Source organism: Ixodes scapularis, unplaced genomic scaffold (assembly GCF_016920785.2).
Source record: "Ixodes scapularis isolate PalLabHiFi unplaced genomic scaffold, ASM1692078v2 PGA_scaffold6__148_contigs__length_123643588, whole genome shotgun sequence".
Classification (NCBI taxonomy): Eukaryota; Metazoa; Arthropoda; class Arachnida; order Ixodida; family Ixodidae; genus Ixodes; species Ixodes scapularis.
The window spans coordinates 24,236,352-24,307,821 of record NW_024609881.1 but is presented as its reverse complement, the minus strand read 5'-3'; the positions used below and the strand labels follow the sequence as shown (position 1 = coordinate 24,307,821).

Here is a 71,470-nt window from a genome sequence, read left to right as displayed (position 1 = left end):
GCAGAAATCGTGCCGCTTTAGGGCCAAAATCGCTGCATGTGAAACCCGCTTTAAGGGCCGCCCACACTAGCGAGAAAACGCGCGTGGCACGCCGATCGCGGCAAGTAACAAAATGTCGCCGAAGCACAGTCAGCGCCACGAGCGCGTGCAGAGACACGCCCTTTATCTTGCCGCTTAACCGATTTATCGGCGCGCCGGGCGCGTTTTCTCGCTAGTGTGGGTGGCCCTTAACGCGGCGTAGGGATGTAGGGACACTCGGGCAAGACGTCATCAGTGCAGCAGTTCAATCGACTGGCACCACGGTGTTGCTCGCACGCGCTTCGATGGAGCTCGCTACGACTTTGTGTTTTACATTCTCGCTGGAATTTGAGCACCGAGAGAGCTTGGATGATTGACACCTCGCTCAGCTTGACGTCTGCGTCGCGAGAGTCCAATTAGCGCGTTCCGCAACTTTCGGACACAAAGTTGTGCTCGACGAGTTTAGCTACCCTGGTACTGTGTACTAGAATACTTGTACTAGGGTAAGACTCAAGCTCGTTGGTCAAACCACACGCAGCGCTACCGTCCAGCGCTTCGCGTCTGCGTTTCCGAAGCGTCTGCCCAACGTAGCCAGACGCGCTTAAGAAACTAAAGCAAATATTAAATAGAAATCGCGCGGTAAATGATGGCTACATGCCCTAATATTTAATTTTAGTAATAGTAAGCACTCATTTTTATTACAGCAATCGCAATGAAGCTCAATTTCACTCATTTTCATCCTTTTTAGTGCGTACGCCTCATCCACGTTTCGATACGACATTGGCATCACCATCGCCCGCGCCAAAACATTTACAGCTGGCCGCTGGCCGCTACAGAGGTTACGTTGTTGCGGTTGTTGCCGGTAGTATTAATTTTGTACCTTTGTCTCTCGGTGTCCTTGTATTCTTTACATTTGGCCTGCCAGAGTGCAGGACGCTTTCATACTTCGCTAGGTCCTCTCTGTTCCGCTGAAGCAGCGTGAGCCTCTCCCGCGGAGCAGAGAGGATTCCCTGGACTTGTGTAAAAGGTATGATAAACTGATATCCGCGGGGGGAAGGACGTAACTACCCATGTTCGCCCTGCTGCTAGCGTTGGCGGGGCCTAAAAGCCGTTTTTATTTAAGGCCGCGAGCGTGCAAATTTTGTTAACTCCGCACGCGCGGGTGGGTGTGTGTGTGCGTGCGCGCGTGCGCTCTGTCTTGGAATGGCACAGGGCTGCTACCCGTTTTTGTGTGTGTATCTTTCTGTTTTGAGTGTTTTTATTTATTTTCCTTTCCCGTATCCCTTTCCCTACTTGGCGGCGGGCTAGCGGGCCCACCTGCGTAAGGGTCTCAACCTTTTTGCCTAGCCTCGCACGCTGCCGAGTGAGTATCGCAATATGTGCAAATAAAAAGGATTATTATTATTATTATTATTATTATTATTATCGCCTTTGTCGCGAGGTCCGTGGCGAAAACTACAGTCCTACAGTGGCAAAAACAGTGGAGAAAATTCAAACGCTCCTTGCAACTAGTGAACACGGCGGTTCATTGGTTGTTGCCTTCTGGACGCAGCGCGAGACGCGACGCGTGGACGCAAAATATCTGGCTCCTCCAGATACGCCGGAATGCGCCAAAAAACGCTGCGCCTGCGCTTTGACGTCACTTCCGGCGCCGGGACGAAACGCAGCGTTTTTTGGCGTATTCCGGCGTATCTGGAGGAGCCAGGTATTTTGCGTCCACGCGTCTCGTCTCGCGCTCAAGGAGGGAAGTCAAAGGGCTCACTGGCGAGGTGTCCCGAGGCGCCGAGGTTTGTTTGCTAAGAACCGAGAGTGAGGGTGGTTAGTGTCCACAAGTTCCCTCCCAAATACTTTTTCCCTCGCTTTCGTGTGGGGCGAGACTTCTCACCCTTTAACGGCGTCGGCGGGTTGGCGCAGTTAACGTCGTCTGCTTTACGTCTGTTAGTCAATGCAATGGCTGCTTTACCTTTCCTGCGTCTGTCGGCGATTCACCGCTTTTTTACCGGCGAGAGTCAGCGTTGCCTCGGAAAACAAGGAGATGACAAGAGGAAGAGATTGACCTCTTAACTAAAAGTGAGGTTAGCGATCAAAGTATAAGACGGGAAGGGTTCACAAGGGTCGCGCAGGCAGCACGCCAGCCGGTCGTGGGCAGACGGTCGCCGAGTCGGAGTGCCTGCTAGGCCTATCTGCCCTGCTCGCTTGGTCATTATCGGTGGAATCGTGGCCGTCGGAGCTTTTCCCGGCTGTTCGTGGATCCAGCGTTCTTGCTCCTCGTGGTTTGTTTCAAGTACTTTTTGCTTTTTTCTTGCTGCTTGAAGTCGGGACGCGTGAGAAGCGCACGTAGAAAAATAAACGTCCGTTGGTCGTCGCGACTCTGAAGCTGTCGGCCATGCTGATTTGATTAAGACAGCTTCGGAGCTGTCGTAGGATATCGTCGTAATCTGCGCAAAACTTACGAAAATTTCGTTTCGTGAATACGAATTTGTTCTCAAGTTTTGTCTTAGGCATATTTTTGGCGTAAGATCGTTTTGTGAACTTGGCCTGCACTTTCGAAATTCGCAGGAAAGGTAAGACAGACGCAGACGACGTTGCGAGCAGACGACGTAGCAAAGGAGCAGGCGACGCTCAGATAGGGGGTCGCGATCAGCCAATCAGGGCTCCGTTCTGACGTCGCCGCGACCCCCCGTGCGCAAGGAGCAGATGAACTTGCCCTCCGCATAGTTTAGGTGAGAGTATAACAATGCGTAATATAATTGACGTTTTAACCAACATGGAAGAAGCAATCTAAGCCTGCGTAATATGCCAATAGATTGGCAAAGTTTCGAGCAGAGGTGTTCAACATGGCGCGACCAAGTCAAACTTTCATCAAACCAGACACCAAGAAATTTATGTGAGCTTACGTTTTCGATAATAGTTCCTTCAAATGGGATACTCATGTTAAAACTAACCGGTTTATTTTTTGGTTTAAAAAGATTATATTTTGTTTTACCAGTGTTAAGCTGAAGTTTATTAGACCGCAACCATAGTGATACATTGTTTAGCCACTCATTCGACAAACATTCTAGTTCCATCAAGTTCAAATGAGAAAAAAATACATTTGTATCGTCTGCGTACATGATAATGTCGGGTGTTTGTGGCAGATTGACAATGTCATTTATGTAGAGAAGAGATAACGGGGGACCTAAGATAGATCCCTGAGGTACACCATACTCAATACTTTTAAGCCTGCACTGCACTCCGTTTATTACCGTATGCTGTGACAGCTGTGCTAGGTAACTTCGAATTAGCTCCAACGCTGTACCTCTTATACCGTATTTTGGCAATTTTTTTGAAAGAATATTATGCTTAACCGAGTCAAAAGCTTTTCTAAAATCTAAAAAAATTTCGAGTGTAAAGATTTTATTTTCAATATTGCTGATTATCTTATCTTTTACTTGCAATAACACCATTTCGGTTGATTTGTCCTTTTGAAAACCATATTGCTGGTTTACGATCAGAGTGTTGGCTGTAAGGAAGCTGGTAAGTCTTGCGTTTACAAGTCTCTCTAATATTTTTGAAAACAATGGTAAAACCGATATTGGTCGATAATTATTTAGATTATTTGGTGCTCCCCCTTTATGCAACACGCACGCCCTAGCTATGTGTTATAAGATCTATGTGTTATTAGTTCACTTGTGAACTAATAACACATAGATCAATCAACGTTTCAGTTTCTTGTGTAATTCTTGTTGGTACATCAATCACACTTTTACAGTTGTAGGATTCAATGACATCAAGAAACTGTCGACACGCTGGGCTAGAACATAATAGATCAATATTCATATCTCCAATGACAACCATAGGCAAGTTTAGAAACGAAATTCTATCAATGGAGGTCATCCATATAAAGCAAAAAGTCATTAATTGAACCAGAAGGCGGACGGTAAACAAGGACTATGACAGTGCCACAGCATTTTACGAGAGATTCGCAATGAGTGCTTAATACCGATAGCTCAGGCATAATGTCAAAGGCAATATTGTCCCGGAAATAAAGCGCTATTCCTCCCCCACGTTTGTTCTCTCGATACCTTCCTTCATATTTGTAGCCATCAAAATTAACCACGTCACTTCTAGAAGTATACCAGATTTCGGTCAAAGCCAGCACATCAAACCTAAAATCCAGGGAGCCCAAGTACACATCAATATCATCGCTTTTGTTTCTCATGCTTCTTGCATTTAAGTGAAATAAAGAGAGGTTGCCCTTCATTAGGGCCTGACAACCCTGCAAAAGGTCAACAAACGACGTGTTATCGTAGTATCGTTTCGTTTTCGCCGAGCTTGCCATAAAGAGAAGAAAAAAAAAGATAAACCAATACTTTATGTGAAATCCCTCAGCATATTTTGTCCAGGTCATCTTCAGTACCAATTTTGATAACTCGGTCACCCTGTCTTTTTCGAACAAACATTTTTGCGTCTTTCTGCCAAGCGAACTGATAATCGTTTTCCCTCGCTCGAGTTCTGACCAACCAAAGAAGCCTCTTGTTTTGCGCAGTCAAGTTGTCGAAAAAACGTACCTCTGATCCTGCCTCTTTAAGCTTTAGTTTTTTTTCCATCCATTGGTCCCTTTTCACTCGAGAAGCAAAACGCACCATCACAGCTGGGATTTTGCCCGGTCTAGCTGCCAACCGTTTAACACTTCTAAGTCATTGCCAGCTAGCTCATCCAGTTCCAACTTTCTCGCAAGGTCATTTAGTTTAGGTAGTAAGTGCTCGTTCTCAGTTTGCGGCAGCCCATGAACCTCCAAGTTTTGTCTCAGACTGTACTGCTCAAGATTCTTTGCCTCTGCTTTTAGCTTTTTTACTTCATTCTCACTGTTCATGGCCTCGACTAGGTCGAGTAGTTTCTTTATGACATTTATTTCTTTGGCCTGTCTGCTCAACTCTTTCAGCCCGTCGTCATATTTGTCTGAAATTTGCTGGATCGAGATCTCGATATTGCTTACGGTAGTTTTAACTGTCATCAACATATCCAACTTTTCTGTTATCTCCACGATTCCAGTTAGTATCCCATTAATCCTGAGTAGCTCCTTCGATACGTCAGATTGAGGCATATCTTTGCAGTCATCTGACCTTACCCTTGCCTCAGGCTTAAGCTCGCTGCACCTACACATCCGACCCACATCGGATGTGAAAAGCACTGCTTTCCGCCGCGGCCTCTTTTAAAATTCGTAAGTCGAGAACAAAAGATTCGACGAATTTGCGGTTTGTGGCAACTTTGTTTTTAGAGACGACACCATAACATATATTTTTTTCAGTGAAATCAAAAATTCGACCCTTACGCAGAAATGATTGCTAACAAGTTTAAACATGTGCACCACTTTATTTTTCAATCTGAAAAAAAAAAGAAAAACAAAACGTGCGTGGATTTTATCCTCTTCTGTCGCGAATCCACGACAAACCAATGTCACACCTCAAACGCGAGCATTTGTGACCTAATATTAAGTTTTTGTGACAAAGCTACAAAATTCTCGAAGGCTTAAAATAAATGCACTCAAACTTTTAGTAAGGCTTTCCTTCGCCTAAAGCTACTTTAATGCTTTCCAGCTCTGGTGACGTAAGCAGAACTCGACAGGCTGGCAGAGACGGAACGACCGGGAGCTGCTTGGGGCGTAAGCGGCAGTTTGTAAACGGTAAAATGGTTTATTGAGACGGAAGCAGGACTACTACCAGAAGAATGCTTGCAGAGTACTTACAAATAAAACAGGGATCTCATGTAATCCGTGACAGATGCATAATCCGATTTGGGCAGCACAAAACAATTCACAAACAAAACGTCGGTGATGAAACGGTCGCTCACATCCAACGGAAGTCTCTTGGTCGTCGATGAGCAGCTCTCTGTCGTGATCGATGCACAATCCGAATCGGGCAGCAAAAAACAACGCAAACACAATGCCGAGGTTGAAGGCGGTCGATTACATTCAGCGGAAGTCTCGCGACCGCCGATGAGCAGCTTTTTGTCGAAACGCGTCCAAGAAACACAGCACAATAAATCCATAGACTCCGACAAAATAAACGACCATTACCGAAAATTTAGTATGGACGTATTCCGGCCGTTCAAGACATAACATCACCGCTACGACTGCAACGCACGAAAAACAGGAGACAACTGACACTTGACGGGCGCAAACCGGACCTGCGTGGCCCCTACAGCCCACCATAACCTGGAATACGGCAAAGAACGCCGCAGTGACCCCATCATCACCGCGTCAGAGCGAGTCACGTGACAAATTTTCGTCCAAGCGTTCTTGCCGTACGGAGGGCGGTCACGTGTTTCGCACCATCGCTCGGATTTGCTAGAAGCAGCCTTCGCACTTTTTCACAGCCACACCAAGCCACAAACGAAGGTGTGGAGGCTTATCAGAAGACAAGGTCAAAGGGGGGAGGACAAAGCAGCTAAGCTCCCTCTGCTCCAGCTCGACGCTCGCCCTCCCGCGGCGGAAACGGGAAGCGCTCTAGTGAGGGTCCCTCGATTCTCCTACTCAGCGGGCATGGCGGAACTGCTCGCGATCATGGCTCGCGAAATGTCGTTTCCAAATGCAAACAACACTCTTCACTGTCCCAACGTAGTGCTGCAGCAGGTATGGGATTGACCTTACTGGAGAGTTTTAGTATTGCGCATAGAAGCAAACGCAAGCGGTGTGCGTTTGCGTTAGAGTTGCGTGCCCCACGTTGTGCGTGCGCCTCATCGCCATGCGCCATCCAAGACCGCAATTTCGGGCTCCGCGCACGTGCACTGTAGAACGCGCAAAGCTAACGCAAACACACAGGGCTTGAGGTCGCTCGTATACGCAATACTAAAACTCACTACTGTTTCACCGGCTTCCAACGCCAACGAAACGTGCTGCAGTGAGCAGACGTGCAAGCAGGTAGGCGTTCCTTCGAACTGAAAGGCTGAGATTGGCAAAACGACGGCGAGTAAATACAAAAGTAAATAAATGTAATGAAAAAACTAGTAATTAAAAAAAAGCTTTTTTTAACTATTGGACATTTGGTCTTGAAATATATTGGCGGCGACTTTGGACGTTTCGCCGATTGTCAAAAGTCGCGACTTTGATAGCACAGTATACTTTACCCACAATTAATGTAATTTTACATGGGTTTGCCACATTAACTAGAATGTTTTCATTGATTTTAGACTATATTTATTTTATTTGTAATTAAAATGCAGCAATTGGAACCAGTGATGATAATTAGCACAGTTTTCATTGTCATATATCTTCGCGCGTTTAAAATTAGATCATAAGCAAAAAATTATATTAGAGCTTGAAGAATTACTTACTCAAATATGTGACTTTTAATATTATTATGATTATTAATACAAATCGCAGCAATGTATGCCTCTAATTAACGCCAAGATCACGAGAATACTCTATTTAATCATAATAGTCTTTCCAGAAAGGTATAATTCTGTTTTCTTTTTAGCATATGAAAAACTCTGACATAGTTATCAAGATAGACAAACAGTTAAACGCTGGATGGATGTAATATGAAGTCCTACGCGTCACGCGGTGCTATAAAAACACACACTTCAGCTGTCTGACTCGGATTCCGTCTTGGGTTGTTGCCGTGAGAGGAGCGTTTATTAGTTTATGTGTTTCGTGGACATATTGTAAAAATTGGAATTATTCTCTTATTATTGTGCTGGGATAATTGTCATTATTTCCCATGACAATTATCTGAGCGAGAAAAAAGCAGCGAGAACGCACAGATATCAGCACTGATTTTTTCAACAACTACGAATATCAGCCTGGATCGAACAGTATGTCACAAAATAAAGTTTCCGATAACAACTTTTCTAAGTAAAGAATTACGATGTGAGACACATCTTGAGTCATGAAAGAATCCGAAATTAAGACCTCTATCGAGAAATTAAATCCAAAATAGAGGTAAGTTTCGGTTTCGCTCCAGAATTAAAACGCCCATCCTTCCGTAAATAATACGCTAAACACCGTTCTTGTTTTCAGGTTAAAGAGGTGACCTGCGCTCATAAAACATTAGCTTCCTCGTATTACCAGAAATAATTTATGTCGCTCACTGAAGCCAGCACACTAGAGAGGCTCAACAGCGGCACGCATCTCTGACCCTCACTAAACCCGCCATCTTGGAAAATGAGTGGCGCCACCTATAGTTAGTTGGAGTCGCGGCTCTGTCCAGGGAGAGTCGCAAAATGGGGGGAGGCACTCACTTGATCGAATGACGTTTTAGCGAACGCCCACGTTTCACCAAATGACACTTTAGCAAATAGTCGGACGCCGCGACGCGGCGTTTTCGGGGGGGCCAAATGGCTTCACATTTTCGTAATGAGCCGCCGCAGACTGTCGCCGCGAAGCGGCGTCAGCGCAGCGCGGCGGATGGGTTCACGCGCGCCCCCGTTATTCGCTAAAACGTCGATTCGCTCAAATGTCGCTGTTCGCTAAAATGTCATTCGCTCATGTGATATGGACCCCAAAACGGGACATGTCAGGACTTGCTTCATGCAGATACCGTGCCGACCGCAAAATCACGAAATAAATACACAAAACAAATTCGAACGCCGTCGAAACATAGGTCAAAGCTAAAACGCTGAGAGCGTGAAAGAAGAAACGCGGATTCACGCGTACCAAAAAAAAAAAAAAAAAAAAAAAAGAACAGGAAAAAAAAATGCGTTGGGACGCTAGGTATTTTGGTGTCACAACGCAGAGATAAGAATAGCGCACTCTAGCAGGGGTGTCATTAATTCGGCACGTTCGATTGTCTCAATCGCGGCAATGTTTCTTCAGGGTCATTGTTATAACTTTGTGATTTCCTACATTTTGATATATTCATATTTTGTATATCTTGTATCTCTGTGCAGCACTTTTCCACCATTGTTTTCCTGTTCTATGTGCAACTATTGTTTTGTGTAGCGTTATTTATCTTTACCGCCCACCCTGCTTGGACCACGAAAAGTCCGCAGTATGTAGTAAATAAATAAAAAAAAGAACTACACACAAAAATAAAATCTCAGTGAAAATGCTATAAGTTGTGCGAGGCCCAGTTAGGTGAGTTTGTAATACCCGAAATGAGGGCACCACAACTTGTTCAAGGCTTCAGCGCAGGATCTCTTTCTCGAGTTAAAAGTAAGCAGATTCCGTTTTGCTTATTAATCTTGTTTTTCTTCTTTTCTTTAACGTCGCATTTTGGGCGGTTAAGAAATAGAAATACCTCGCCGGCAAAGCTCATTCACGCAGGACACTCTTGGCACTCAAACAAAAACGGCGTCGGGTACGGTATGTCAGGATCCATGGCGTCGGCGCGACCGATCCCTTTTTTTACAGATATTGGCTGGACCAAAATGGTAACGGCACAATCTTTCAGATTTGATCCTATATCGGCGAAATACTGTGTGCTGCCTGGGGCTGTATATTTACACGTCTTCGTTCATCTTTTGCGTGTGGAGATGGTTTTTTTTTTTAATTGAAGCTGAACTGATAAAATTGATGCACGCGCGACACGTAATTTTCGGCTGGTGTCGGACGGTGAGTTCGATCGGAGTTGCAAAAATATTCTCTAGCACCTTCTAATCATACGCGACCTCGTGTGGCGATTAATTATACTGGATGTTTGTTACCGGGGGTAAATCAGCAACAGTTACACCGAAGCAATAAACATCAACGGATGTGAAATCATGCGGGTATTTGACTGCATCACCATAACGCCCCTTTCACACCATGTGAATGAAAGGTGGAAAATTCAACCTTACACCCTTTTTACACGATTTCAAACACCATCGCTACAAGAGGGGCGTAAAAAGGGCGTGTAAGGGGTGTAAAACCTCAGCACACCCTTTTTACACCCACCGATATTCATAAATCGTGTAAAAAAAGTGTAAACAGGGTGTTTTTCCTAACTTACACCCTTCTTACACCACTTTTACTCGATTACGGGTGTTATAATATTTAGTGTGAGGCTGTACCCTGCTGAAATGCGTTTCTCGTAATGCAGCTCTCGAGCGTGTGCAAAAGAAGTCGCTCCTTTTAGCTGGAAATTACTCGAAAACCGCCGGTAGCTTCGAGCAAACGTTTGTCATTTCGCGTATACACAACTGCGACGGCCACCGTTCGAACACGGAGCGCTCCGAAGAGAAGGAGGCAGATTTTGCCGCTGAAGCGGCATCTGGGTCCACACATATTGGCGGATTCGATGGATCGGTGATGCGGCTGCGGGTCGTTCCCTCGGAGGCGATGCCCTCGAGTCGAAAGCAAACGGCGAATCGTTCGAAATGCATGTAATATTTCTAAATCGTCACTTGACTCGGACCGGCCTGGTGAATCGTAGCCACGCTCCATTTTCTCACGCGGGTCAAACGCAATCGGGCTGCACGCGTGCTAAATATAACTTGGCATCGTTTCAAGATGGCCGAGCTTTTGGTTTCGGTTTCGATGCATAATCAAATCGCTTGACTTGATTTGGGCGAGGAGTGGGTGGATGGAGTCGAATATCGTTGGCGCAGCATCACGCCTCAGCTTACGAGCCCTCTGTCAGTTTAAAACTCAGCTCGTAGCTCTTCTTGATGAAATGATTGGTGCATAAGCGGGATCGTGATCTTGACGGGGACCCGGTGCTCTCTACGCTGTGATTGCCTAAAGCTGAGCAGGTTGGTTATTCATACTAGTAATCATACCAGCTAGGTCGCTCCCTAGCTGGCGTATCCTACTAGTATGCTCTCTACGCACGGCGACGATCCATTTTGCTCGGGAAGGCACATCTCGCGGATCGCAGATGCTGCCCGGTCGTTCGGGGCGGGTCCAGAACTCCCTTGGGAGAGGGGGGGGGGGGGGGGGGGGGCGAAAGGGGGGGGGGAATCTAAAGTAGCATTAACAGGACTCTCGTTGCGCCTTTTACTTTGGCCGCCACAGAACCACACTGCGCCGACTTTTTGCCTCCAAGCCGTGCATTGAAACCGCCGCCGCGGACTTCAGTCTCTGTTGAAGCGACGGAGTGGTTCTTCAAGTTCAGAGTACAAGTTTGCCTGCTAGGGTGCGACCTACCCTATCTTGAACCCTTGTCCTTGAGTACCGAGCCTTCTACCACCTGGCAGGCTGGTAGTCGGTTTTATTTCCGGGGGTGGAGGGGGGGGGGGGGGGGTAAAGGGGTCCACCCATGTCAAATTGCTTTCCGAGTAGGGGGGAAAGGGGGGGGGGGTCGGCTTTGCTAGGGGGGGGGGCCGCCCCGTCGCCCCCCCCCCCCCCCCCACCGCCCTCCCCTTGGATCCGCCCCTGTCGTTGTGGCACCCAACCACGCAACAAAAATCTCACCCATCCATGAAACAAGACGAGCACAACAAAAAGGAAGCACTTTGCGGCAGCGGCGTCACTAATGTCCGCGGCACCCAAGGTGGTGGCCCGTCCCTCCTCCCCCTCCTCCACCCCCCCCCTCCCCCCTTTCACTGCCCTGCTGTACCCCCTTGAGCACTGCACCACCCGCGTCGGCCTGCCTCCCCCCTCCCCCCCTTAGTGACGCCACTGCACTTGCGGGCAAACTGAGACGGAAATGCTCGCTTTGCGTCATGTGACGACAGAGTTTCAGTATTGCCAGAAAAGGCGCCCTTTACCCTAGAATGCGATTGGAGCAGCTCAAAATTCACTTACTCGTGCCGTGGGACATATAAAATGCATATATTCCACAGACGACGTAATATCGGACAGAAAATTTTACAAGACAATGCCTTGAATCTGGAACGAAGCATACTACATATATCTGGAATTTGAACGATAAAGTTTAGGAAAAAGTGTTACTAATCGTAATGCACACTCTTCGCCATTGTGAAACTATTGCGGAATCGGGCTTTTCGCTCGCGGCCCTATCTACAGAAATCCTTAGTTCAGCCCTATCTAATATCGCGTTCCTTCAGACATCGGCCGTCCGCACCTAATCAAGCGTTCCTTGATAAGAAGGAGAGAGCAATGTAGAAGTAGTGCAGAGCAAATATTTCACTATCGCTTCGCTTATCGCTCGTTATACGGGCGCTTCGCAGTAAGCTTCTGCGTCCTCGCGTGAACGTGTCGCGGCAGCTGGAAAGTTTCGGATTCGACGGAACTTGAAACTCGGTCTCGACTGACTTCTAGCTTATTTGAACCACCGAGTACACCTTTTGGGTAAGCGCTCTGCGACATTGATGCGACACGTGACAGGTGATTCAGTATCAACTTAGAGAATTTCGTTACACTAAACTACATTTCTCAGCGATTAGCAGTCGTTTCGTCCAGCGGACGTTTCATATTATAGTTTCCACGACGGCGTTTTTAGGCATGGTCCTGTTTCTGCTCTCACCTTGAGAGAGTGTGCTCAGGAGTGTCAGGCCGATGCGGCTGGTAGGAATAAACGAGAGGATGAGGATCAGGGCAGGTTTGCTTTTCGATCTTAGTTTTTTAGCGCTCGCTTAACAAGCGACGTTTGTGCTACTTTAGGAACTGAGAGAACGATGCTTCGACCACGTTTTCGACCCGTGTGTTTACCGCGTCTACGAAACCTTGTCCTTCAATCTGCGTCTGATGATATCACAGAAGTGTCAAGCCCGCCGGCATCCTGGGGGTGTCGCATCAGCGGTGATGGATGTGGCCAGTTCTGTTGCCGGTCGCCCATCAGTTTGACAGTCCAATGAAGCTTCAGCAGCCAGGAGTTGGGACTCCAGGATGATAGACACACACCCGTTCAGTCGTACTTTTTGGCGAGGTTTCTAGCGCCAACCGCCAGGATTGCGACATCCGACAGCCCGGAACGACGTCTACTGTGACGTCATCTGTTGGCACACCAGGACCTCCTTTGATGTATTGGCGGCATAGGACGATAAACACACCAGTCCAATATGTGTTCCAGGAGCTGTCCTGGTACAGTGCTCAACGAAACGAAATGGACCAGTGGAGCTCGTGGCCTCTCGTACCTGTGGCGCCATCTGGCAGACGCCGTGCTATCCGGTGCTGCAAGTCGCAGACGCGCACAGCTGAGCCAAAAACTCAGTGGCTGTTCATGATCGGTGCCCTACCACGGAGAGCTGACCAACGCTGGCCATACACTTGCAGCGTGACTGCATAATTTTTTTTTTTTTTTTTTTTGCTGTAGCGTGCACAGATTAACCTTCGATAAAGTTAACAGCGTTAACCTTCGAAAAGCTTAACGCTGTTAACTTTTCGCTTTTCGCTTTTCGAAAAGGTTAACGCTAAAATTGTGATCATTACTCGCAATGAGCTAACAGTTGATACCAAGCACGTGTGCTCTATTTTCATACCTACTAATATTAAGTCTTTCTTGTTCGCCGTTTTACTTTTTTTTATATTGTTGGTACAATATAACCTAACCTATTCAAGGCCAGATAAACAATTAAATATGAAGCGTCACTCGAGGTTGGAAGAAACGGTCAAGGATGTGATTCGATTTTGGTAGTAATACCCTATCGGAGGTTGCGCTCCGAGTGCGAACAGCTCTTGACTTCTTGGCTCAGCTACGCGCTGTTGCGACTCACCACACCAAGCCACACTGCATGATTGGCGAAAGGTTTTCATAAAGGCATAAACATTTTGATTCAAAAGGGCTCTTCCGCTAGTAGGAAAAAATACGCTCGAGATAGGAGTGAATGAAAACACGCTATCGAATTCTACATACAGGGTGCTTCAGCCAAGGCGTATAGAAAACTGGTGCGCGTTTGGCGTTGTAGCGATGAAATATTTACACAGCCCTATTAAGCTAGTCAAGGTAATTTTAGGGGTGCGCAAATATTCGTGTTTCGAATTTGAATCGAATAATTATTGCCAAAATAATTTGAATCGTATTTCTAGTGTTTGAAGTTTCGAATATTTCGATACATCGAAAATTCGCAACAGAACTACTGAAGAAAACTCTGGTTCTTCCAGGACCGCTGTTCATGGGATGAAATAGTTTACAGAGACCCGTGTTAGATCCAGGGTGTCGAACCGGAACCGAACCGAACCGAAAACCGAAACCGAACCGGTATTTTTTCCGGAACTGAACCCGAACCCGAACCGTTATATTGTTATCGCGATGAACCCGAACCGAAACTGAACCGGAAAAAAAATAACGGTTACCGGCTCATGGCAAAACGGTTCGGCCACGCGCTGTTGACAATGAATGTGCTATCAATGCCATTTGTTTTTTAAGTGCCGTCAACTGACACACACCTCGCTTACATATTTTTTTTCTCCACTCAGTCTCAGGAATATAAACGCTGCATCCATGAATCTTGACAAACGCTGCATTCATGTATCTTGACATAGGAACCAGTATTGCGCTGGTCGCGGCTTGCACGAAAAAAAAATAAATTAAAAGGCTGTGCAAAAAAAAAAAAAAATTGCGTCACGGGATTTTATTTTTTTAGAATCTCGTAAATCCCAAATGCTGCTGTGTGCTCATTTCATAACACGTTTCTAGAACGTACGAGTTCTTGAAGCTTGCTTCCATCGGAATGGGAGAAGAAAAGGCTGTGGAGTTTGATAATAATGCATCCGGTTTCGTATAGGCACTTAAAAGCTAACATATTTGGGAGACAGCGAACTCTTCTATTTTAATATTTAACCTATTACGTCCTTCCGGCGTTGCGTTCGGTGAAGTGTTTTTCATATTTCGTATCTTGTTTAATGAAAACTTCTTTAAGGGTCTAATTTGAGTTACCGAAGGCTAGTTCAAATAAAGAAAGCTGTATTTTCTTCCCACTGTTCCTTCAATTGCTTACACGCCGAGGTGGCGGGATAGTTAGCGAGGTCTACTTGTAAGTGGGTTTGTAAGGAGGTCGCGGATTTTACAGCTACTGCGTCGGACCCAATTAGATGAAGTCCGAATGCGTAAACGTCGGTGAGGTAACCTCTGAGTGAACATAAAGAAACCATTCCTGGTAGAAATCCCTGAGCCTTACGCCACGATGTATCCCGATTCGTATGTGCTGATTTCAGATGTTTTATTTGTAATTTATTTTGATGTTGCAATTTGTCATTTGTAATTTCCGAACCGGTTCGCAAACCGGTTCAGCGCCCCGAACCGGTTCGCGAACCGGTTCGCGGATCGAATTAATCGAACCGGAACTGAACCGGAACAAAATAAATTTACCTGAACCTGAACCGTAACCGAACCCGTATTTTTTTCGGTTCGACACACTGGTTAGATCAAACTCAAGACTCTATTCACATTTCTTCGATAAATAATCCAGTGTTCGTAGAAAGTGGTTTGCTTCCTCTGTTCCACGAACGAAGCAATCGTGTATCTTGGATGCGTTCGAGAAAACATTTTAACCCCGCGCGTCGCCTTTTAAAATTTAAGTATCGTATGTTGTGCAGCCAGTTCTGTACGATATAAACCTGGTCAGCGATAACAGAACCGATATTTTTCTCAAAGCCGTCGCTCCCCACTGCGCCAAGAGAGTTGCCAGGGCTAGGTAATGCTAGTCGTCACCCGATTCAGGCGGTTCAGTCATAATCGTACAGTCCTCCAGCGCGCTGCTTATGCATACGTGGATGGGTGAACTCAACCGTCAGCTGTGTGTCGCGCTTGTTGTTTATGTGTGGTTATTAATACTGTGCTTTCCCCGGCCGAAGTTCCTGTTATGTGAGGGAGGTTTATTGCGGAGAAGACGCCATGGTAACCGCAATTTCAGTTCCACGTAAAACAAATCCTCAGATGGTGAAAATTAATCTCCAGACCTCCGCTCGCGCGGGCCAGATATCCTTCGTTGGTTTGAGACGTAAAATCCCCAGAATTGCCTTTTAACAGCCTTTCTATTCGTGCTAGCCGCTCTTCCTTCTGTGTACATCCAGGAGAATTAATTCGTATAACACTGTTTCCCAAACTCCACCATCACCCTGCGACCCATCAAACGAAATATACTGGCCATGAGGTTCCGCGCTTGTGATTTGGTGTCGGCTTCGAGAAGTTTTTCTTTGCTTTATTAAAAATATACGTGACTCTGTAGCAAAATAAAAACTTACTCTCCTAAAAAAATGAAAAAGAACTTACCTTTGAGGGGAGGGCGTGTCTGTGTTTTTTTAAGGTTTGACAAAAATTAAATACAAAAGCTAACTTGACGGAAACGACACGATATTGGATGTTTCTCAGCCCGCATTACAACTTTTGGATTGAAACGATGGCGAAAAAAAATATTATTTAAAACGTTAGTTAATCAATACTCAAATTGTTCAGATTGGCTCATTACAAAACACCTTAACTCGCTCCATAGGACCCTGAACAATACCAAGTTGGTTCTACACGCGGAGCGTGAACAAGTATTTTTTCAGTTTTGGCGCAAGTTATAACTGTAACAATTTCAGTCGATGGCCTAGTTGGATAAACATCTCAAAAACAGTTAGGGCAGAAGACAAGGACAAGTAGAAACGTGTGTCCTCTCTTCTACTTTTCTTTCGGGCTAATTATATTTGAGATTCGTTTCAACAAACTCTATAAGCGGTATACTTATAGAGCGACGTACAAAAACAAGCGTGAATGGTGGAGTGACACGTCTCCCAATCATCTTGCCGCTCAACCACCAACTCCTGTATAACGAGATCGTGGTGCTGGGCCGGAGTGGGGCACATTTTGTACACGAGCGCCCCATTAGCGATCGTCTGGGAATCGTGTTCAGTCGTCGGCAGGACGGTTCCCAGCCGAATGGCGACGGAGCACTCCTGGACTCCGTGTCCCGAACTGGCCTCGGGTTTGTGACCCAGAAACTCCAGCACTTCGGCCTTGTTATCTAGCCGGTGTTGATTTAACGGCTGAAAGCGAAAACTTCCATAGATGTGGGGCTTGTGGTGTTCTTCGAGCGTGCCAAATACCATGGCAACCTAATTCGTTCTTTTCGAAAACATAGCTTCAATTACAGTGCTACTTTGCAGTTACGCCTTAGACAGACTTTTTCGCTCTGCTAACAATAAGGAAACATCTATTGCGTTGAATTGGATCATGTGTCTACAAGAAGATACCGAGTGGCTCGCAGCCCTCAGAGTAAATATTTTTAAGTCAAAAAGAATTGTTCTGACTGAGGAAGTGGCATTTTAATTTTGTCGGACGCAGATGTCACTACTTATTTAAAATAATTGTAATCTGATGGGTCGAATACCCATAAACTGTATTAACACTGGATTTTTTTTAGAGCTGTTTCCAAGCGTAGAGCGTCCTGAAATGTACCAAAGATATGACAATTTGACCTGTTTTTAAACCAATGACTGATCTCTGGCTCACTAATGACGCCATATTCCCGAGGCGTTTGTTAGCAGACTTATAGTCTGCTTTTATGTATTCGTGTTACCGAAATACCTCAGTCGCCCAAATTGTGGTTTGCGCACTATAGCCTATGTATCTGCCGCGCCCTAAAACCCCAAATTAAATTAAATTCATATAGTCGGAGGAGTGGAAAACAGGCTGCTTTGTTCATGCATCCCGATTTTATCGGTAGGATTAAGATGTATTTGTGCCATAAACTTTAACTGATGCTTTAAGACCTCAACGACGTCAAGGTGTAACGTTATTTAATTACGCAAAAAAAATCTGGCCATATAGATGTCTCTTTTTAGCGAGTCGTAAATATTCAACCAGTTGTTATGTTGATATAACGAGACCCTTCCATTCCGTAGGTTCGAGCCACGTCATCGAGGACAGACCCGAGGCCGGAGTCGACGGTGGTTCATCCAAAATGAGGTCCTTCTGCGTTTCCGGATTCTCCGAGGCCCTGGACTGGAGGCCCATCCTCTTCCAGGATCCCGACATCGCTCACTGCGCCTGCGCACTGTGTGGGCTTGTGTCCCTCAAAGCCACCAGGCTGTCCTGTGGCCACACGCTCTGCCCCGAGTGCTACGAGGAGTGTTCTCGGCAAGGGAGCACCTGCCCCATTGATGAGGAATCCTTCGGCGACGATGACTGCTACCGAATCGACGTTTCAGTGGGCTTCCTCGCAAAACGTCGGGTGAGCGCTGGTGTCATGTTTGTTGTATGAATATAAGCAACAGGAAGTTAGTGGATATGGACAGACATCATTGCATTGGGAAACTACTTGACCTGTGCTGCGAGAGTGCTGAGCTAGGTTTTTTTGCTATTTATGTCCCAGTGGTAACTACACTGGATTATCCAACCCCTATCTTGGTTTCAACAAACGTGCGAGCAAAACAAATATTACAGCAGCGATAGTCAAGCCATTCCGAGCCTTCATGCTGCGCACGTGTACCCGTGCCAGTGAAAGCTCCGTTCAACTCAGCATCCTCGCACTTTAAGCTACGGCTGTTCCGTATTTCTGATTAAGGGATAGAAATGTGGTTTCTTTCGTTGACATTACACTACGGTGTGGGCTCAAGTTATCTTCCTCAAAATGTTTACTTTTTGAAACACGTTGGCCTGTGCACTTACCTCTTGCCATGCTGCGTGTAACCGGCACATCTTTCGGTTACACGCAGCACATGTTCGGTTGCATGGCTTGCTACCGAAAATGTGCTGCTGTGTGCCATGATGGTACATTTCCTGTAGCATACACTACTTGTTCCGTGATGATGGTGTATGGAACTTATTGTGGCTGCCCATACAACAACAACATGTCCCGTACTAAAGAACTATGGAACATGTTCTGTAGTCCGGTAATACAGTAGATCTTGTGGCAACAAGGTTAGCATGTATGTGTCCCATACTTTGACAGGAATTTTTCTAACAGTGTAGATAGATATTGTTTCACAGGAGTTTTCCCCTAAGTAAACACAAATATATTATCGCATTCAAAGATATATTAAAATATAGATAATAAAGAGACCTTTGTACGCCTTATACGCCCCTTATGCAAGTTATATAAATTTTATGTTCATCGGACAAACATGTAATTTTTTTTTGACAGGGATGTTTTGACTTTTTGCCTATTAGGATTTCTTCCTTTTCACATTTGCATTTGCGGATATTTAAAGTTACGCATGCTTCAAAAACCAGGTTCAGAATAATCTGAGCACTTTTTTTTTCTATCATTCCAATCATAGCGATTTCAAAGTCAAAGCATACGACATATATGCATATCTAGATTCGTCGTAACTACGAAAAAAATATCGCGGTAAGCATAGCTAAAGAATGGCTTTACAGCAATCGAGGAAACCCGAGATCGGCTAATTACACGCCGCATTATTACAAAGCAGGTATGGGTAGATTTGGAATATGCTGCTCTTAAAGGGGCCCTCCGGAGCGTTCTGCGATGGTCTATATATGGCGGTAACTCAATCTATGGGTCCTAAGGATCCTAAAAATCGTAAAATTACAGTCATGCGCGGCGGATTTCCCTGTTAAAATTGCTATCAAAGTCCCCGGCACGCCCCCCTTTCTGAGATGACCCCGGAAAACGGGAGGGGCATCTCTTTACGCATCAGCCAATGGCAATCGAAGGATTCCAGTGTCACTGCGCGTCACCGACCGCCGACCCGCGGAGGAATCTCTCCAACGCGCGGACCGTCGTCAAGGGGCCCGGACCAAAGTTGCCCGGACTTTGTGCTCAGCATTCGTCGTTCGTCGCATCCCACGGTCGCGCTATGGACCTTTCGGACCTAACGTCTCTAGAGCTCGAAATCCTGGAACGGACAGCTGACATGGGTGCCATATCCTACGATTCGACCCCGATGCGCGACGTCGACGAACGCAGCGCCGCGGGCACCGACTGTGGCAACGACGAACGGCCGCGCCGCGGTGAAGCGAGTCCGCAAGAGCTGGAAGACGCACCCGACGATGGAACCGGGCGGCTTGGGAACACGGACTGGTACGTGGTGCGCTCCATTATACCCCGCTTTAATGGGTAATTGATGCGTGTTTTCTGCGAAGGTGTCTATGTGGTTCCTGCGCGCCGATGGAGACCGTCGTCGAGTGCGTCTGCTGCCGCGAATACCCGGCCGTCGCACGGAAGCAGCAGGGCCGGCAGGGCTGCGTAACGGGCCACCCGGACTTCGAGGCCCTGTGCCTCAACCCTGAGGTGTTGAGGTTGGCCTACCTCAACATGCGGCACTACGGGCAGCAAGGGATGGGCGCAAGTGCCAGCGAGTGAGTACGATGTCATGCTTTGCGCGTGAGCAAACTCACCATGTCTCGGTGAGGACCGTGCCCTCGGCAACTACGTTCACTGTCCGATTCACAGCGTACATACGTACTTGTAATAACTTGTTGTTAGGCTAGATGAACGTTTAGCACCATCCTGGGAAGCGGTCGATGAATTGTTTGTGTTGCCGATAGTGAAATTAATCATAACCCCCACTGTCCAGGCGCAATATAGCGCTCCAGGGAGGCTTTCAAGAGACTAAATGAGAAGCAGCCTGCCTAGTTACCACCCAGTCATTTGTTCAATACAGAAACACGGACACTTCCAACTGCTGTCCCACTATAAACTACACATATTCTTATATGTTCTAAACGAACTGTTCTGACGAGACCGCCCTTTTCGAGCGTTACACTTCTTCCCGTTAGGCCAGATCATGGAGAGCTATTTTTCCTTGCATTTACGGTTATCAGTTTAGATATGTCATTTTCTTGCTCTGTTTAGATGCAATGTTATGCAACAATAGCACTATGAAATTTATGACAGTCACATGGCCTCGTCTCTAGTCGAGACGGCCTCGTCTCGTCGAGAGCAATAGAAGGCGACACCTTGGATGTACATATGCTTTGGCGTTGTCCCCATGCCCAATGCTCCCTTACCTCCCTCTTTTTCACCCTTCTCGACCCTCTGACTAGGCAGGCTGGCTCACCCCCCCACCCCAGCTTCAACTCGTTGATACACTACTGCTCCTACTGGTACAGCATGTCCATGCTGTACCGGGTGAGCACTGGTGGCCCCAATCAAGCACCGGACTATGGTGTAACTAATAAAGGTTCCCTCTCTCTCTCTTTCTCTGTCTCTCAAGAGAGCAGTGGATATCCCACACGTTTGGCTTTGGCGCAAACGACAAAGATACGCAGTCCGTGTCAGAAACCCAAGTCTGGCTTGCAGCTTGCTCAAATGGTGTCTCTGAACAGAGCCGAATTAGCGCCTGAAGCCCCTCTACAAGCTCGCAGAGAGCAGGTGGCCGCAAAGGCTTGAAAGTCCTACTTTGTCAACGAGAGGCGAAGATTAACTCACTCCCGAGATTGTATTCGTCTCATGCAGTTTCCTTGCTTTTCTGTCTTAGCATAACTCAACAAAGGGTGAAAGCTACTGCCCTTGTGGGCCAGTCTGAGCGACGGAGCTAAGCACGTGCCAAAATTCCACAGGAGGAGTACTTGAAGACATTACGTTGTCACATGCATTGTTCTTACACGCCCCGATTGGCTTGCTGATGCCGTAGCTTTTGCATTTTCCCAAGTTCGGAAAAACGAAGAATTACTGTTTCCAGATTCTTTCCTGCTAGCTTCATGGACTGGACCAGCACTATGCTACAGAACAACACTTTTGAAGCAACAAATAAATAAGCACGAAGTTATCATATTGACGCAGTAATTCGCAACCGTGTTGGGGAAGGATGCTCCAGTCACTTTGTTTCTCAGAGCTAAGAGTCCAGAAAACTGCATACACCTACTTTATCTTGCATGCACCAATGCCTTGTTGCTATCTTAAAAATGAGCTTAGCTATGCCAGCTAAGTTGATGCTGGGCAATCTTTTTGAGAAGAAACAAACACCAACTGCTTCAAGTGCACTGTCAACGTCGACAGTACAGTTGGCACCTTCAGCTCAGACATCCTCGTTTTTTTACCTGGTCTAGTCTCTGCGTGTGACCTTCAAGCCCATCAAAACAGGGGCCGATATCAAAATGACGAAAATCAAAATGTAAAGGCCAAACATTGAAACGTCGAAAAATAAAATGCCGAACAGCAAAACGCCGAAAGGTGAGAATGCGTACATATCTGATCGCCATATTTGGTACGGTATTGGCAGATGCTAGCTGCACCAGTGTGTTGGAATCATGGAAGTGTCTTCTGCAAAATTAGGAGCATGAAAAATGTGCAAGCTGCGCTCGAAGTCGATATCGAGGCAGAAATCAGATTAGAACCTCGCCATCTACCACACAAGAAGCAAAGCATGCGAGAAGAGAGCCTGACAGCCGCTTTGGGCAACTGGGACAAGCTCAACATCCTTAGCTTTCTTTGGGAAATGCACACAAACTATTAGATCATATTCAACAAACAAAGAATTCCTCTGGCAGAACAAATGTTTCTTCCACTTTCTCAATCTAGAACCCTGTAGGTTCGTGTTGAACATAATATTTTGGAATTGTTTGGTCTCTGGTACCGGGTGATTCGGCTAATAGAGATTTCGGCGGTTTGTTCTTTCAGCATTTCGATAATGCATCCTTTCAATTTTTGGGTGTCCCAAGCGAGTGCAATGTTCTCTGGTCAAAACAATCAAAAACTTGAGAACGATGACATAGGCACAGATTGCTGTTGAGTCCATGGATGCCACTACGTCTTTCCTCTAGAAGGCAAGTGGAGACTTATATTCCAACCCTATCGGCAAAAGTCATATTCTTTACTCCAGTATCCAAATTGTCAGAAGGGGCTTTAGACGGTGTTTGCATGCTTTTTGGTCAAGAAACTACACAAAAAGGCAGTCATTGAAGGCTCATTGCTCTGGTTCGTGCACCGTTTACAATGCAATGGCAATGCGAACTAGAAACCTTCCATTCGCCCAGCGATGCAAAGTATCCCCCCTCCCCCCCCCCCACACACACACACCAGCAATGTAAAACACCCCCCTGAAACAAATTTCTGGCTATGCCACTGCAGGCCATGCACTCAAAAAAAAAAAAAAAATTTCCTCCTTCCCATACTATAATTGTCAAGGCAGTGCAGCCATATGGGGGGCGTACCATACTGATTTACGATTTATTTTTCCGCAGATATTGTCCACTTAGGGGTCGGTAGGTGTGTCGACCTCCTCAACGTAGTCCCCCTGGAGACGAACGCACTGGTTCTAGTAGTGTGGCAGCCTTTCCGTTCCGAGACCACTCTTTGGGAGTGCTTCGCACCCACGCCTGGACAGCCGCTTCGAGTTCACCAGTGTCCATGAAATAGGGTCCTCATAGGTGGTTTTTTTCATGGTGCTGAATGGCTGATGGTCACTGCGGGCTAGGTTGAGGGAGTACGGTGAATGTAGGGATGGGCATTGTCATGCTGCAAGAGCGTACCTGCCGCCCCTTTCCCTGGCAGCTTCTCGTGAATCGCGCAATCACCTGAGGGTAGCCACATACGGGGCGATGTTGATGGTGGTGGCCGGTTACATGCAGTCAATGAGCATAATGCCCTCCGTATTCAGAAAGCCACGCGAGGATGTCTTTGCGGACATTGATGACTCGGAGGCATCTGTCCAGGCGTGGCTGAGACACACTTATAAACAGTGCAGGAATGTGATTGCTGCGCCAATTGCGCCAAACTGCACCAAGGGGCTAACTTTGCTACATCCTGCTACATTTCACCGAAATATGGCTAATCCGTGCCAAGCCTGCGCCAAAGAAGCAATTTTGGTCGCCTTTCATAAACGAAACGAAACTGAGAACCGTAATTGAGCATGCGTAAGCTAGGTCGCACAAGACGCCACCCGACACAAAGTACCCTGTATTAATCGTCTATTTGGTCTTGCATGATTTTTCCCCACGTCTCGCGTTTCGTGCACTCGTCGTCTCAGGAATCTCGTCTCGCGTCTTTTTTTTTTTTTAGCGGTAGACACGGGCGTGTGCGGACTCTCAGACGTTAGTGTATCGGGTGCCAAACATGCCGTCATGCTGTGAGACAAAACCACGTTTTTGCGCGGCGGGAGTTACTTTTTGAGCTGAAGCGCTCGCGCGACGTCGTGTGTTGCCGTCCCCACGTCGCTGCAGATATGGCGCTTACTAAACTGAAACGCATCGACATTCCTGCTCTTGTTTAAATCATACGCTGCTATAAAAATCCCTCTCTAACTCAATGACTGCTTGGCAAAGTTTTGATTACTTAAGTTTTTCCTGGTGGGCTTTCTTTCGAGAGGGACCCCGGTACGTGAAAAATCTGCCGCAAAAGAAAGTTGGTGAAGAGAAGTGAGCTAAAGCAAAGAAGGCAATGTCTGCACGCTGAACCCGCACAGCGTGCTTGTTTGTCTCGAGTTCAGTCGTTGCACGAAGCGCTCCAAGAACTTTTTTGACCTTGATTCGCAGTGTCTTGCATCGATACGCTCAGGTTCTTTTTTTCTGTGTGTTTAGCCTGTACCTCGCCTGCCGGCCTGGCAAGCACAAGTCGCTGGACTGTTTATTGTCGTATGCTGGACAGTTACATTTTGCATACTATTTTGGGAACCATGCAGTTGGCGACGGAGCGCGGAGTGGCATGGTTTCGGTTTCGGTCGAACAGCCGTTGTCTCCGCCCGCGCGACGAAGCACGTGTAACTGCAAGCCTGCCGAAGTTGCCCTTACGTGCATGTGAACATCATTGCAACAAAGGCACCAGCCGGGACGCTTGCAATGCGTTGTTTTACGTTTGCTTACTTTTTTTATAAAAATCTGCCACGTCAAGAATTTTGGCGGTGCCAGAAGAGTCCATGTGCGTATGGCAGCTGCCTAATTTGCTGTGCCAAGAGCTGCACAATAGTTTGTGCTCACTTGATTGTCACAAGGGGGGACGCCACAACAGCCATACTTGCATCTGCTCGTTTTCTCTGTCGTAACTTTGCCGGCATCTGACAGCATGACACTTTGGCTCCCGTAACATATTTTGTTGCCACTTTGGGACGGCTTTTGGTCCATGGGAGGTATATAGGGCAGTAAACACCCCAGTCAGAGACATGTCAAGGCGTCCTGCCCTCCAATCCTTCCTAGCTTCGATCCCTTAATCCCCTGATCTAGTTGAAAAGCCAAAATCTCAAGGTGGGGTGATAATTATTGGGTGTCTGGGTCTTGATTTACACTATTTTTGGATGCAGATACCAGACACCCTGAAGCCGGTGGATGATTATCTCGACATGTTCCTTGTGGTGCCAGCAACACTTGCACCGCTGGTGTGGCATTCTTTGCACGCTATGCTGGGATAGTTTTTTAGGAGTGCCATGTCTGGACAGCTTATTCAGAAGCAGGCTGTCGTCGTCGAGATCCATGCTTTTTTTTTAACGGATGATGTTGCAGTGCCCACATGGGTGAGTATGACAGAAAGGATTCGAGATTGGAATAGATAACCAAACACTATCGCATCATTTTTCGTTAAAATATTTTTCTAACAACACTATTCATTGAAATAAACACTGAAATTCAAAGTTTCTCGTGCAAGAATGGGGAGGCCTGGGGGTGCTCATATGTATCCCCACTACTCTGATGATAGTAGTGTCACCTCTAAATCAACACAGCATAATGGAAGACATATCGCAGTCTAAAACGGGAAAAAATGTTGATATATGTGTCTTGCAGATGCGTATATGACCAAATAGCAAATGATTGCGGTGCCCTGAGCCCTAAGGTATTCAGGACCAATAAACACATGGGGGTGGTAGCAGCTGTCATGGCAAATGGAAGCTGTCAGAATGACATGTTCGGATATTGACACGGATTGTGTCGGAGAGACATGAAATCACAACTGCTGGAGCCACTCCAGTATTGCATGAGCACTTCAGCTCGTATGTTTACACCAAAACTGTTCTGTGCGAGCTTCATAGAACACTCATGGCCAGGCTGCTATTCTCAAATCCCTAATCACCAGTACCAATGCCAAGCTTCGGCAGTGCCAGCAGCACTTTAGACAATGTTAAATTGGGACGTTCTCTGATGAGTTCACATTCCCTGGCACTTGTGTGCAGGAAACCTTTGCAGTAGGTGTGTGCGAATATTGGTTCAAATTGAATAGTATGTTTGCCATAACCTTTGCGCTGCAAAGGGAAGCCGATGCAACCGGCTCTTTTTGCGCTGTTGATGCTAGAAACGACAGTGCACTATTTGATTCAAACCAATATTTGCACACCACTGCTTTACAGGCTTACGAACTGCACTGTTTTGTCCCAAATTAAACAACATCATATGGGGAGCTTTCCACTGTTCTGGATGAATGGCTCCCATTCCCTCTGGCCAGTGCACATAATTTTCATGTGTCCTTCCCAAAACACAGCGATGCAATATTCGTCACCAACACCAATGACAGATATTATCTACAATTGTGAACTGGGACCCTGTGAACTTATTTTATGTATCATGACCACGCAACAGATATTCCTTCCTTGTTAATTCCGGTGTATAACTGGTTGTTGTGTCGATTGGAGTTGGAGGTGCGTTAGGAAAACCAAGGCCTATAGTTTTTTTTTTTTTTTTTTTAAACTCTGGAGCATTTAGAATGAATCTACAGCAGTTCACTTCAATTTGGCTTCCATGTCTAGCCCATCCGACATGGACTGCCAAATAGGGATTCTGCTATGAGATAGCTGGAGTGGACGTAACAGAAAAGCAGAGTATGATTACATGCCCAGAGAAATGAAAACAAGTGTAGAATTTGCCAACAGAGTGATAGGCTTTGCTTCTTACATCCAATCTCTGTCATTGTTCCAGGCACTACAGATTTGCAGCCTACAGGCAGTGTGCCCTGTGGCTGTGGAGCCGCTTGGGAAAGAAGAATAGGCGGCCCCTGCCATCCTGTGTGGTCAAGACAATTAGGGGCAGGTACCCTGCTGACGTGTATGCGGGCTACAAGGATGCAGAATAAATTGCGTTGACCTAGAGACCACGCAACCCCCTTCCCTTGTCTCTTCACCCTCCCTGCATGTGTGTGAAGTCGCTCGTAGCCATGAACGAAATCCTCTAAATCACGTGACCTATTATCTACGATATCACGTGACCATAACTATGATCACATGATCGTAGTCAAACCAAAGCCAGTGCACCTACGTCACATTCAGTCACACGACGAAGCCGCCTCGGTGGCTCCGAGGCGAGAGTGCCGGCCTACGGATCCCCATGTGGCGGGTTCGAATCCAGGCCGAGGTGCCTGCAATCTGATGGAGGTATATTGCGGAGAAGGCAGCTTGGTAATCGAGCTTTCGATTGCACGTCAAAAGATCCCCAGGTGGTCGAAATTAATCCTCGGTCCTCCGCTGGGGCGTGCCAGATGCCCGTCGTTGGTTTGGCACGTAAAACCCCCAAATTTGATTTGAGTCGCACGACCGGATTGCTTCATTTTCCTCCTAGAATCCAAAGGCTGTCATCAAAACTACTAGGGCGTGAGAAGTGCTCATTTGGAACACTAACATAAGCAGTAAAATTTGGCACCCACTAATACCATTTTAAAGTAAAGATAGAAAAAGCACCGATGTCATGTTCGCACTAACAGTGTTGTGCAGTGTACTTCTACTTTCTTCTGGATCTGTTCTTTCAAATGGAAAAACTGCATATAACATGGAAAAATCTGACTGCATGAAGCTACAAGATGCTTCCCTACATCAGCCGTCTGAGCGTGCCGGTGCGATGAGGCGAAGAAAGGCGAATTGCGATTGCTGCAGTTTTCAGAGGGACGTGGTCGATTGTTCCGAGGGTCTGGATGACGACGTGGCTAACATGACAAACAAATGACGTTCTGCTTGGGTGACTATAGTCCACTTCAATGCAGCGAACGACGGAGAGGAGGTCGCCTCCTCTCCAGCATTCGCTCTACTAAAGTGGAAAGAGGTGGGAGGAGCTTCCACTTCGTTCTTGACCTGTCACCGACTATAGGCATGCTGTAAATTGTATTACTTTTTTTATTTAGAATTCATTGCCAACCTACATTTCATTACTGTACTCTCAACATGTGCTCTAGTATAGACTTTTCCAGTCCAAGCCTTCTGCGAAATCCTTTTTTTACTTGGCTGTGGAATGCTTTTTGAGCATGCACAATAGATCCCCTGCATGGAATATTCTATGCCTCCACAGCCCAGTTACCCTGGATTTTTCCTCCCGGTGGTAAATAGGATCTGCTTATATATTTCAGTGAATACTACGATTGTTAGTTTATATTGTCGTTATAATTGGCAAGTATACCCTCACATCATGCAAATACTTTGAGGAAATGGCACAATTTCGGTCGGGTTTTTAGTTAGGCATAGTGCAGTATTCTAGTTACATCGACCCATGTATTGACCTCACAATGCAGAAATCATCCAGGGGATCACAAAAGTAGTACTACCATCGGCATCACTTGTTCTCAATTATGAAATTATTTCCTTTTGGTCATGCAAATTTCTACACCTTCCAGGTTCTGGTACCGAGAAGTCAAGTTGTTGGAAAATTAATGCAGTTTATTTCAATCGTAAGGTTAGCGAATGTGCCTCACTTATTTGCAAGCAGGTCAATAATGACAGAAGACAAATGTTGCAGACGGGGGGAAAACCGTGGTGTAGACTGGAAAATGCAGCACTGTTTTTAAATTGCCATAAAAAACTTCTGTTAATATTTCCAGTGTTATATGCAACCACCCCACTTATGTTATTGCTGCATTACCAGCCTACCTCCTGGATGAAAACCCCATTTATTGGAAACACGGGCGGGCTGCCCCGCCTCGGTGCAGTCTCCACAGCATGTCCGCTCATCAGCACATGAAAAGAAAGATGGATAAGGCATTGTGTTACAGTCTTCAGAAAAGTGTCGGTTGGGTTCCGAAAATACTTCAATTTTCTAAAACTGCTGCGATGGGCTAAGCTTGTGAACTGGGGATGGGATCTCTGGTGCAGAACTACATGCTATTCAAAATAGCACTTGATCCGCCTTCATTGTGGTGTGCCCACAATGAATATGACAATACGGTCACCGATTTCCTCGATCTTGAAAGCTTGACGAAAGTAATCCCTGGAGAAGGGGAACAAGAGGGACAAGGGACAAACATAAATCTCCAAACACAGCTTGCACAAATTATAGCTAGGATCCTGCGTTCTTGAATTTAATTTTTTTTTAGCAAAATTAGAGGGTGTTTTTTTTTGTTTTGTTTTTTTGAACCATCAATTTGGAGCTTCCATTTATGTACGCAAAGTTCGGAGTCTTTCGGCATTTTCGATGAGGCAAATGAAAGGTAGAAAACAGCACTTTGTGAATTTAGTAAAGCAGTATTTTCATATGAGAGCGCCGTATTCATCTACTGTCGTAGAGGGCCTACATCATTTTTATTATAAGGGGCTACATGGCAACGGAAGTTGACACTGCAATAAGAGGAGAATTGCAAAAATTGTTCGAAGATTCCGGGAAATATAAAGACTGGTGGGGGACCGAAAAATTAAGTTTTTCAAATGAATCTGAATCAGCAAAATTTTAACGGCTAGTGTTTTTTGGAGTTTATCAGGTTTATCTGAGAACGCAGAACCCTAATTACAGCTAATGGACTGGGAAGAATTATAGCACTGGCCTGTCCTCATCTCCTAATGCCTCTACTGTTGGCACTGATGTGCCAACAATAGAGGTGCACCATGCTGGGCTTGAAAAATCCGGCTTGAGAGGGCAGGTGCCAATGCTTGCATCTCTCCATTACGCTTGATCGTGGCCCTAAAATCAAGCATTATCAATAGAGGAGATCCGCATTTCTGTGAAAAATGATTGCAGACAGATCTAATGTCCTCCTTACTGTCGGTCAGGGTGTCCTAACGGAAAACAATGATCTATTTTGCAGCTCGGCTGTTTTCTCTTGGGTCTGTCTGCTTGCATTCGCCGTACGTTCTGCAAAACAAAGCGGTTATTGCCTACCATGGTAGTTTTCATTAGGACGAGGCTCCTGTGTGCTTACCACTGGCAGCATGAAAGATAGAACCAGGTCTTTGCTTCCTGCTGCTGTCCACCTCGTTGACAGACTTTCCAGCCAACAGTGAAAATTCAGACTTGCATAATTACATTCCTAGACATTCCAAGTTGGGCTAGATGGGCGTTCACACTGAAGTTAGTGTCGTCCTCACCGCAAGTTGAGCTGTAGCCTTGAGTCTCGCTGTTTGGTGACTTTTCTGTGAGTCCGACATTGCCACCGGCTAAAGTTCCTTGCCCTCTTTTGAGATAGGCATGCCATGACCAGCTTGATTAGGCCCTAAAATGGAACATTCTCATGAGGAGAGATCTGTATTTCTGTGAAAAATGATTGCAGACATATCTAATGTCCTCCTTACTGTCGGTCAGGGTGTCCTAACGGAAAACGATGATCCATTTTGCAGCTCGGCTGTTTTCTCTTGGGTCTGTCTGCTTGCATTCGCCGTACGTTCTGCAAAACAAAGCGGTTATTGCCTACCATGGTAGTTTTCATTAGGACGAGGCTCCTGTGTGCTTACCACTGGCAGCATGAAAGATCCAACCAGGTCTTTGCTCCCTGCTGCTGTCCGCCTCGTTGACAGACTTCCCAACCTACAGTGAAAATTCAGACTGTTGCATAATTACATTCCTAGACATTCCAAGTTGGGCTAGATGGGCGTTCACACTGAAGTTAGTGTCGTCCTCACCGCAAGTTGAGCTGTAGCCTTGAATCTCGCTGTTTTGTGACTTTTCTGTGACTTCGACATTGCCACCGGCTAAAGTTACTTGCCCTCTTTTGAGATAGGCATGCCATGACCAGCTTGATTAGGCCCTAAAATGGAACATTCTCATGAGGAGAGATCTGTATTTCTGTGAAAAATGATTGCGGACAGATCTAATGTCCTCCTTACTGTCGGTCAGGGTGTCCTAACGGAAAACGATGATCCATTTTGCAGCTCGGCTGTTTTCTCCTGGGTCTGTCTGCTTGCATTCGCCGTATGTTCTGCAAAACAAAGCGGTTATTGCCTACCATGGTAGTTTTCATTAGGACGAGGCTCCTGTGTGCTTACCACTGGCAGCATGAAAGATCCAACCAGGTCTTTGCTGCCTGCTGCTGTCCGCCTCGTTGACAGACTTTCCAACCTACAGTGACAATTCAGACGGTTGCATAATTACATTCCTAGACATTCCAAGTTGGGCTAGATGGGCGTTCACACTGAAGTTAGTGTCGTCCTCACCGCAAGTTGAGCTGTAGCCTTGAGTCTCGCTGTTTGGTGACTTTTCTGTGACTCCGACATTGCCACCGGCTAAAGTTCCTTGCCCTGTTTCGAGATAGGCATGCCATGACCAGCTTGATTAGGCCCTAAAATGGAACATTCTCATGAGGAGAGATCTGCATTTCTGTGAAAAATGATTGCAGACAGATCTAACTTCCTCCTTACTGTCGGTCAGGGTGTCCTAATGGAAAATGGTGAACCATTTTGCAGCTCGGCTGTTTTCTCTTGGGTCTGTCTGCTTGCATTCGCCGTACGTCCTGCAAAACAAAGCGGTTGCTTACCATGCAAGGCTGTATTAGGACCAGGGTGTAAGATAGACAGGTGGGGAAACGAGAGCCAAATGAGCGACCGGATTGTGTACCCCTCGGTTTTCTTTTTTTCTGTGGCGCCATCGATGTGGAGCACCGCAAACTCTCACTCCAGGTGGGCGACTGGCTAAACTGACGGAGATGGTTTCTCGTGGATTTTCAATAAAGACTGTCGTGCTCTCTGTTTATTTTGCGCACTCTCCCATAAAGTTCCATGCAAATCCGATTCCGATTTTTTTCCTCTCGCCGCAGCGCCATCTGTTGCAAATCGGGGGTACCCGCAAGCAGACGAGTACACAATCCGGTCACGGCGCTGCGGTAGGCTTCTATGGGCCGTTTCCCCACCTGCTTATCCTGCACCCTGATTAGGACCAAGGTCCTGAGTGCTTACCTGCGGCAGCATGGAAGTCCCGACCAGGGATTTGATGCCGTTACTGGGGACTGTGGCCGAACCTGGACATTCGTGCTGCCACGAGTTCCTCTTTTGGAGGCCTTGTGTAGGCTGCAGTCATCGGTGCCGGGAAGACGACGGTGTTGGCCCTCGATGCAGCAGCCAGGGACCGCCACTGTTTGCTGCTCTCCATTGCCTCCTTGATGAGCTTTCCAACATACTCTAGAATTCAAACCTTTGCATGATAACATTCCTAGGCTCTCTGGACAAGGCATTCACACTGCAGTTAGTGTTATACTCACTGTAAGTGGGATCCGTAATCTCTGGTCGTGCTGTGTGGTGGCCCTTTCGTGCTTTTGATGTTACGACCGACCAACGTGGCTTGCCCTCTCGTGTGACGGCTTGGCAGTGGTTTGAGTTTTCGTTGAAATGGAGGATTGCAAGTCGAGTCCTGCAAGATGGTTACATTTCAGTGATGGTAAAGTGTGCCACTTACAAAGAGTGGTTATTCTGGCATCAATCCAATTCCATTATCTGATCATTAGGAAGAGACTGTCAGGTTTGTCGCATTGTAACCAATGGACTGGATGAAAGTGTCCAAACAAAGGAAATGTGATTGTAAATTGGTTGACTTACTTTGCAAGCATGCCTTCTGGGCTGAAAGCCTGGGACTTCGGGGCGAAGTCTATCAGGACGCTGTGGAACGCCTCCAAAGCATATGTCTGGCCATGTGGAGACATCTGTGCAAGGTCCTTCAGGAGCAGTTTGTTGCCAGTGATGCTCTTGAATTGGTTGTAGGCCTGCGAGTCTGAGGATGATACAAGTTTTAGAAAAACCACCTTCATTTGGAAGAACAAAAACATACTGGGATCCATCCATGGTCGTGTTGGCTCTGGCATGTCACCATGGAGGCACCTTCCATAGGTTCCTTCGTGCCCCGAGTGTTTGTTGATGACATGGTTGTGCATGCTGAGCCAGATGTCGATGAGCAGCTTCTCGTCGCCTCCTGCAGCCCTTGCTGACCAGTACATATGGTTTGTAGCTGTCTGGATCCAGATTTGCAGGTCTTGGCATCCAGCCCGTTTGCTTGCTGCTGTCAGCTTCTTTTTCACACCTAAAATTCAGAGTCGTGTCAGGGAAACCTGCAGCGTGATCGCTGGAAAATAAAGGCTACACGAATGGCCTGTTAGGATTGCTTACTTTTGGAGATGTGCCATATGTCAAAGAAGTGGTCAATCCCGGGTTCGTGCGTCTTCATGTGCTTTCGTGTGGCAGGGTGACGGTCAGTCACCAACGATCGGATCTTGATACCTGCACCATTAGGTTTCCGAAGATAGCAAAAGAATAAGTGATTATGCCAATTTGAACAGAGTGCCTGAAAGGCCGCCGAGTAGTGATATACATGAACTAAGCATGAACATACCTTTCTCCTTGAAGAATTGCAGCTGCTTGAGGAGGCCCTCCTTCTCCATGTTGACACTGGCCATGGCCTGTTCAGACTAAAAAAAGGTGTGAAATGAATATTTTACCAAAATAGTGCATAGCAGTGAAGTAACTGATGACATAACACAAGAGAAAGATTATGAGATTGTTGCAACTGGTTCACGTAAATTCGACTACTTGCCTCTTTTAGCTGGACCTGGACAGAGTGTAGAATCTTGTTGATTTGCTCGACGTGGACTGTGTACGTCAGGTACTTGGCACAGAACCCAGGGGAGTCAAATCTCCCGTCAGCAGAGATGTCCACCTCTTTGTTCTGCAACTCGTTGAGAAGTTCTTGTTGCTCTTGCAGCCAGACCTGTTCATGCAGATAAATATTGCTTTAGAAAGGCATGGAGCATACTACAATAGTCCCATCTGTTTATGTATGCATAGTGTAGTGTTGTAGAATGAATGACTGAGTGAAAGAAAAAGGAAAGCACAATGCAGCGAGTTTGAATGTGACTTAGATTGTGCTAGGTTGTGATTTGTGTTTTTATGTTTGTGTATTTCATAAAAGAGGCAGCAGGCCGCCCGTTACCTCGAAGCTGCCCTACCCTTTTCCATTCTGACAACCACCCTCTGTCTCTTGACTCTCACGGGGAACCTGACTCACTCAACCCAATGCCAGACAGGGAACTGCCCCAGGATACTACACATAGCAGAAATAAATTAAAGTATCGTGGATTTAGTAGCCCATGGCACATATGTAACATGATGTATAAAATTTTATCTCTTAGCACTATACCATTGAAGTGGCATACTACAAGAAGATATTTATTCATTTAACCGAAGTGTGACTGGGGCTCCAGTTTTGTACCTCATTGGAAAATTGGGTATATGGGAAAAAAATGCAGTTGCAGTGTCCCGGAATATTGCTCACCTTGTGGATTGCAGGTAGAGCGAAGGCCTTCCGATGCTCGTAGAAGCTCGAGTCGGAGATGACCTGCACGTTCATATGGCGTAGCATCCGCAGCGTAGGGGCAATCTTCACTCCAGAGAAGACCAGGTGGCTGGTCAGCAGTATGTTCCCTGCTGGTCTGCCGTTGACGATGGGCTGGCTTTTCCATGTGCGCATGTGCTCCACAGGGCAGATGCTGTAGACTGTGATCAGTGTGCCGGTAGTTTCGATCGTTGTTTGGCACAGTCTTGAGCACTCTTGGCACGTCTTGAAAAGCTCCCTTAGGCAGCTCTCGAACACCAGAAACTGGCGCTCTTCTTCTGGTGGTGGTGGTGGAGCTGATGCACCATGCTCGATTCTGAAATGGGATCATGTGAAGCATTCTTTACAGATTCTATGTGTTTATATGCACAACTTACCTCTCGTAATCCTCGCTGTGAGACGGAGAGTAGGTTGCGTCAGAGTCTGGCATGTTGCTGGGAACAGGAGATGTGCATTCATATGGCACCCCACTGCTACAAGTGGAGAAGGCAGACTCGGGTGGATGCGACTGTGCAGGCACGTCTGCGACAGGGACAGGTGGCACCACTGCAGGGATGTTTCTTTCAGCAGTACAGTCCCTGAGGGTCATTTCTGCCTCGCAGGGTGCAGGCAGTCCAGTTGCCGAGGCCTGAGTCTGCAAAGGGCACTGTTTATTACACATTTCATATTTTTAAAATTAAAGGGTGCAACTCGAGCACTCCACACAATGCCGTCACCGCGGCAAACATCCTTGATGCCTAGTTTTTTAGCTGATGGCAAACATCCATGAATTGTTTTGTAGCCTTTCCATAGCTTAGAATTTCATGCACTCAACCAAAGCTCTCACTGTAATACAAATCTAAGGGATGCCTCACTCTTTATATTTGTTTTTATAACTTACATCACCATCTATATTTTCAGTCTCTAGCTCAGCAACAATAAATGTTCATGTCGCGATATGATGTCACATTACATACATACGTAAAGCTGCAGCTTGACATGTATTTACCAACCACTGAAGGAAATGCAACCAACGAGCACTTATAGCCGCAAGTGGGAAACATACAGCAACTGCCATGAGTTCTCAGTGTCCAGAAGTGCCACCAAGCAACAAAATCATGGCGTGCATTTGCTATGTGCATACAAATTTGCAAACGCGGGTTTGCACGCAATCGTGGGTGCAGGATTGTGAGAAGAAAAAAAAAAAACTGAGTTTGCTCACAAGAGTAGATATAAAAGAAAACCTGCTTGTTAGTAGTCACGGACACTTGGAACTTTGCTAAGCTGATACGAAAGGGTTCCTGTCTGTAAACAAGCTGGGAAAACATGTATTGACTTTGGGTGGGTCAATAGCAGAGGGGGGTGGTGATGGTGGTACCATTAGAGGCGATTTATGACTCTGTCCTTTTATCTTATTTGTTCGTGTTTTCTTTTTACAAATGAGTTCGATCCTGCAGATGGTGCATGCTGATAGGGTTCTTCGTTTTCGGGTAAAACCCGATAATACCTAATTTTTCTCCCCCGAATAGTTCTGATGAAAATCGGGTTAAACCCGATTTCTCCCCGAAAAGCAGTGTTGAAATCACCTGCCTTGATAGAAAATATGAACCATTCTGGATCTGTTTAATTCCTTGGTCATCAGTTGATGGTTACAATTTTCTTCGATTTGCGTGACCTCCGCAAAGATTCACTTCAGAGCCGATCAGAAGGTAGAAACATATCCTATGCCTATATAATATATTTTGTTTACTTTTGTTCATGTAAATAACACATTGCACGTATTTGTAATTGATAAAGAAATCCCGAAAAAAAATCCGAATTTCGGAATGGTTTCTGGAAAAACCCGATTTCTTCCCGATTATCACCCGGAAAAATAGCGCCCGATTTTTTCCCCCCCGATTTTTGAAAAATATAAAACCCGAAAATGAAAACCCCATGCACCGCACCATTGGCGCGATAAGCTCTCGAACCGCTAGTCCGGAACATTAGGCACCACTGATCGACTTGACGAATGCCATGTGGATTCCCATGTTACACAAATGCCTCCTCAGTTCTTAGTTCAGAATATAGATACCAGAAGCAGCCGCACTGCGCAACGCAGAATGCCATGTTCGTGACACTCCCAAAAATATTTGAGCCATCGAAAAACTCACCACGACTTTTTGGCGCTTTGGGGGAGGATCGTCGGTCTCATCGGCGACGGGAAGCAGAAGCGTCGGCACAGCATCTGATCGAAGACGGGAACGACGCAGGTCGTCCTTTCGGAAAGCAGTCGGCTCGAAATGTTCGGCACAAAAACGGGGAATGAGAGGCAGGTTCTCAATGTCGTGCCCTCGCCCGGCGCAGCGTAAGCACGCAGTCCTTCGTGGTTCTTTCTGCGGCAAAGAGAAGAATCGCAAGCCCTTGCGAACGTTCTTCCCAGTTTGATGGCGGCACGTCTTGACGAAACAAACGTTCGGCATTTCAGGGAAATCGCTCACTCAAAGGATAAAAGAAACTACTGCAATACGCAGTCGCATTCCACAGATGACAAGGAAAAGTTTGACTCATTCACGTGGAAGGATCGCAAAGCTGGCTTCGGAGTCGCGATCCACGGGAAGAAGGAACACGTGTGTCGCAAACGCACGCTTGCACACGCCCCGGGAAGCAGACGACCCGACGCGCCGACGCATCACCCCCTAGCAACAAGCTTGCGGGGAGAAAACATAGTTCGCTGGCTTTGGAACGATAATTGCAAACTATGTTTCCCGCACCACAATCAGTTTACGTTTTTCTCAAACTCTAATTTACAACAAGCTTAAAAAGTATTGCAATAATAACGTTCGCATTCACCGCGAAATGCAGCATTTCCATTGGTCAAGTTTTAGCGATGGCCAGGGAATGGGCGATTGTCTTTCAAGAGAAAATAGTAACGATATATTTCTACTGCCATTTACTTAATAAACGGTTTTGTACTCTAAAACTTTGTATACATATTAACTTGCACCTACTACGCAATATAACAACATAAACAGACGATCGCAGAAAGCTCCGGAGGGCACCTTTAACTACAGGATAAGACAGCTCAAACGTCCGAACATTGCATATCTCTAGAACCGAACGGTGATAGAAAACATTTAAATAATTTCCTTATAGTAGTTATCAAAAGTAAAGAAAAAACACCAAAAACAGCATGACCGGTAAGGTATACTTCGGTTGCTTTGTCTTAAAGGGGTCATGAAACGCCTTTCCAACTTTTTCCTGTTTCGTTTTCCTCCTCAACTCATAAATCGCACATTCCACCAAACAGTTAAAGAAGACGAAAAGGGGGAGTCCCCTCTTGCTCGCACTCTCGTTTGTGTAATCCCGGACACATCCATTCTCCCCCTAGAAGATTAGCCCGTCGCTCAAAATTCAGACAAAAGTTGCTTTCCCCACCCCGTTCATTCCGAAGCTGACAGTGCTGTTGAAGCTACGTGCTCGTTGGGCCAGCCATACTTGTCACGTGAGCGTGGCAAATGTGGCTGCAGAGAATGAAGTCAGGTGATGAAAGGGAGGCGGCTGATTGGTCCGGCAAGCGCGTAGCTTCCACCACAATGTCAGCTTTGGGGTGAAGGGAATAAGTGACGTCCGGTTGCGTGTGACGTCAGTTTGGACCCGATAACGCGCTTTTGGGACCGCGGATGTATCACAGTGAAAAGGCAGAGAGGTTGCGAAGGGGAGGAGGTACGAAATAGTCCGCTCTGTTTTCAAATTTTCGCACTGAAAGTCAGGCTTTTGACTTTCTACCTTTTTTCTTTTGGTCCACTGAACGATGTGCTATTAGTAAAATCCCAATCTAAAATGATTTATCCCAACCCAAAAATCGTTTCATGGGTCCTTTAAAGGGATACTACAACGAAATTTCGGCGCTCATTTTTTGGTCTATATGTGTTCAAAAAAGCACCATCAAATCGAACATACCAATATAAAAAAAAACCGCGTTGCGGTTTTTTTGCGTGTCTATGACTGCAACTTGCATCGTTTTAGACAATAAAAAAAAATACGACCTTTGGGGTGTCAGTGCCCCTTTAAGTCTTGACGTTGACCATGCATTTCCATGGATTCGAGATTTAGAATATGTAGCAGTGCGTGGCACTACGACCGTCCTCAAGAACTCGCGAAGTAATGGCACATTACACTGTGAGTACAGTAAGGAGGATCTAGAAGTAGAAAGGTTTAAGTGCCACTATTATGGTACTTAAACCAGGTTTAAGTGTCATTAATATTTTTCGACTTAAACAGTTATATTATAGTGTTTGTAGTTTCTTGGTACGACCTCATGTAACTCGAGTTTTCGATGTTTTTTTGGTCTCACGAAGGCGGCCTGCTGGAACAAGTCTAATGGCTGCAACTTCGAGGGTCCCATTTGCAGTCTCTTAAAGCACAACATCGAGTGCGCTTTCCACGTGGTGTCCTGTCCTCGTTGCGAAGTGTCCGTACTGAGGAACGAGATTGTGGGACACTGCAAACATGGTTGCCAAGTGCCCGCCGTTGGGCCCGCAGTGGACGCAGACCGTGCCGTACAGGGATACGACAGCATCGAGCAGGCAAGTAATGAAATCAAAGAAGCGTTGGGCAAGCTCTCTGAAGACCTGTCCTGTCTGCACACCAGCCTGAACCAGTGCCGGGAGGACGTCAGAAAAGCAGAAAAGAGTTCGAAAGAACAACAGGAAGCTCAGTCTGCGACACTTGAACACTTGTCCAGATTGCACATCGAGGGACCTTCTCTTGCAGAAGGCGGATTGAGGGACGTCGCTGGTAAAGTGGAGAAGGGCTGTCAGGCCGGAAACTTCGGCGCAGACGCCGAACGCCCGCTGAACGCCACAGAGAGCACGTGCCAAGGACCACCTCCTAATCACCATGAAAAGGAATTCTACTGGCACTTAAAGGGACTCGAAGCTATGAAGATAGAAGCAAGCGACGGTTGTTTGGTGGTAACTGAGAGCCCCAGGCGCTATTTGACGGGATACAACGTGTCCATCGTATGCAATCTTGAAAAGACTTTCAATGACTTTGTTTGTCATTTTTATTTAAGATTATATCTTGGAGCCTACGATTCAAGCCTTAAATGGCCGTTCAGTAAACAAGTTTACGTCGGTGTCACTCGCCGCTTGGACAATGAGATGAATCGGTTCTCCTCAAGCTCTTTGCGTCGAGGGAATTCTGAGAAATTGCGGAGGCCAGACGGAAATTCCTACAGAGGTTTAGTATACTTGGCTTCCTTGACCCTGGAGAGTCTAGAACGCCGCCGGTTTGTTGATAATGACTCACTGCACATGTCCTTTGAGGTCATACTGTAAAGCCCTTATTGTTCGCGAGCCCTCAATTTTCGCGAATTTCGCGAATTGAAGAATTTGCGAAATTTAAGGGCGCGCGAAAATTTCGGTCCTTAAGGTTTTCAATGCAGGCGTCTGGAATTCTCGAAATTTAGTGGTCGCGATTATGCCATCTGTGACCGATTCGCGAAAAATAGGGGCCGCGAAAATAAAGGGTTTTACAGTATATTGAAAGCCTGCTGACGAACAATAAATTTAAAATAGGAGGACATTACTCTGCTAAAATTAAAATTAGCTTATTACCTGTCCCTCAAACTCGCACTGTTTAATTCACTGTACACTTTTACAGCTGTCTCGGTTTATTGTTTGCTAGTGCTGAATGGCCTTTCAGGCATAGTGGGGAAAAAATGTAGATCCTGATGTATCAGTATAACCAGTTTAATAAGTCGTGCAGGTTGTGCTGTTGATTTAAATGAGACATTTCATATAAAAATAAAATAAAACAAGATAAAAAACGATTTATTATCATAATAATCTGAAATAGTTTATCTTTTCTATTTGTTTCACTTACACCGTAATCAATCAATATTTTTGGTATGTCTGAGGACGTATGTGCTCTTTTGAGAGAAAGGCGCCGCTCTTCTGGGTCAAAATAAAATTGGAGTGGTGAGTTTTATCCTTTTCTTGCACTTGGTTCTTCGGGCACGCTATGTATTGCGCGAAAGAGTGCGAAAGAGAAAAAAATTGTGAGCCATTCCAATTTGTGAAGGTGGCTGGCGAGCGAAACTGTAGAGCACCACCACGCATGATTCACCAAAAGAAACACAAAATCACTTTACGAAATATTTACTTTACAGCATATATACATCATTGTGAAACGGTACTGATGATTGCTTTTTAAACACCATGATATACACTATTGGGTTCCATTACAACTTTGGTGAGATTATTTGCTAAAGTTAAATATATACATAAAATGGTTTGCATATATAAATGCTGCTGCTTTTATATATGTAAAGCAGTGACGACGCCTGACTCGAGAATGAGGAAGCCCATAGTTCTCGGATGTGTCTCCCTTATCAGGTTTTGACGTCTATAAAATAATTAACACTACGAGAGATCTTAGTTTAGACTAAACCAAGATTGAGATTGTAAATTCCTTCAAAATTCTAGGCGTCATTTTTTCGGATAATATGTCGTGGGATGAACATGTTAACTACCTTATTACAAAGCTGTCTAGAACGGTCGGCATGTTAAACCGCCATCGTTATACCTTACCGATACAGGTCAAGGTACTAGTTTATAATTCCTTGTTCGACTCGCACTTAAATTATTGTAATTTAGTTTGGGGTACCACTATTTCAACGAATCTTGAAAGGATACATTTGTTACAAAAAAAAAAAAGAGTAATAAGAGCCATAGCCGATGTCCCATTTCAATCGCATACATCCGACCTATTCAAAAAGTTCCGCATTATCAATGTGCACACTTTGTATTCTTACAGGCTCAGTGCAAGCCTTAAGATAGAGCTAATTAGGAACACAAACTTTCTAGTAACCCTTGGCCGCCTCTCAAAAAATATGATTACTTATCCTACCCGTGCCGCTGAATGTTGGGGGGTGGTCACGCCAAGAACAAATTATGGCGCTCAAATGCTGAGGCACAATATTCCTAATTTACTAAATCTTTACGAATCGAAAAACTTGGACTGGAATAAAATGTCAATAGGGGAAATCCGTTCATTATATATTATGGGTGGTCATGATACCTAGTTAAAACACTGTTCTCGTATTTGATTATATTCCTTTATCTGCCACGGTGAATTTTTGCGTGTTGCAACCTCTGTGTGTATGTATGTTTTTTTTGTTTTTTTTTTGTTTTTCGTTTTTCCTGTTGTGTTCCGTCGCCGTGCACTGTAGGCGGTTAAAGGGGTACTCCACTGGTTTTTTCATTCTCTCCGATTTGCTTGAAATTTTGCTAAACTAACCAAAAAACATCGTGAAAATAGTATCCCAAATATTAGGTCAAAATATTGTTTTTTTTGCGAAGTTATTGAATTTACAGTTTTGGTCCTCACCGTGTTTTTCAAGCTCGAAGTCTCTACTGGCAACAATGAAAAAGTGACGTCAGTGGAAGGCAGGGGTTCACTCTTTGGGCTGTAGATTTAGTTTTAAACTGATTCGAAGCAGTTTCATGGTGTCAAATGAATGCTTGTGAAGCTCGCTGCAGTACCCGCGCTCCAGCACGGAACAAATGATTTGCATATTCTATTTTTTGGCTGCTTGCTCGACTGGCAAGCCTGCCTGCCACTGACGTCACGGCACTGAAAAGTGCGCGTGTATTTGAATGTTGGTTTTTGCATCATTTTCATTTGCCGATTTCACAATACCTGTAATGAATTTCGCGATTCTAAATAGCATACCGGAGAGAGTAAAGGCAGGGGAGCCAGAAAATATAGTTAGTTGAGGTAGCTCAAAAAATCGGTGGAGTACCCCTTTAAGGGCTCGTCAAGCTGTGTATCCATAATAAACCTGAGACGAAGGAAAAATAAAAAAACGGACAGTACAACGAAGTCTCTAACACAGCTTGAATATTTATTTAACAACCATCGTATTATATACACGTCACCGACCTCCAAAACAGTTCAAAAGACCTCCTCGCCCACTTTACACAGTACCCTCACCCTCAACATAAACCGAACAACGCACACAAAGCAAACACGCCCAAAACACAAAGGGACGCTAACTCGAAAAGGGAAAGCAGGAACTTCCGCACTTGACAAGGTCAGACCGAACCAAACATCACTCAGAAACTCTTTTGTTCCCCTAACAACAAAAAAAAAAAACAAAGTTGCCCGAAAAAAAAAAAGGAAGAGAAGAATCCGAATTACAAAACAAATGACCCAGCACTTAAAAAAAAAAAAAAAATTATAAACCTAGAAACCTTTTTGTTCCCTTATCAAGAGCTAATGAAGGTTGACTAATACAGTTTCCGAAGCTTAAAATACGTAAAGTTTCCTTTAACACTCTCGTATGGCTATTTTTTTCTCTATGTACGACTTCTGTACCCTCCCACTCTGGTACACAGTTGTTACACTCGCCTACAAGTTTAGCAATTTCAGAGTTCGGTGCATTATTTTGAACTGCCCTTTTGTGCTCTAATAAACGATCATTTATACAACGACCAGTCTGTCCCACGTAGGATACCATTCACCAGCTCGCCTGTGTTTTTTACCTTTCTAAGCTGTGTATGCAGCTTTTTCCCTTGGTTGCCGCTATCGAGTGTGATGGAAATAAAATATTATTATTATTATTATGATTATTATCCTTATCAAACTCCATATTGCCGCGCAGGGCCGAGGAAGCAACGCTCGGTAACGGACTTCTAGAAGATTGGCGTTTATTCTTGCTCCGGACGTAACTTTTGTATTTATTCCTACTTTCTTGTTCTCAAAATTGCCTGTTCATTCTCGCCCCAAGTGCGCGATGCTCGAGCCTTCTTTGCCGAATCTTCGAGATAGTGACGCACTCTAGATAAGGAGCCGCCCGCGACCTTTTCGAGTCAGTCTCGCTCTCGCTTGCTTGTTATGCCGCCGAAACGCTGCCCGCTTTTCTGCTGCCTCGACACTCGTTCTCTATTTTTGTTCGACAGAAGTTCGTCGATTAAACCTTCATTTTCAGTTCACTGTTCGTCCCCTCGTCACCTTCATTCGTGACAATATCGGGGTGACAGGGTGTACATGCATTTCCATGCAATGGGGCGCTTTTACATGCAATTTATATTCTGCACATGGATACCAAAAATGCATGGAACCCAGCCATATACAGCTTCGCGGTAAAACGAAAGCATAAAAACTACGCGTTGTCCCACACACATAGATTCACAGGTGGAGAGAGTTAAAGGAGCGAGAGATGGACAAAGAGAGGGATGGCGCACTACTGTGAAGGATTGCCAAACCGCAAAAGGACGCTGCTAGTGCCACTAAATAGGCTACGCTTCAGAGTAACGACACTTAGTTATCTCGGAGCTTAAAACCATAGTTGCCAGTTATCTGAAGCTTTATCTGAAATCACAGGAAACGCCTTTTCATCCTCCAGAAATGTTTAAACAGTTCGCAACAAGGCAAAACAATATTACATAGGCTCCCTAACACCAAATCAGATGCTGAGGAAGTCGCACTTTTGAATCACGACGATCGGCATTTGCGTCCGCTCTGCACAAGCCCCAGGATGGCTGTGCCCACAACAATACTAGGGAGCAGAGTGACGATATTCTAAGCCTAGCTCATTTAGTGTTTGTAGACGCCACGGAGCCAATTCAAAGATTTGAACGCTCCATAGAAAGCGCCCCCCCCCCCCCCCCCCCCCCCGGCATTCCTGCACGGCAAGTGACAATCAAACGGCATTGGATAGGTTCAGATGACTCGTAGCTTCCTCAACGGTGCATCCTCAGGTGAAACGAAGTTGAGTGTGTCCGGTTTGTCTAACACCGGTGTAGTAATTACTCGTCGCCAAAATGTTGCATTAAAAGCGGTCACCCGTGAAAATAAAAGGGAGCGCAGGGCCTACGCTGGCCTGCAAAAGAAACGAGGTCTTACATGCCGTAGTGATGAGGCGAGCGCCGGCGGGGCCCAAGGGCGGGAACGCCCGGAAGAGAGGAGACGTCGATCGGCGTCAGGGTCCAAACACGTACTCTTTATTCAGGGGGAAACAACCCAGGGGCAGGGGCCCGATGGGTGTATGCTCTTTAAAATTAATCTAAGAGTTCCTTTAAAGTGAGGCTGGTTTCGTACCAGTTCACTAAGTAATCTTTAAATCGTTCTGGCAGTCTGCATAAGCGTTGCGGACGACCTTGATGCTGGGGCGTTGATACATCCACATCTTGGGGCTCGGGAGGCTCCGGTCTGGGAGATGTAGGCTGTGTTGTGACTGGTGGTGTTGAAGACACACTCACAGGTGATGGCACCAACACTGTTGGACTGTCACAGAAGGTGCTCGAAGTAGCACCCTCAGTAGCCGTTTCTGTGCGGCTGGCTGACCAGCTGGCCTCTGACCAGCTGTTGTCTGGAGAAGTTTCCACGACCTCTGCAGGCCTTCGGGAAGGGGACTTTCAGCTGGAACGGGACCATCAGGAAGAGGAGGAGGGGCCTCGGGACTCGGGCTCGAGGCTGGTTGTGGACCCTCGGGGTCTGGATTGCTGGTGTCCGTGCTGGCCGGACCAAGAACAGGAACAGGCGGCTTTGGGGGAGCCGGCCGGACTGCAGGCGGAACAACTACAGGGGAAGGAGGGGGTCCGGGGGGAACAAATCTTTCCGGAACCAAGATGTTCTAGTTGATGAAGGTTGAAGAGTTGTATGCGTCAAATTGGGACGCATGCCAGGTGGATCCATCGCCCAGCCTGTATGTAGCTGGACCCACTTGGTCTTGGATCTTTTGAGGAGAAGCATACTTCATCTGGAGCTTTCCTCTGTGACGAGGTTTGTTGACCTTGACTGTCTGTCCAGGAATGAATGTCGGGCGCTTGACAGCACGCCTTCTGTCCGAGTACATCTTCATGCGTTCTTGGTATTTCTTGATTGTCTGTGGAAGCCTTTCTTGGACTATGGACCTTGGGACTTGTGGGTCGGGGACTGGACGCCCCGAAAGATGAAGACGATTGCGATGGTTTCTGCCGTGAAACAAAAACACAGGAGTCTCTCCCGTTGCAGCATGACGTGTGGCACGGTACACTCCCAACTACTCCGTGAGGCTGTAGGAGGTTGCGTTGTTGTACGACAGCCAACTGAATGGTGGACTTCAGGACGCGGTTGAAGCGTTCCACCTTTCCATTCGCTTGGGGATAGTACAGGGATGCCCTGAGATGACGAATACCCTGACTCTTGAGGAATTCTGTAAATTCCTTGGAGATGAACTGGGGGCCGTTGTCGGTGACTATTTCTTCCGGCAACCCCTCTCGTGCGAAAACAGACTTCAGAAAGTCTATCACAGACGCAGTCGTGACGTTGTGGACACTCGTGACCTCTGGCCACTTGCTGTGGTACCCTACAAGCATTAGAAAGAAACCTTCGTTGCGCGGAGCGCGTTCGAACGGACCAACAATGTCCATACCTAACTTCGTCCAAGGACGACATGGAAAATCGACTGGCTGTAAGGGTGCTCGGAATGTCTTCGCAGGTTTGTCCGTAGACTGACAGATGATGCAATGTTGGACATATTGCTTGATGTGGAGAGATACTTGAGGCCACCAGTAGAGTTCTTTGATGAGGCCTGTGGTTCTTGTGATCCCTTGATGTGTTTCGTGCGCTATCTTGATGACCTGGTCACGTAGGCTGGTCGGCACGACGATCTTTTCGGCATTAAACAGCAGTCTGTCCACCTGTGACAGCTGTTCTGGGACTGCGAAGTAGGGCTTGAACCCTGGAGGCAGCTTGTCTTCAGCTGGCCACGTTGACGAGATGTACTCCATGACTTTCGGTAGAATGGGGTCACGAGATGTCGCATCTTGGAAGTCGCGCTGGTTTAGTGAAGCGCAGACAATAGAAACCACTTCTTCAGGAAACTTGGTGCCGTTTTCGGTGTCCTTGACGGGCAGACGGGACAGTGCGTCTGCGATGGTGTTGTCGGCTCCTTTGCGGTACTCCATGATGAAGTTGTAGTTGAATAGACGGGCTGTCCAACGGCTGATGCGTAATCCTTGGGGATCTTTGACATTACTTGTTGAAACGCGGCTGGCGCGGAGGCCAGGCCGAAGCAGACTCGCTTGAAGCGAAATAAACCCTCATGCGTGATAAACGCTGTGAGGTCTCGACTCTTGGGGCCGAGTCGCACTTGATGGTAGGCCGACGTTAGGTCGAGTTTGGAAAAGCATGATGCTCCTTTGAGCGAGCTTAGGAGCTCGTCGATATGCGGTAGTGGGAAAGAGTCTATCACGACCGCGCTGTTGGGAGCCCGAAGCTCAACGCACATGGTGATACCGCCGTCTTTCTTCTTTACGACCACGATCGGCGAGACCCACTCGGAGGCGCTGACGCGAAAAGAGTCAAAGTACAGGCTAGCTGGTGGAAGTCAACCATTTCGTCGTTAACCCTGAGACTGGGTTTTTTTTAGAAGAGCAGAAGTAACATAAAAAACAGACAGGTCTCAAAAACGTCAGGGCGTGTAGATCCAGAAACTCGTTCGAGTTTCTGGATCTCGGCCGTTACGGACTCGCGCAGCGTGAACGGTAAACGACGGAGCTTCGTCTGAACGGGTGGAACATGACGACGGACCGTGATGGTGTGTGTCTGGTTTACGACCAGACCCAACTCGGACGAAAAAGGTTCTCCGAACTCCTCGAAACCGGGAGGAAGCTTAGAACAGTCGCTCACCGACGATGGGGAGCGGCCACTGGAAGAGGTCGACGGACCTTGGGCTGTGGGGACAGCCGACGACAAAGTTCCGAAGACACCAGAAAAGTCGGTTAACGGACTGGAGTCCGACGTGGACGATGGCTGCGGGACCTCAGCCTCGGTTAAATGTCCCGGGACGGCTGTACCGGGAGCAGCTGCGTCGATGTGAAAGCACTTTAACAGTACGCCAGACAAGATCATCTTAAGGTCATGCACCGCGTCAACTCCAAGTAGGGAACGGCCGTTGCGTACAACGTAGAAAAGGATGGTCGCGAAGCGATCCTTGAACACGACGTTCGCGTGGAAGCAGCCCGAAACTGGAATCGAACCTTTCAGGTAGTGGACCAAAGTGCGCGGCGGGTTCGATAACTTGATGCGGTCGCTCCGATTGATGCGAGAAGGGAGACCTCAGCACCGGTGTCGATGAGTATGGAGAAAGGGAAACCGTTCACCTCTACATCGGCCGTGAAGCTCCGGCGCTGGGGACCAGGTCGTTGCTCCTGACGATCTCCGGGCGACCCCACTGTGTAGACGCTGGGCCGCAACTCGTCGTCGTCGCCGTCGTCATCCGAGAACCTGACGACGCCTTGCACGGAGGTGCCTGTCGGACCAGCTTGACGACGCTCGTAGTAGCCGCGGGCAGAAGCCCGCCGCCCAGAAGGAAGGGCCAGTAGACGTCGATCCCGGTCGCCCCTCGGACGGCTTCGACACACATTTGCGAAGTGTCCCACACGGCCACACGAGAAGCACGTGGATCCGGATGCTGGGCACTCATCTCGGGGGTGGCTTCGTCTACCACAGAAAAAACATCCGCCCTCGCGAACAAGAAGACGCGCCCCTGGGCAACACCTCCTAGAGAAGAAGGCCAGAGCGCTCTGAGAGGTTACGTCACAATGGCGGAGGAAGGAAGTCCATAGCGCAACTACGTGAGAATACGCTTATCGACGTGAAAACAATGTCCCTTGACAAGCGGCGCGGTGGTGTTCGTTCGTGCGCGTTTATCCGACGTTATTATACGTTTTAAAGGCGCAGTCTTGTACAATTTATTATATATATAATATAAACGTATTATATAACGCGCTACCAAGGTTGAGAGTACCAAAATTATATTTACGAGTATTCCCGTAACCGCGGGACTACGTGCAGTTCCGCAGCACCCCACACTTTTCGAAAGGACCGGCTGCGATGCTGCTGATGCCGCATGGCTCCGATTCTGGTAAATTTACGTTGTGTGTGAGCTGCTGACTGTCTGAAAAGGAACGCTGAGACATCTCAGAAGGGAAGCAAACCGAAAAGAAATCCAGTCGTTGTCGCAGGGAGCGCACACCAGCAAGAGATGGGTCGACAACGTTAAGCCTTTCGTCGCCGCTGCTCTCGTGTGTGGTACTTTTGAGACTTGTTTCCCGTCGTATTTCTGTCATAACCGTAGTCTCGGGTAGTTTTTTTTTTGTGTTCGCTTGATACTACGGCATTTACGTGCATTCGTGAAACAAGTCCTGCTACGGTTTGAGTGACGTGTGACAACTAGCCAACGAAGGCTCTGGTCGACTAATCGATAGACCTCTCTCTCGACAAAGAGAGGCTTCTTGGAGTTCGTGTTCAAATGTGTTCGTCACGGATATTGTGGGACGTATGGATACGATCGACAGGTGAGAAACAACTTATTTACGGGCTTTCTTGTTCATGTAGGACGCAAGTAAGATGCTGCAATCGTTTTTTTTAATCGCATGATAAATTGCAATTTTGTTCCTTGTTATTATTCGTATGCAGTTGCGTCGACATTTGTAAATATGCGCGCTAATCTAGTTTTCACTGGAAGATGAAAATCAAGTTTGTGTGATTATTGAAAGTGAGTTGTTTGTGGTTCTGTGTTTATTTATACTAAAGTTATTTTATTGCCTTTTCCGCGTTTATACTAGAATCTTAACTGTATTAAGGTGATAGTATTATTATATACAAAATAAGTTATGTTTTGTTCTAAGGCAACTCGAGCCCATAGGGAGAAGTAAATTAGTAGACTAAGTAGTAAGTTTAGTACCCCTGCCACAGGGAAACGTTAATATAATTTCATTCAGTGATATAGGATTTAATCAGCTCGCGGTCTTGAGTGATTATACGAGCACCGCAAGCGGATTTGTCGACCCTATAATGTCATTCGATCGAAATTACATTAATTTTGCCATGTGGCCGGGGTATGATGCAAGAATTCAGTGACTGCACGCGATTACGTCGCTTACATGATCGTGAGAAACGCTTGTCTTGCCTTGTCCGCGTTGACTATGTCTACCTGATTTTTAACTGTTCTGTTTTGCTGTTTCAAAATCACTGCGTGTCTCGCCATTTTGTCAGAGTATTTCTGTATAAAATATGCATTCCTACAACAATAATTGCATGACTCAATGTTTTCGACTTAAAACAATCACATTTTTCGATAGACGTCTTGTACGCATACCTCGTGCCATTTCGTACCGATTATTTAGCGGTGTAATATTTTGCTCGTGTAATAAAATGTTTTCTAGACCCGTTGCAATGTGCATCTTTCATTTTAGCTAATATGACACGCGTATGTGACTAAAAACGCGTTACGACGGTCGATCTACGCGCGTTGCATTCGCTTCGACGCGCGCCCCCGATGGCCTTCCTTTGCGACGTCACGAGAAGAGCACTACGGCCTTGTCTTCTAGGAGGTGTTGCCCTGGGGGAGGATCACGTGGGCGCGCACCGAATGGGTGAGAGAGAACTCGCGATCGCCGGCGCTCTCGACGCGGCGGGACAGGAGGAAAGGGCCGCTCGCATCCCGACGGAGGAGGGGGAGGCTCGCGCCTCGGAGGAGAACAGTAAGAGGACTCGCGTGTCGACGGAGAAGGGGGAGGGCGCTCACGCCTCGGGGGGGAAGGCCCGCGGCGTCGGGGTGACTGCCCGCCATGTTGACCATCCCGGTCGTGACCGCGTCCATCTTGAATCCGATCGAACACGTGCGGCGTGTTCGGACTCGAGTCTAACGACAAGTGCCGGAAGAGATCACAATCACGAGACGTCCGCTCGAACTGTTGCGCTAACTGGACAGCACGCTCGAGGCTAGGTGCGTTAGCTCCGCCGGACTCTCTGATTAGACGATCTTGGACTTCCGTGTTACGGATCCCCGAAATAAACATTTCCGCGACGCGGCTCTCTAAGGACTCTCCGTAGTCGCAAAACGAGGCTAGGCGCCCAAGCGCCCCAAGATACTCGAGGACGGTCTCTCCTGGACCCTGTACACTCGTGACGAACTTCCTACGCTCAACTACGACATTTTGAGCGGAAGCGAAGTGGGTGTCCAAAGTGGACAACAAACTCTGGAAGTCATCTTGTGCCGCGTTGACGGCTGGACCTGCTAGGTTGAACGCATCAACGACGCGATTTCCTTCCTCTCCCAAAAAAGTCAACAAAATCGCCCTCTTCCGCTTCGGCGGGAAATCTTCGGCGTCGATCGCCTCGAGGTGATTCAACAAACCTCGCTTCCACGTCAGCCACGGCATTGACGGTTCGCCGGGCGTGGGAAGAAAGTCGGCGGGAACGCGACCCTGCGCAGCCGCCATCTTGGAAACAGCGGACAAGGGCGCGAAGGTTCAAAATACGGAAGAAAATAATTATGCCATCCTTAGTCGCCAAAAATGTAATAATTACTCGTCGCCAAAATGTTGCATTAAAAGCGATCACCCGTGAAAATAGAAGGAAGCGCAGGGCCTATGTGGGCCTGCGGAAGAAACGAGGTCTTACATGCCGTAGTGATGAGGCGAGCGCCGGCGGGGCCCAAGGGCGGGAACGCCCGGAAGAGAGGAGACGTCGATCGGCGTCAGGGTCCGAACACGTACTCTTTATTCAGGGGGAAACAACCCGGGGGCACGGGCCGATGATGATGATGATGATGATGATGATGATGATGCGGCTTTTCCCTTTATACCGGGCGAGCTCGAAGAGTCTTCGTGCCCTAGCCAAAAACACTATAAGCTATCTGTTCTAAATTTTCTTCCATCAGTGTTCCAGACGCGCTTTCGTCCTTCGCACGCACTGCATGGTAGAAATGTCATGCCTGTCTTGTGGAGGGTCGTCTGCTTCGCCCATGTAGGGGCTGTCTGAGTCAGCCGTCGTTTTAAAACCCAGTGCATATGCTAGCATCGTCTCTGAGTGAAGCCGGCGATCTACCAGTAAGGTTGGCAGCAGGCACTCACAGTAGAGCACTAGGTGTTCAACTGTCTCAGGTTCTTCTGTGCACGCGCGGCACATCGTGGAAACCACCTTGGGGTCAAACCGCTCCCGGTATACCAGAGTCGCCCGCTGGCGCCTCGAACAGAAGGCGGCTGCCCAAGCTGTTGTCATAGAGCAGGGCTTCAGCCGCGATCAGTTGCTTGTTTTTACTGTACACCAGCAGCGTTGGCTTCGCTTGAGCGGCTTCAAACCACAGGAATACCTCCCTCTCACGTACTCTGCTTCTCACTTTCGACTCCAACCTCTCGCCCGTCACTACCTCTAAGGGTTCTGCAAAGAAGCCATACTTTTTTTTTTTTTGAGTTGATAAAAGGCGCTTCTGCCACCTTGTTCTTGTCCCAGTCATGTGAGTGTGTACAAAAAGTTTTTTGGCCCATCGGTTTCGATCCATTTGGCGGAGTCGTGTATCATAACTTATCTTGCTGGTGGCGTCCGTGGCTTCGAAGCTAGACCATCCTAGGTCTCCCTGGACGGCTTCGTTAGCCACATTTCCGTGGCAGGCCAGAGCCTGTCGTCCCACTGCTCGTTGTCGTCGCTCCAGAAATTCTCGTAATTCACCAGGGACGCACACTACAGCATTCGCGAAAGTCAAGCCTGGAACCATTACTGCCTTCCACACTTCCCGTGTAACTAGGAACCTATTGCAGCTCCAGAGACTTCTTTTTCGGAAAACGTTGGCCCCTCGCCCTGCTGACTGGCGAAGATGAGCGTAATGATCTCGAAGGTATTCCGGCGTATTGGCAAGGATGACACCCAAATATTTGTACGAGTCCTCAAGTGGCACCACCTCGTCACCCAACATAAGTGTGCAGCAAAGCGTGTCTTCGACCCCTAAGAACTGTACAAGCGCAGATTTTTTTGCGTTGAAGCCTAGGTGTCGCACAGTAGCCTCCGCAGTGCATATATATAATAGCAGCTGCATATCTTCCGCTGTCTCAGCCATTAAAACGATGTCGTCGGCGAACGTGAGCCCTGGAAGCACCCAGTTTACCTCCTCGCCGTCCTCTAGGTGGGTTAAAGAGAAGCCCACTCTTGACTGAATTAGCCTCTCCATCCCAGCCACGTAGAGCATGTAGAGGAGCGGGGAGAGTGGACACCCCTGTCGGAGTCCCCTAGTCACTATCACGTCTTCGGATTCTACCCCTTTCATTTCTGCCTTCACCTTATTGCCATCATAAAGAGATTGGACGAGAGAAACACACTGTTGTGGCAGGTCTAGTTGTTCCAAACACTGAATGCGCAGTGAATGAGGGACACTGTCATATGCTTTGGCAATATCCAGAAAGCAGCACAGGAATTGTCTTTCCTCCTTTTTGGCTACCTCGATGCACTGAGTTATTGTGAACAGATTGTCCTCAAGCCGACGCCCTCGACGAAAGCCTCCCTGTAGCTCAGTAAGGTGCCCAGCCTCTTCTGCCCATGCAACCATCCTCTCCTTGAGCATGTATGCGAATACTCTGTATATCGTGCTCGTCACCGCCAGAGGCCTGTAGCTGCGGAGATGTTGGCGATCGTTCCCTTTTTTCGGGATCAAGACCACCTTGCCGAGCCTCCAATCATCTCGTATAGATTCTGTGCCACAAAGGATGTCGTTTAAGGTAGACGCGAGCTGTTGTCGGGCGTCCTCTCCCAAGGCTTTGAATACCGTTGCCGGGACACCATCCAGGCCTTGGGAGGTGTTCTTAAGGTGGATTAGTGCACGCACTACACTCACTTCACCGATTTCCCACCGGCTGCCGTCGAAAGGGGACTCGGCTGTCCATTCAGCTTTTCTGGCAGTGGACATGCACTCGGGAGAAAACATCTCTTTCAGGTACGTCGTCAGGTGTGCACCCAGGTCTTCCACTTCTTGTCCTGTGCACTCATCGAGGACGGGAGTCGATTGGTCTCGACCCTCCAGTGTACCCAGGTAGCTCCAAAACTTCCTCAAAGCATCTTTTCCACTGGAGCGAATGTCAAGAACAGTACGTAGGTCCGCCGTACTTATTTTTTCCTGGATGATCTGTTTGGCGTATTGCTTCCGCGTTTGATAGAGCTTCCAGTTTTGTACGACCATGTGCTCATGCCCCATTCGAAGGGACTGGCGATGTTCCCTGTTTGCGGCCTGTTTAGCTTGAATCGCTGTCTTTACTTGAGTGCCCCACCAACGTTTCCTTCTTCTGCGTCCGTTGGGGCGCATTCTCGAATGCCACTTGATAAGACGCTTAAGCACATTGACGTATCCTATGTAGCCTCCAGCCTTATTTCTTTCTTTGCTCTTCTCAAAAAGTTCCGCCACCTTTGCTGCAGCATCCTCGGTAAGGTAGGGCCGCATGGAGCTTGGCGATATCTCCCTCTCCCTCTTCCAGGTTGCCCTGCTGTAGACCAGCTGAAGACGATTGTGGTCGTTACTAACGCTGTGCTCCCCATCCTCGTCAATATGCACCTGCACAAGAAAACGTCCAATGCCCTGTGACACCAGGCAATAATCTATACAAGTTCTACTGCCTCTAGCACACCAGGTATATCGTCCTTCGCACATTTCCCGGAGGCTCACCACTTCCAACTGCAACTCCTCCCCTAGTTTTTGTAACCGCCGTCCGTTGCCATCTTCCGACCCATCAATCTCATAGATATGTCCGTTAAAATCACCCATGATGAGCACATCCTTGTCTTTTCCGACCTCCCGCACATCCCTTGCAACACAGTCCATGAGAGTTTCGTTTTCTATGTCTCGCGCACTTGCTACAGAGAGATATACCACACATAGAGGCTACTGGCTTCTGTACCAGTTCGCCTGTCAGCCAGTTGTGGTCTTGACACTTTCTGGGATCCCTGTGCCAAGGGGCCGCGCGGCGCCGCAATGCTCCTACACCTCCTCCACGTCGCTGCCCCTCTTCACGATTGCACCCCTCCCAACACCAGTCCTGGTGCACCGGCGGTTCGTCAAGGTCCCGGAGGTGTGTTTCAGCCACGCCAAAAATGGTAATGTCCTCAGACTCGAGTGCGCTGTACTATTCCTTATTCCTCCCATTTCCGTTCCCTCCTTGCTCCTTGGAGGTTTAAGAACCCCACTCTAACAGGTGTATGTTCTTCACGCTTGCGTCTCCGTCGTCTGCGGCTTACTCTATGACCCCGCTCCGCCCTTTCCCCGCCTTCAACCACTTATGATCGGAGTGGGCTAATGCCCCCTACCACTGTTCCCTGTCCCTCAGCTGTTGACGCACTATCTCTGTCACCATTGCCTGCAGGGCAGTTGGGGACAGCGTCGGTCCACAAATTTGCCTGGTATGTTGCGTTGGTGGCGCTTGTGGTAGCATCGGCGTGATAAACCCCGGGAATCCGCCAGCTTATTGTCGCGGTATCTTCGGCGAACACACTGACACCAGTTGGTCCATCAGTCTAGGGTGCGAGAATCCTTCCGGAGGCGGAAGCCCCTCTCTGCCAAGAAAGTGAGCTCGTGGCGGCGCTGCGTACCCATGTGCCCGGGAACAATCTGCTGAGCCGATGTCCTGCATCTGATTTCTTGGCCGTGGAGGCGCTGGCAATGCGCCCGTTGTAGAGAGGAAGAGAGTGCCATCCGGCACCCTTTGTTCGTGTAATGGAACCGGAGGCGCCCACGACATCGGTGCGACTCCTTGATGCTGCCATCTTTGATGGTGAGGCATTGTCTTCGACTGATCTTGTGGACTCATCCTGCCTCTCTGCGTCTCGCTAGTTCCCTGCTCTTTTCCTCCTTGTTTTCCCGTATCGGCATACCATTCTCCCCCTTCGTCTGTCTAAAAAAAAGGCTCGCCATCTCCGCTATGCGATGGCTTACTAGACTAATAACCTTATGCCCATAAAGCAGTCCGTCTTTCTGTAAGCCGTCGTTAGCAGCTACGTCCCTGCTGAGATCCACGAACTTAGCATGAATCTTTTTGCATAATACTTTTAGCTTGGCGTTTAGCAACATAACGCTCGCTTGCACCACCTTGCCTTTGCTGGTGACTTCTGGGACAGAACAGATAGCCAGGGATGCTTTACGCCTGATCCACTTCCTTCCGATGATTTCCACAACACGGTCAGGTTAATATCCTCGCAGTATGTCATTCAGGCCAACGTGCAAAATATACATGCGGGAGACCATCCGCGCCTCGCGTTCGTATCCGGCAATCATGCTATGGGCATCCTCAGTTGTCGCCTTTCTGTTAAGCAACACCTCAACGCTTCGCTTATCGTCCATCTTTTCGATAAAAGCTTGGGCAATTCTCTCCACATTGCTGTCCCCCACAAGCAGGACTTGTCGTTTAACTCCGCGAGGAGGTCTCTCCTTCACTTTTCCAGCATTTGTCGTTCCCTTTGTCGCCGGCCTGCTTTTAGTGTGCGAGCATGTGTTATCCTGCACTTCCTCTGATTCTCCTTGTTCCGAAGTTGTGACGTTTTCTGCACTTAGTTTGCAGACAGTCTGACTGCAGTCATCCACTGTTTCTGAACGTGTCCTGTTCACTATGTCCTGCTGTTTTCCATCCCTCCTGAGCAACAACAAGTCTGTGTACTGTGTCAAAAATGCAAGGTCCTCCTGATCCTCCTTTCTTCTATTGTCTCCGGTGTCATGTTCACTGTTCTTTTCACAATTAACTACAGTTGTAGTCAAACCAACCCCATCAAGAAGGCTGTTCAAGGCTTTTTAAAGCTCTTCCACGCGATGTTCTGATTCGGCCACTCGGTCTTGAAGTTTTCGGATTGTGGTTGTTTCATTTTGTTCACCTTGAGGAGTTGCATCCTCTAACCTCTGGATAATCCCGTTCACACTGTCTGCCAGCGCATCCATCCTTGTCCTGTGTGACTTGTGTATCTCATCTAAGGCCTTGCATGTTCTGCAAACGAAATGAGCATCTTCAACCTCTTCATGAGTTTCAAACTCAGTCTCTGAAATGTAGGCCCACCGTCCGCACCTGTCACAGCTTATGAGAGGATCCTCTTTCGTCGCACCTTTCTGCCCATTTAGTTGTGAAGCCTGCTTGGGGATCTTGTCATTCAGTCAACGCTGCGGCACCTCGACCACCGCCCGTTCTGAAGTTGATGGAAGCGTTCTGTCCTGAATCCCAGCAGAGGTAGACATTGTCTCTAGGGGTGTTACAAACGCTTCCTCACAGTCATTGAGCATGCTAGCACCAGCTTTGCCGTCGGTTGAGGTAGGTAGAAGGCCCACCGGCAGCACCGCATCTGCGCTCAGCTCGCCGTCGCTGTCCCGTTATGTCTCCTCCCACTGTACAGCTGTTAGCAGATCGTTGGAGACTTCTGTGGCGGCTTGTAGTTGCTGTAATAGCTCGTTTTTAGAACCAACCGCTGAAAGTCCCCTTGCTTTAAGCTCCTGTTTAAGATCTGCGACCTTCATCTTCATCGCCATGTTGGATGTTGGACCTTCATCGCCACCTGGCTACGGGTATTGCTGTGGCATCTAGTTAGTGTGGCGAGTGACTTAAATGAAAAAATTGAAATACTACAACCAGCTCACCGTCTCCTTTATGAGACCTCGTCGCACCTTCGCAGTTTTTAAAAACAAGAGCAAAAAGCCATTCCCGACAACCGAGTGTGCACTCGAGTTTAACAATAAAATTCCTTAACGTCATAATTTCTTTTTTTTCCCTTCCTTTTTTTTTTTGCACGTGCGTTATGGTTTTGAGCACGGTGTAAGATACTTTAGGTGAGGACACGGCGGGGCTGAACGCGCGGCGCGAGGAATCAGATAGTGTTCGTTCGACGGGCATCCGAACGGCTGCATCATTCCGCGGCCACCGTGCCCGCGGCTGACAGTGTCGCCGGCGGCCAAACGGCGAACCTGCGTGAGAGCGAAAAAAATTATCTCGTTGCCATGACACCCCGGTACAACGCGGTCTTTCTGCACGAGCGACGACCTCGCTGGAGCTCTGCGCGTGTGGAGCACGAGGCGGCAGGAGCCGTCTTTGCCGTGCCCACGGGTCGACGAGTCATCTGCCGGCGCCACTTGAAACCGTAGTGAGAGCGAGAGAAAGAGAGAGAGTGAAATGCGAATTTAATCCGTACTGCGCGAGAAGCGCGCTGTCCTCACCTGAAGAGTATTATCTTACACCGTGGTTTTGAGGCTGTGGTGATTTCGTTTGGAGCTGACCTTGATTTTGCCTATAGGAGCAGTAGTGAGTGCTGTGTATTTGCGTTAGCTTTGCGTGTGCGGTCACGTCCACACCACCAACACACTGCGGCTCCCGAGAAAACATTTCTCCGCTCGACTCCAAAGGGTTCCAGAGCTCCGGATTACGTTACCCGACTCAGTTGCCGCGTCACCGGCGGAACAAGACGCACGCTTGCATCAGTTCCGCGCAATATCCAGGTTGCGTAATATTGTATATAGTCCTGGCTACCTGACCATAGCACCGCGGATATTGCTTTCTCGTCTGGCTGCCGTATTCCCTCGCGATTCCACCACTTCGCGCCACGGCGAGGTAAGCTTTCGCAAGAGAGACCACCGGGGAGACGGAATGGAGACTACACAGAGACTACTCCTCGTTTTCGGCCCTCATTTAAACTGAACAAAAATTTAGTGTTCTTACTTTTTACCAGCCGTTCGACACCCGTTTAACTTAGAACCTGCAGAGGAACCGAAGACGCTCCACGTGCTCCACGCTGTGAATGTGGCTCGTCGCCAAGAGCAAATCCAAGACACAGTCAGGGCTCTGCGCACGCAGTGTGGAACACACAGTGGTTGCGTTTGCTCACGATTTTCACAGAGGCACCATGTGCACGAAGCCGACGGAGGAAAGTCTGCTCGAAGCTTCGAAGAAACGGGTAGAAGCTGTCTGGACAAGGTTCCTGTATTGCCTTGACTGAACAGTAGGTTATAAGCTGATTGATTCATGTATTAGAAAAAAAATCCAGTTTATTCATTACCTACGAAAGGAACTCATGCAGTTTAAAAGTTCTAAGGGCTGCCACTTCTGGCGGAACCCAGCAGGCTCCCCCCCCTCCCCCCTTCCCGCAAACTGGTTGCCTTCTCTGGAAATGAAAATGGGATGTAAAGGGCGGGAGAGGGGGGGGGGGGGGGGGGGGGCTTAAAAGGCTTAAAGGCGCATTTACATGCCGAAGAACGCACGTGGTGGGGGAGTTTCTCGCTTACTTTTGTACTGAAAAAAGTCGTGCGCCGAGGAGTACGACGCAGTGCAACGACGTCTCTGGACCCAAGTTCTCCTCCCTCGGTGAGCGCGCTTGAGCCAATCAGCGAGCGACCGGACGTGACGTGTCACCTTTTTTCTGGTTAGGACATGATTTCGATATTTCTATTTTCGATCCACAAGGAAGGCGAAAAAGCCAGAGGGTTCGATGGAGACAGGCAGTCGCCAAACGTTGCTGGAAGCATTTCAGCGTGGAGAAAAGAAAGACGATGGGAACATCTGACTGTGAGCAGTGTTTTAGGTGCCTGTACGACGCCGTGGAACAATTTCTGGTCGTTTGCGCGGAAGCCGCCACCAAATTTCGTAGCCTGTTCCGACCTCTGGCTGCGCGAGAGCGATCACTCCCAATGTGTTTTGTGCATCTTTACGTGCACACCACAAGTACGTAACACAACAGTTCTCCTTCGAAAACCCTATCGCACGAGCTGCGTGCACCGTTATCAAAGGTGCGGAGGCGCGGGCAGTGTTGCGCGCGGGCGTAGCACCGTGCTAAGCTTTGTGCAAAGAAAGCTTATCACCTGAGCCTGCACGCTCGAGTCAAGCAATTGGAGTATAAACGTGTATATAATCATAGCCGTTGTCCATTCAGTGAAGACGATTTTCTTCGAGCGTATATGCTATCATAAAGGCAAGTGAACAACAATCGTACGAAGGAAACGAATAAAAAAATTCCGTGTTTTCTCGACAAACGCGAGGTTCCGCGAGAAGTCGCCGACGTCGGGTGGCCCTGTGTGACTGCTTCGTCCTTTTCGTCGGCGGCGTCGACATGGACCGCAACGGGCGTTTCTTGCTCAGTGTGCATGCCTGAGAGGTGGTCGCACTTTTGCGCGCCACCGAGTCGGCGATTTTTTAAATTATTTTGTTTATACATCCCGGTACGTGCTGAACCTGTAGCTTTTCCATCGTGTGCGAGGTTGTGCCTTTCCGAGGTCGGGTCATTGCCCCCAAGTCTTCCCCCTAACCCAAGGCCTGAGGCATCCAGACAGGCAAACCTACACAACCAGCATAACCCCTAAGTGCACCTGTCAACGGGCAGGCCGTTTCGTGAACTATTCGAAGTACCGTGGACGCGAATCTCGTGTGCGGGTCACGACGGCGGAGACAGCGGATCATGTTCCAGGGGTTCTGAATGCTGGCTGCGGGGTTCCTCAGCGCGACAGAGGTTTCCGCTCAGACGTAGGCTCACCATTGGCTTAACCCCCAGGGGTAGTCGCCGTACTTCTAGTTATCCGATGTGATATTTTTCTACGCTTGTATTCGGTGGTGCCATGTGCACTCTAAAAAAGGGTGTATTCTTACACCTTTTGCCCTTACGGGGCAAAGAGTGTATTCTTCCACCCTTTGCCCCATATAATACACCCCAAAACTTCAGTTCGACGTACAGCGCACTGACATCGATCTGATTGAACTAACTTTCACAAAACGCTTAATAGCAGTGTGGTACAACTTATGAAAATAGCTAATGAACGTGCCACTGACTACAAAAACAAAGCATAATAATCGGGGTTTTATTTGCCCTACTGTGAAAACTCGGTGTTTTCTTTCTGTGGTCTTTGATACGTACTTTAGCTATTTAATAAGTTGTATCGCACCGTTATCAAGCCCCTCGTAAAATTTGGGGGTGCATATTCGACTATAGTGCGCTCTACGTCGAACTGAAGTTTTTGGGCGCATTATATGAGACAAGAGGGTTGTTGTATTCTTTGAATTAAAAAAGAGATGGCGCTACAGGTCTCACGCCGACCGGTGCAGTCTATGGCGCAATAAACGCGAGCGAACAGCACGCGCCTAGGGCTGGCCGGAAAAAGAAGAACAGATGCTCGCTGACCTTCAACTTGGCTGGACTGCTTCTGTGAAGCCTGACCACACTGGCGTGAACGGCGCCGTCCGGCTAGTGCCGCCCGGCGTCCGAACGCGAGGTGTCCACATTGGCCTCCGTTATGCGGGCGTCACGTGACAGCACTGGCTCTCGCGATCGCGCGCGTGCCTCCCGTCGGATTTCTTGCTCTTTCGTCGTCTGCTCTTCGTTAGATACTTCCGTTTCGGCTCTATCTTTCGCATATATCAACATCAAAACCGCACTCACTGCCTACATGGTAGGGGTCCATGATGACCTGGTGATCAGCGTGAATGGGATTATCCTAGCCTGCTCGTTGATCTTGTGACGTCGCCACGCTTTGAAGGGAAGGAGGCGCAGGTTTTGGGCCCGACCGAGCAGGTTCTACCGAAACACCGAAGGACAGGTCAGTGCTTTGCTGCCCCGGCGACGCGCCAGAGATGAAGGCTACTTTCGAACGTGTCACCAAATCAACACGACATCCGTCACAACACGGACGACATTCAACAAGTGCCACGGAGAAACTGACTTGTAATTCCGCATACCTCTCCTATAATTTCCCAGTGGTTGTTCTTAGTGTCGTTATGTAGGTCAGTGGTTCTCAAATGGGGGTCCGCGAAGGCATCCTAAGGGCCCGCGATGACCTGCCTCCCGGCAATAAAAGTTGCCTTTTTTAAAGATTGAGAATAGACGTTTTAATTTTGGGGTGATTTTGGGGTTGGGGTTGGGGGGTATATGTCAATAAAAGATGTCTACTTCACACTAGCCATTAGTTATATCTATTTATTAAATGATTATTATATTTAACCTATACCTTTTTTCTCCTCTCACCACGAACGGGGTCCTCCATCATCTCCGCCGATCTAGAAGAGGTCCGCGAAACATCAGTGGTTGAGAACCACTGATCTAGGTAGTCTGGCTGCGTCTTCTCATATAAAAAGGGAAACAGTCGCACAGTTTTAAAGGGACACTCAAGCGGTTTTTGGAGAAGCTACTTTTTGGTGCGATGGTGTTGAGGAAGTGTCAGTGAATGAGTATCTTCAGTTTTAGAAGGCAGAAACGCCTATTAATCACTCAGGAATAAAATACGTGCGGACTCTTTTCTGTACTTGCGAGGACCAATGAAATTATTGTATGTTTGAAAATTTTGGCGGTCTTTTTAAAGTTTCGCTAAAAAAACAATTTTCAGTTCATTTAAATATGTTGTGCATGATCATTTCACAAGACGTAAAATATTTCTAGTTTAGAATACGCGATAGCGCAATTATCGTTTCACAAACAAGGGACTACGTTTTCTATTTGCCTTCCTCCGCGGGGGGTGAATTTCCCGTTCCCCAGGGATGCGCGGAAGCGCACGTATCTCCGCGCGTTGCAGGCCGGTGGGCCGGTTGTGCCGGTCGCGGGCCGGCCGGCTCCTTCTATCCGCAAACGTGGCGTCGGTGGTGATCGTCGGAAAGGACGGCCTGGTGAAAGCTCATCGTTCCGCGTAAAAGCGCTATCCTTGACTGTGAATTTTCGTCGTGTTTCGCTATGATAACCCAGCACGTACTAGAAGGGAACATCCACCTACACGTGCGGCGATGTCGTGGCGGCACTCTCAAGATAGCAGAAACGCCCGTGCCTACGTGTTTGTTTACTTCGACTACAGTGGTGCTTTCTAAGCATTTGTGTCCTCGAACATCGCCCGGATTTCTGATTTGGCGCATTTCATGCGTGTGCTCAAGTTCAAGGTATTACTGGCGCGTACCGTATAAAGGATACGAATTTTCACGCGTTTTCATCACCGGAGAAAAGTGATTAGGGTTAGCAATGCTGAACGCTCGCAACGTCTATCTGATCACGAAATCATATTTCTACGTTGCTATATCGCTGCTAAGATTACATTGTCTTTTATAATCGTAGAAAAGGCGTGTGGCGATATTTGTACTATTGCAATGTCGTGTATTAGAGTCGTGATCGTCCAAGACGGCGCTGCATCTTTTTATTTTAGTGTTTTCATTCGCTGTACCCTGCAAGCCTATCAAGAAAAAATAATAAAGCTTTAGACTAGAAAACTGTCTGTCTATATTCTGTTACGGCGTTGAGTAGCAGTGCGTCCCCTTTTTTAGAGGGGCCGCTGACACAGCTGACGGCGGCGTACAGAAGCGGTCGCCGTGCTGACGACCCGCTGCGCTTGTAGTGGTTACAGGTGTGTGTACGCGCGGCGCAGAGCGGTCGTTCCGGTCGCTCCGGTTGCAACGGACGCAGTCGTAGGTACGCGCTCGTTGCACATGTCTGAACCAGCCTTCCCCCCGTTCTCCCGAGGCGAAAGTCAACGTGGCGACATCGTTTGACATCACGCACCAGAGGTAACGCTGCGATGTCAAACGTTGGTTTGGTTACGACTTGCCCCAACCGCAAATCGAAGAACGCCCGAAAAGGTCTGCGTTTCGTCGTCCTCGGAACCCGAACATGACTCCGAAGCGCTGCTATCGTCCACATCGCACGTCGGAGTGGCGTCATAGGAAATCATCCCCAGCTCGGCTGACCGCCGAAGAACTTCAACCTCTAACGGCGTCAGGTCCTCGAGCGTAGAGAATTGCGCCATGATCGAAGCTCGAATAACGAAGAGGTTCGGCCGATGCGGCTACCTCGGGATCACTGCGCGACGGAACGTCGTCCAACGCCATTGGCCCGAGATCCTTTTGATAAGCGTGCGACGACCAATGAGAGTGGTTTCGTTTTCGGATGGATCCGAGGTTTGGCGGCCTTCAATTACATTTTTATTAAAGAAGTAATCACCGTATGACTATACTTTTTGGTTTTTGGGGATACTTAAGGCGTCTAAATTCAGCTGTCATTATCAAAACACGAACTCAAAAACCACTTGACTGCCCCTTTAAGGAGCAGCTCCGTTGGGGAAGGCATCAGGGGAAATAGGGGTAGCAGACGATACGAAACCACGCTACGTCGTTTGGAACGTGAAAGACGCGCGGAGGACCGGCTTGAGCGTTGCCATGGCATCGCAACGTCACTATCTACGCCACCTCCCATTGGCTCCTCTCTTCTGCGGTGAGCAGCGGCGTGCTCTGAACCGCGCAAAGAGCGGTTGGCTCTGCGGCGGTGCACGTCGCGTCGCTGAAGCCGAAACCTCGTTTTAGTTGGCAGCCGGCCCCGCCGACCGTCGCGCCGCAGGCCTCCGCGACGCCAATGTGGTCGTGCCTTTACTCCTTCGGGCGTCTGCTTGGGTCACCGGACAGTAACCACCTTTTCTTAACATGTAGTCTTGGTCTTGGCGACGAGGATGTGATTATTTATGTTTAGGGGTTTTTGCATGATGTCCAGCTGAGTCAGGTGTAGGGGTCGGCGGCTCTCCGCGTCCCGGTTCGGTGATTGGAATACCGGCGCGTAACCACTCCGTAGTTTTCACGGTTGCTTGCTTTGCCGGATTAGGCCCCGGAAGCGTTCCAATATGCAGTTTCCTTTTGCTCCAAGGTCCTCGTTTCGGCGCTTCGCCATGTTCTTGTATAGGCTTAGTATAGTTCTCCTTGTCTTTGGGGGTTCAGGGTGCGTGTCTGTCTGCACACAACCTCGCCCAGTACTTCCATTTTTGCTTTTCACATCACACTTTTGGTATAGAATACAGATACATAGACTATATATAAAAAAAAAAAAAAACTTCATCACCTTCTCCTACTGCAACGTCGTCAGTTGCGTCGGTCGGGCCGACAGTGTTCCCTCCGCCGGCCGTGTTCTTAGCTGTACCCGGTCCGCCAGCTGTGGCTTGGCTTGCCTCGAAGCGTTCCTTCCTCTCGTTCCTTGACGCGTCGGGGTTACACGCCATCGAACCTCGTCGTAAGAAAACCATGCTCTTTTCTTTGTTGGGTACAGAAAGGCAGCGCATCGTGAATGCCTTTCAACTCGATGAGACGCCCGTCGCTGAAGGAACCGACGCGTTCCAAGCATTTCTGGAGGTTGTCGGTAATCACTTCGAGTTTTCCGGCTGTGTTTCGCTAGAACGCAGGCAGTTTCTAGAGGTGGTTCAGCGTCCCGGAGGGACGGTTAGCGAATTCCTCGCCCAGCTGCGCCGACAGGGCTCGTTTTGTGCTTTCGGGGACAACCTAGATGAATCGTTGTGTGAGGCTTTCCTGGAAGGATTGAACTCGAAACACGTCCAGGATCGAATTCTTCGAGAATGTACCGGCAGTGAGGTGCCTACGCTATCTATGTCTTACCAGTTAGCACTTCAGTATGTGCAGTCCGTGAAGAAGACGGAATCCTTTCATCGTCACAATCAACCCCGGGCACCGGCCCCGGCTTAGGTCCAGCGCGTCCAGGAGCGCGCGCCCATTCGAACTCCACCGGCGCTGTTCAAGATGGCCAACCCGGCTACCCCCCGTGGCCCTACCATGGTTACACCCAGTCGCAGACTGAACCCAGCATGTCTTGGGCCCCGGTCGTCCTTGGTCACGTCCCCTGGTTTACGGCGCGGTCCTTTCCGCAGCAGCGAGGTCGTGATCCTGCTCCTCGACGGATTGGATGAGAGAGTCCGACGGCGCCTGCTACTTCTGCGGCCGGCGTAATCATGAACGCGCGCTGTGCCCGGTGGCTCAGGCTTCCTGCTTCCTGTGCGGGAAGTTGTGCCACTTCGCGGCAGTCTGTCGGAGTCGTCGTCCGCTGTCCTGTGCCTTCATGCATAACCAGCGACAGTCTTCGTTCCCGTTCGTTCGTTTTGTATGGTAAGTGTTCCGTTTATCTATTGGTTTTAACACATAGTGCGTCTCAAACTTAACGCTGCCGCTGCATTTGCCGTTTCTGACAGTCCCTGCGGCGGCCGTTTGAACTATCTGAAGAATGTTTGGCTTCCCGATTTCTATCCAATTCTGAGAAGGCACCCCGAACGTTTTGGTGACAAATTTAACAGTAAATAGCCGACACGAGCACAATGTTTGGAACCCAGTAGCGACGTTAAATTTGGGGTGCACTACCTAGTGCTCACACACCGAGAGACGGTTTTCCCCGTGAGGCAGGTCCTGCCAATTCACGCCGGAATCACCGGAAAAGCGGTTAGAAGCCCGGGGAGGGTAGACTGTAGCGTCTGATTACCATGGTTAGTTCTGGAGTGTGGCAGCAATAATGTCTCGGCACAGCGAGTTCCCTAAACCGATTCCCTATATTCTTTTTGTTAAAAGTTTTATTGTGTTTCAAATATCATTTATGGGTCATTCCATGCAAAACGTCCCAGGCGTTTCGCTCAACCACCTTTAATTTCTAAAAATCAAAATAAAAAAAAAAATCATGTCCTTTTTTTGCATTGTCCGTAGCCATGCCCTGAAATATTTTTGATGGCGTGAGCGCGGTTTTAATTTTTAAAAATAGCGTAAAACTAGGTACCACTCTATAATTTATAAGAAAATCAAATTTTTTATGAAATACCAAACAAAACTTTTTTTTTAAATACGCACGGCTTTCGACCTGCGATGTAGTTGGGCTTGTGCAGTTTTGTTTAACTTAAATATTTTTTAAGAACACAATTCTTTCAAAAGTTTAACATTTTTTAAAATTTATTAAAAGATATCTAATTGCTCTGGGGACTTAATATAACTTTTTACCGGCTGTACTGCAGATATGTAACCTAAAAAATGTTTAAACCGCTCAATTAAATATCTCGCAGTAAAAACAAATCCTGAAGTTGCCAAAAAGTGCGTTTTGACGCATAAACAGCCGTTTATTTCACCCTGAGGTGGTTCAAGTGAAAATACAAAATATGGTGGGTTTGGAAGAACAATCGATTGTCTTTTGATTCTGAAAGGTTAATCAAAGCAATTTTTGTTTAAAGCGAGATAATATTTTTTTGAATTTGGACTCTCGCACCACACCCCGGCGTCGCTTCTTAACGCCTCTTCGCCACACAGCACGCCACCGGAGACGATAGCTGACACGACTAGGTCCAAAGAAAGAACGGAGTTTACGGCCGCTTCCCCTTGTCCGTCTTTTCAGCTGCAAGGGAAGAAACGGCGGGCATCATGTTGATACTCGGAGGTGCCGCCAATACGTAGCCATAGCGGGCCCGCTGTGCCCTTTGTATCCGAGGGCGGCTCCTCACACACGGAAACGCGATCCCTAATCGACGAGCGACATCAGCTGACGTGGACTTCTCTTAAAAAAGGAAACGCGACAATATCACCGCGAAATTTAGCCGTCGCGCTTACTGCGGTTAAAAGCGGAACTATTCAGCGGCGCAAGAATTTGCCGTTTCAAATCCGATTTAAACAGAAACGAGGCGTGAGCCTCCAACGGCGCGCATTCGTTTACATCCCATCACCTCGTCGTTTGAGATTGCCCGTTCTCTGGGCTTTTGTGTTGCTGTTTAAATAGTGTCCTGACGTTGACAATAGAGAGTGACTGCGATGTGTACGTAAGAAACAGCAAGCTTACTAGTGGATGCTCTGACCCGGCAGCGCTAAGCATCTGCTGATATCAAGACAGTGGAAGACCGCAGGAGGATACCGCCGCGCAAAACAGTCGAAATAGGAAAATCGATAAAGCAACAAGAGTGGTGAAAAGCCTCTACCCACCAAGATGTACCCGAAAACTCGAAGTCCTGCTGTCTACCTGCGTGCGCAAACCGTGACACCGTCGCATGCTTTGCCAGGCTCGACGGCGGCGTGCTGTGCCGAGAAGAGGCGCAAGAAACGACGCCAGGTTGCTGCGCGAAAGCTCGACTTCAAAATGTTTTTTTCCTCTTTACAACAATTTTTTTAATTTAAACTTTCGAGATCAAAAGGCAATATACTCTTCTATAAAAGTCTCCTTGTTTCGTATTTTTTCTTTGGGCCACCTCAAGGCAGAATTGACGGCTCTTAATGGCAAAACACAATTTTGCACAAATTTAGTTGTTTTCCTGCATGATATTTAATTGTACGGCCTGAAACCTTTTTTTTTGTGTGCAGTATACTTACAGGGCTGCCAATAAGAATTTTTACAGTCACCTGCAGCAACGAGATAGTTTGTAACAAACCTATCGAAAATGCTGAAATTCTTACATATTCCTTATTTTTTTTAAGTTGCTTCAAACCAATATTCATTATGCTTAATACATAGCAATCCAAATACCTTGTGGTTTTTAGGTAAAAACATTCTACCTTTCCATGAATATATCTTACTTCTCATAGGGAAGTAAGATATACTTATGGAGAAGTCCACGTCGCCTGACGCATTGAGAAGTCCACGTCAGCTGATGCCACCCGTCGATTAGGCGTCGCGTTTCGGGCACAACGGGCCTGCTATGGCTACGCACTGGCGGCACCTCCGATTCTCAGCACGATGCGCGCCGTTTTTTTTCTTGCAGCTAAAAAGACGGACAAGGGGAAGCGGCAGTAAACTCCGTTCTTTCTTTGGACCTAGTCGTGTCAGCTATCGTCGCCGGTGACGTGCTATGGGGCGAAGAGGCGTTAAGAAGCGACGCCGGGTTGTGGTGCGAGAGTTCAACTTCAAAAATTGTTTTCTCGCTTTAAACAAAAATGACTTTGATTAAACTTTCAGAATTGGAAGACAATCGGTTGTTCTTCCAAACCAATTATATTTTGTATTTTTACTTAAACCACTTCAGGGTGAAATATACGACTGTTTATGCGTCAAAACGCACTTTTTGGCAACTTCAGGATTTCTTTTTTTACTGCGAGATATTTAATTGAGCGGTTTAAACTTTTTTATAGATTATATACCTGCAGGGCAGCCGGTAAAAAGCTATATTAGGTCCCTGGAGCGATTATATATTTTAATAAAATAACAAAAATGTAATATTAAAACAAATTGTGTTTAAAAAAAAATATTTAAATTAAACAAAACTGCACAAGCCCAACCACATTGCAAGTCGAAAGCCGTGCAGATTTAAGAAAAAAAATGTTGGTAGGTGTTTCATAAAAAAACTGATTTCTAATAAATTATAGAGTGATACCTAGTTTCACGCTATTTTTAAAAGTTAAAACTGCGCTCACGCCATCAACACACTTTTTTCCTTCAACAATATTTTAAGGCATGGCTACAAACGATGCGGCAAAAGGCCATGAATTTTTTTTAGAAACCGAAGGTGGTCGAGCGCAGCGCCTGGGACGTTCGACGTGGAGTGACACATATAGGAAAGTGCACGTTTCTAAATATAGTAATTTTGAATTTGTTACAATATTGATCCTATTAAACGATGGCTGTGAATGACTATCGCATGTTGTATGACGTATAATCGGGGACCCAAACCGAAAAGAAGATATAACTATTCGTTACAATTACGGCTACCGTTTCCTGTTGATATCGGTTTCATTTTGGTTTGTTGCGGTTTTAATATTTACGGTTTCGGCCACCGGTTCCACGTCGTTGCGACCGAGGGGTTTCCCAGACAGCCTCAGGCAGGGCCAGGCCAGGACCAGAACCGCAGGCCGACTCCAGCAGGAACATCACGTGACAGGAGGGTCTCTCGTGACAAATTTTGTTTAATACTAATATACAAAGTATCTACAACGTCCGAGAGTACCCTTTGCGAAAACAAAATTGACTTGCTTTGCATGTTTAGACAGCCTTGATATCCGCCTCAATGGGTGATCGGTCTCTTAGCTGTAGATGAGAAATTAAGCCAGTGCATTGCAGTACAACCACTAACCTAAGTTTTTTTAACGTGCATCACACGAAGGCGTGCTGGTACGAAACTCATCCAAATCGAAAGAGGCGGGGGCGGCGGGGATCGAACCCAGGAGGTTCCCAGCGCAAGCTTTCGCTCCACGCGCCGAGCTGAGTCGCATTAGTCCACTCGGCGAGACTAACCAAACTAAAGAGGTCGCGAAGGGTGGGGGGAGGAAGTGGCCACTCGGCCACCTCCTCCCCCACCCTTTGCGACCTCTTGCTTACTCCTTTTATAGACCGTTTTACAGAAAGAGGGCGAGAGAGAAAATGGGAAAGGGCTACCGGTGCTTTCCCCCTTTCTGGTTGTGTAGAAAGAGTGAAAGCCTCGGATAAGAGGCTTGGCCGGTGTTGGGTGTCTACAGTGCCTCAACTTCGTTGGCGCTTTCTTTTCTGTTTTAAACTCGCAAACTTAATTAGAGCCACAGGCTTCGATGGCAGCAGTCCCCCGGTGATTGGGACACCATTGCTGAGTCATAGGGTGCACGAATAAAAACAGAAAGCGTCGAATACTGTCCGAGGACATACCTAGCTTGCAAGGAATCAGGCAAGGCGAGAGCGGCTGCAATCTCTTTAAGCTCCATCGCTTTCCACATGACCCTGATCTCTGGCGGCAGTGGATTGCGTCCGTAAACCGAAAAGGTGTTTCCTCAACGCCATCCTCTCGACTGCGCTCGGGACATTTTGTGAATGGAGCGCGCACCGAACGCTGTACCGCCGATGAACACGCTCGCAAGGTGCGTGCGAGTTTTCTTATGATAACTGCTGTTTCAGCTTGTAAAATTTCTTAACTGAATTTATCTTAATATTGATAATTTGCAGTGGTGACACATTCGATTTTATCATCTACAACACTTATAGTTGAAGGCTCATTTCCGCCGCCGGGTGAGGCTGGAAATTCTTGAAAAGGTAGTTCTATCGTTTCTTTTTAATCGCGATCTCCTGCGCGATACCAGAGAGCCGGCAAAAGCGCTTCTTGGAGTGCCGCTGGTGGGTTGTTTCCGTTGATTGGGCGCTTTGCAGCGCTAGATAGTCGCTGCAGGGTACGACTCGTGTGTTGCGATCTGCGTTTTCGAGCCCCTTGTGCACGTTTCTTTCTTCGAGTCGTGGCATCCGCCAGTGCGGCGACGGGGGGAACAGCGGCAGAGAACGCGCCAGCGATAGAAATTAGAGGTGAGTACTCAAAATATTGCACCAAAGAGTAAAATAATTCGTGGCTGCTTCGATGCTTTCTGCGGTTCGATATAAGTACGTCTTCGTCGTTGATCCACAAGAAATATAAGAACACGGACACGAAGATAAAAGCAACGCAGCAAAACGATGTGTAGCAGCTACGGGTGTTTACAAAAGTTAATTGAGGTTCCCGTTTCGTGTATGGCTTGTTGATTTGTACTAAAAACGACTACGTTGAAGTACGCCCATTGCAAGCAAAAATTTATAAATGGTTCATCATTTCCAGTCGTGCGGAAAGCGATGGAGCTTAAAAACATTGCAGCTGCACTCGCCTTGCCGGATTCCATGCAAGCTACATAGGTCCTCGGACAGTATTCGACGCTTTCTGTCGTTATTCGTGCACCCTATCACCCAGCAATGGTGTCCCGATGACCGGGGGATTGTCGCCATCGAAGGCCATGGCTCTAATTAAGTTTGGAAGTTTGGAACGTAGAAGATAGCGCGAACGAAGTTGAGGCACTGCAGACACCCAACATCGGCCAAGCTCCTCATCCGCGACTTTCACTCTTTCTACACAACCAGAAAGGGGAAAAGCGCCGGTAGCCCTTTCCCCTTTTCTCTCTCGCTCTCAAAATGGCGCTGCCCACGATAAAACGGTCTATATGGTCGCTGTTGGTACCCCAGCGGTTGGCAGCCGATGGTGGCCGAACTGCCAACAACTGTCATGTCCAGGCCCCGCCCCCGCTCATCCCCGAGCACGCACACACACACACGCACACACTGCAGTGGCGACCAAACTTCACATTCCGGCCCCGGGGCACTCTCGCCCTCGATAAGCCGCGCCAAGGAGTCGGTGACAAAGGGTCCGCTCTCAGCCCGTGAGACGTTGACCGTGACGGTGATGATGCCTCCATTAGGAGGCGCCGTGGCTCAGGAAAGGATTTGGTGGGATAATCCAAGACTTGGGAAGTAATCCGTTACAAGTAACAGATTATCCGTTACTTTTTCAAGTAATTCTGTGATTACCACGTTACTTTTCTTCAGGAGTAATTTGTTACGTAATTTTGTTACGAACTATTGGTAACGGATTACTTCAATTGCTCGTTACTTGCTGCTTATAAATTTTCATTTTGTGTTTTTTTTGTATGATCGTCTATATAGATTTCTTTGGCTCATTCCAGGGGTCTGTCTACCCGCGTGCCATAGCTTCCTATGCCTTTCTCTGTGGTTCTCTAGCAATGTAAATAACAACTTATGCGTGCAAAAAACCTGTGCAACCACAGCGACACGCCACCGGCGCTGCGCATTCGCGATATAGTGTGGGCAAGAAGCGAGCCGTCCCCGCATCGACAAGCAATGGAAGGTGATGTTACAGTCCAGCGTCGGTGTGAGACCCCGCGTTCGCTTTTGAGTTGGAATTGATGATGCTATGTATTCTTAGCGATGTCTTAATACCTTAGTGACCTGAGCGAAATCAACGAGGCTCGTTACACCGCAAAACTCCGCGTAAATTAGGCCACGTCACGTTCAGCGATTCATTCCGCGTGAACGCAGTATAATGTAATCCAAAGCGTGATTTTCAGGATAAAATTCTGCTTGCTATT

General features: G+C 47.6%; 2 protein-coding genes and 1 long non-coding RNA gene across 3 annotated transcripts; 1 reads left to right on the top strand and 2 right to left on the bottom strand.

Annotated features, from left to right (window-relative positions):
• Nucleotides 1–12,133: 12,133 nt before the first annotated feature.
• LOC121832927 lies at nucleotides 12,134–40,968 on the top strand. The gene is made up of 3 exons (XM_042294387.1): nucleotides 12,134–12,169; nucleotides 17,645–17,973; nucleotides 38,444–40,968. The coding sequence occupies exons 2-3, from the start codon at nucleotides 17,704–17,706 to the stop codon at nucleotides 39,422–39,424; spliced, it is 1,251 nt and encodes a 416-aa protein (XP_042150321.1). The 5' UTR covers nucleotides 12,134–12,169; nucleotides 17,645–17,703; the 3' UTR covers nucleotides 39,425–40,968.
• LOC115328792 lies at nucleotides 28,943–29,896 on the bottom strand. Its single transcript, XR_005716950.3, has 3 exons — nucleotides 29,737–29,896; nucleotides 29,578–29,669; nucleotides 28,943–29,498 (listed from the first exon to the last, which is right to left on the bottom strand). It is a non-coding gene; the product is annotated as an uncharacterized LOC115328792 (long non-coding RNA).
• LOC115328788 lies at nucleotides 31,200–36,683 on the bottom strand. The gene is made up of 11 exons (XM_040217702.3): nucleotides 36,257–36,683; nucleotides 34,502–34,758; nucleotides 34,065–34,440; nucleotides 33,327–33,500; nucleotides 33,126–33,201; nucleotides 32,903–33,013; nucleotides 32,568–32,816; nucleotides 32,339–32,510; nucleotides 32,005–32,153; nucleotides 31,703–31,924; nucleotides 31,200–31,260 (listed from the first exon to the last, which is right to left on the bottom strand). Exons 1-10 carry the CDS (start codon nucleotides 36,563–36,565, stop codon nucleotides 31,743–31,745), a joined length of 2,055 nt encoding a protein of 684 aa, XP_040073636.2. The 5' UTR covers nucleotides 36,566–36,683; the 3' UTR covers nucleotides 31,200–31,260; nucleotides 31,703–31,742.
• Nucleotides 40,969–71,470: the final 30,502 nt, after the last annotated feature.

Excerpts from the sequence above, each read along its gene's own strand:
- LOC121832927 (XM_042294387.1), top strand. The coding sequence starts at position 17,704 with ATGAGGTCCTTCTGCGTTTCCGGATTCTCCGAGGCCCTGGACTGGAGG. Across the intron at positions 17,974-38,443 it reads GCTTCCTCGCAAAACGTCGG|GCGGCCTGCTGGAACAAGTC; the intron begins GTGAGCGCTGGT and ends GGTCTCACGAAG.
- LOC115328788 (XM_040217702.3), bottom strand. The coding sequence starts at position 36,565 with ATGCCGAACGTTTGTTTCGTCAAGACGTGCCGCCATCAAACTGGGAAG. Across the intron at positions 32,511-32,567 it reads ACGACCATGGATGGATCCCA|ACTCGCAGGCCTACAACCAA; the intron begins GTATGTTTTTGT and ends TATCATCCTCAG. Across the intron at positions 31,925-32,004 it reads GATTACGGATCCCACTTACA|AGTATGTTGGAAAGCTCATC; the intron begins GTGAGTATAACA and ends TTTGAATTCTAG.